Source organism: Polyodon spathula, chromosome 38 (assembly GCF_017654505.1).
Source record: "Polyodon spathula isolate WHYD16114869_AA chromosome 38, ASM1765450v1, whole genome shotgun sequence".
NCBI lineage: Eukaryota > Metazoa > Chordata > Actinopteri > Acipenseriformes > Polyodontidae > Polyodon > Polyodon spathula.
In genome coordinates, this window is record NC_054571.1 from 3,567,102 (window position 1) to 3,639,190 (window position 72,089).

General features: G+C 38.0%; 3 protein-coding genes and 2 long non-coding RNA genes across 7 annotated transcripts; 2 read left to right on the top strand and 3 right to left on the bottom strand.

Annotated features, from left to right (window-relative positions):
* Positions 1-8,209: 8,209 nt before the first annotated feature.
* Positions 8,210-9,076, bottom strand: LOC121304501 (proteinase-activated receptor 3-like). Its single transcript, XM_041235666.1, has one exon. The coding sequence runs from the start codon at positions 9,074-9,076 to the stop codon at positions 8,210-8,212; it is 867 nt and encodes a 288-aa protein (XP_041091600.1).
* A 5,073-nt stretch (positions 9,077-14,149) lies between these two features.
* Positions 14,150-18,892, top strand: LOC121304592 (erythroblast NAD(P)(+)--arginine ADP-ribosyltransferase-like). Of its 2 annotated transcripts, none has more exons than XM_041235805.1 (4): positions 14,150-14,284; positions 15,687-15,782; positions 16,446-17,109; positions 18,119-18,892. In XM_041235805.1, exons 2-4 carry the CDS (start codon positions 15,720-15,722, stop codon positions 18,163-18,165), a joined length of 774 nt encoding a protein of 257 aa, XP_041091739.1. In that variant the 5' UTR covers positions 14,150-14,284; positions 15,687-15,719; the 3' UTR covers positions 18,166-18,892. The 2 variants fall into 2 exon arrangements, with proteins under 2 accessions (XP_041091739.1, XP_041091738.1); XM_041235804.1 differs by having other exon boundaries at positions 14,151-14,284; positions 15,675-15,782.
* Positions 18,893-22,969: 4,077 nt separating this feature from the next.
* On the bottom strand, positions 22,970-26,015 carry LOC121304460. Its single transcript, XR_005947958.1, has 3 exons — positions 25,897-26,015; positions 24,276-24,383; positions 22,970-23,446 (listed from the first exon to the last, which is right to left on the bottom strand). It is a non-coding gene; the product is annotated as an uncharacterized LOC121304460 (long non-coding RNA).
* Positions 26,016-39,002: 12,987 nt separating this feature from the next.
* Positions 39,003-43,384, top strand: LOC121304619. Of its 2 annotated transcripts, XR_005947983.1 has the most exons (4): positions 39,003-39,018; positions 40,976-41,083; positions 41,754-42,417; positions 43,366-43,384. It is a non-coding gene; the product is annotated as an uncharacterized LOC121304619 (long non-coding RNA). The 2 variants fall into 2 exon arrangements; XR_005947982.1 differs by lacking the exon at positions 39,003-39,018 and having other exon boundaries at positions 40,798-41,083.
* Positions 43,385-50,918: 7,534 nt separating this feature from the next.
* On the bottom strand, positions 50,919-55,119 carry LOC121304502 (NAD(P)(+)--arginine ADP-ribosyltransferase 2-like). Its single transcript, XM_041235667.1, has 3 exons — positions 55,029-55,119; positions 51,469-52,135; positions 50,919-50,977 (listed from the first exon to the last, which is right to left on the bottom strand). Exons 1-3 carry the CDS (start codon positions 55,089-55,091, stop codon positions 50,919-50,921), a joined length of 789 nt encoding a protein of 262 aa, XP_041091601.1. The 5' UTR covers positions 55,092-55,119.
* Positions 55,120-72,089: the final 16,970 nt, after the last annotated feature.

A 72,089-nucleotide genomic window follows, 5' to 3' on the forward strand; every position in this document is an offset into this window, starting at 1 on the left:
CCCTATGCTTTACCACGCCTCTCTGTGCTTTACATTGTTTCCCTATGCTTTACTATACATCTCTCTGTTTTACAATGCTTCCGTATGCTTTACCACACCTCTCTGTGCTTTACAATGCTTCCCTATGCTTTACCAGACCTCTCTGTGCTTTACAATGCTTCCCTATGCTTTACCAGACCTCTCTGTGCTTTACAATGCTTCCCTATGCTTTACCAGACCTCTCTGTGCTTTACAATGCTTCCCTATGCTTTACCAGACCTCTCTGTGCTTTACAATGCTTCCCTATGCTTTACCACACCTCTCTGTGCTTTGCAATGCTTGACTATGCTTTACCAGACCACTCTGTGCTTTACAATACTTCCCTATGCTTTACCACACCTCTCTGTGATTTGCAATGCTTCCCTATGCTTTACCATACCTCTCTGTGCTTTACAATGCTCCATTATGCTTTACCAGACCTCTCTGTGCTTTACAATGCTTCCCTATGCTTTACCACACCTCTCTGTTATTACAATGCTTCCCAATGCTTTACCACACCTCTCTGTGCTTTTCAATTCTTACCTATGCTTTACCAGACCTCTCTGTGCTTTACAATGCTTCCCTATGCTTTACCATACCTCTCTGTGCTTTACAATGTTTCCCTATGCTTTACCACGCCTCTCTGTGCTTTACATTGTTTCCTTATGCTTTACTATACATCTCTCTGTTTTACAATGCTTCCCTATGCTTTACCATACCTCTCTGTGATTTGCAATGCCTCCCTGTTTTACCAGACCTCTCTGGGCTTTACAATGCTGCCCTATGCTTTACCACACCTCTCTGTGCTTTACAATGCTTCTCTATGCTTTACCAGACCTCTCTGTGCTTTACAATGCTTCCCTATGCTTTACCACACCTCTCTGTGCTTTACAATGCTTCCCTATGCTTTACCACACCTCTCTGTGCTTTACAATGCTTCCCTATGCTTTACGAGACCTCTCTGTTCTTTACAATGTTTCCCTATGCTTTACCACGCCTCTCTGTGATTTACATTGTTTCCTTATGCTTTCCTATACATCTCTCTATTTTACAATGCTTCCCTATGCTTTACCACACATCTCTGTGCTTTACAATGCTTCCCTCTGCTTTACCATACCTCTCTGTGCTTCACAATGCTTCCCTATGCTTTACCAGACCTCTCTGTGCTTTACAATGCTTCCCTATGCTTTACCAGACCTCTCTGTGCTTTACAATGCTTCCCTATGCTTTACCACACCTCTCTGTGCTTTGCAATGCTTCCCTATGCTTTACCATACCTCTCTGTGCTTTACAATGCTGCCCTCTGCTTTACCATACCTCTCTGTGATTTGCAATGCCTCCCTGTCTTACCAGACCTCTCTGGGCTTTACAATGCTGCCCTATGCTTTACCACACCTCTCTGTGCTTTACAATGCTTCCCAATGCTTTACCACACCTCTCTGTGCTTTACAATGCTTCCCTATGCTTTACCACACCTCTCTGTGCTTTACAATGCTTCCCTATGCTTTACCACACCTCTCTCTGTTTTACAATGCTTCCCTATGCTTTACCACACCTCTCTGTGCTTTACAATGCTTCCCTATGCTTTACCACACCTCTCTGTGCTTTACAATGCTTCCCTATGCTTTACCATACCTCTCTGTGCTTTACAATGCTTCCCTATGCTTTACCACACCTCTCTGTGCTTTACATTTGCTTCCCTTCCTTATGCTTTACTTTACCTCTCTGTGCTTTACAATGCTTCCCTATGCTTTACCATACCTCTCTGTGCTTTACAATACTCACCTATGCTTTCACTTTGCTTTTCACATGCTTTAATATCTGTTGGATTTTGGGTAAGGGACTTTTATTGGGTTAGTTTACCTCTATATATCTTTTAATATGGGTTAGTTTACCATGGTTTGTTTTTTTAATCTGCTTTACCATACCTCGCTGTGCTTTACAAAGCTCACCTATGCTTTCACTGTGCTTTATCACACTGCTAAACTTTAATATCTGTTTTATAAGGGACACTTTGTTATCTCTGTATATATATATAACTTATATATATATATATATATATATATATATATATATATATATATATATATATATATATATATATACAAAGTTGCATTGTACATATTTTTCAAATTACAAAAATACATTGTCGATTTTTCTCAGAAATGCATTGTAGAATTCTTATGTTACAAAAATACATTGTATATTTCTCTGAGAAACAAATTAGCAGAATCAGTCCTGACCAGTACAAGCTGTAAACTTACCGGTATTTTTCACACGTTAACACCAAACCCACGTGGGTGTCTTAACAGGTGTTCTTGTTTGTTTTGCAGCTTTGTATATATGAGGGCATTAGTATAGCCTGTTTTCAAAAGTGGTTTTGATTGAAAGCACTGCTTCATGGAAATGGCATTGATGCATCAGCACTTTGGCAACCCGAAAGGCATCAGGGATCTGTAGTCTCAAAACAACAGTAAAATACAGAACAGAGGCACTAATCTTTTAAAAAGTTTAAAAAGTTTGAGAACCACTGGTTTAGGTGGAAGCTGTTAAAGGCTACCAAAATAAACTAAAGCAAATGAACATGCCTGCATTTCTGATTGGGAAAAAAACTCAAGGGTTTTCTATGTGAGAAGCGTTACGTTATATTAGAGCTAGGCAGTTCATCCCATAGTTAAGGATCCCTACAGCTGATTCCTCTGCCGTGTTTCAGGTGAGTTGTTTCACTCTCGCACAATCCTTATAAAAGCTATTTTGCTTTTCTCTGGTGTCCCAAAACATGTGGTATCCTGCTTGGCTTGTTCAGAATACAGCCGCTAGAATTCTGACTAAAACCAAGGAAAGCGAACATATTACCCTTGTTCTGGCCTCTTTACACTGGCTCCCTGTGCAGTATAGAATGGATTAGCACCTAGTTTTCTGCAGGACTTTCTGACCCTGTGTATGCCGAACCACACTCTGAGATCACAGAATGCAGGGCTGCTGGTAATATATATATCCATGTTGTCTTCAGGCTAACAAGGCACATGGGGTAACTGACAGAGTCTACATTATTTTTCCCCATAACTTTTAAAAAGGTTTTGATTTTATAATGTAGGTAAAGCGTGTCAGTTTAGTCAGGATTCACTGAATCAAAGCACCATGCCCTGGCTAGGGGCTCTTTCTGTATCGACCTTCAGAATTCGAAGCTGCTTACATTGGTTGGGCGCTGGGCCATTTCCGTTGGCCAGACTCTGGGCCGGTTCTGTTGAATCGGTTTGGGGTCATAATACAGTTTGACATTGGGCCGGTTCTGGCAGCCGTCATCGGGCCGGAATCACAGCTGTAATTGGGCAGGTACTGGGACAGCATCAGCATGCCGTCTGGGTCATACTGTGTCAAATCCGGGGTGCCGCTGATTTCTGTACCCCATGGAATTCAGCATCCCCTGTGATTTCACTGCGCAGGCAGGTTTTTTTTTCTTTCTTCCCTGAAAGGCAGCTGAACGGGAACACAAGATCTACATGTGTACGCGCCTCACTCTGTATTCTCCCCCACTGAAACAGAGATGTACTGGCACTTTGTTTTATTTAGACTGAGGCACAAAAGCATCCCAAATTCGTTATTAAATTTGCACTGAATGGAAGTCCCAGACTAAGCAAAAAATTAGCACAAATATTAGGAAGTGTGTGTTTTTTCTTTATTTTAATCTTTTGTTTGGTCTCTGTATAAAGCTCTCAGGAGGTGTCTCTTCCTCCCTCAGTACAGGCTGCACAGACGCTGCTGTTATTTTCATGCTGGTACCTAGTCTATTTATGTTCATTCTATGTAGTATCGTTCTCTGCACACAGTAAACTTTACGGCGTATTCTGTATTTAACTTAGACATTGAAACATGTTTTTCATGTAAACAAATGTCCATTTGACCAATAATTCTACTGCAGCTGTATCTGCTGTTAAAGTATCACTACAATAAATACCCCAAATTACAGTTTTTTTCAGTAACACTTTATTAATAAGGTGCTGCTTACTAATATTGTATAAATATATAATAGATGCTTAATAACTATGTTATAGAGTATTAATAAAGCATTATAACTGGTTTATAACCATGCAATAGCCATATAGTACAATAGGTGGCTAAAAACTGCAGCCTTTATAAAACTAATTATGTTTATGGCTATTACATGGTTATAAACATCTATAATGCCTTATTAACACTCTATAAGCACATTTATTATATATATATTATATATTTATAAAACATTAATTAGCAGCACCTTAATATAAAGTGTTACCGTTTTTTCTTTGGTTGTTAAAATTAAGATAAACAAAAACCCACAAACCGGTTTGTATTACTATACTGTATTATCTCATGTGCTCTTGGGGCCCCCCAATACTCTACATAGGGGGGTACAGAATTCCATAGCTGCTGTGAAGCTATGGAATTGTGTATCCCCTCACATTTTAATTAAAGCACACACATTTCAGGATGGTTTGTGTGCAGTGTTATTGTAATCTGCTCACATATTTTAACAAAACTTTCACTGCAGGGGCCCTCATGTTATTGAATAACACATTTGTATGCCTTATACTTTTGAACCCTTAAGAACTAATAATTTGCACAATTAGATCTTTTTAATTGTTTTCAGCTCCTACATTTGTGTAGGTAACTTGAAATCTCCAAAACCTCTAATCTGATCAAAGCAAAACTTGCCATATTTTAAAGGGTGGTAAAATGAAGTTGCTACAGTAAAAAGCATGGCTGCTGATAGGCCTATCAAATTTCACCATTGCTCTAGTTGCATAAATTGCGCATAAAATGAACACCGTCCAAAACTCTTCACAGAGTAGTGGAGGCCTATGGGAAATAATATATACTCTATTAAAAAATACCTTGATATTTGTGTAAACCTTAACGGGAAATTTAAACTGAGACATCCATTGAACTTTGAAAGATCTCAAACTGGATTTAGACCAAGGATATGACCTTTGACGGTATAAAAATTACACAACGGACAAAACAACCACCCATCACTTTTTACTTCAACGATGTCCATTATTTCGTACCCCGACTACTGTACTCACTTACAGATAGTTTACAAGTGGTTACGAGATCACTGGGTGGTAGCACGTCTAATTTACCGTGTATTTTACTTGTGGCAGGTTACTCTGAGAACACAGAGTAGTGGAGGCCTATGGGAAATAATATATACTCTATTAAAAAATACCTTGATATTGACCTTGACCTTTGACCTCTCCTTAAGGTCAAATGTAAAACTAGCTTATAGCGGCTTAGAGAGTGAAGGTAGGGTCATGGTTACTACGGAACTGTGGCAGGGTGCCCCGCCCCTGTGCTGACTTTGTGTTTTATGTTGTATGTGGTGTGTTATTGTTGGTGTGTATGTATTGGTGTGCAGGGTATAATGTGGGGCTATATAGCACGAGTGAAGCAAAATGTATATTTGTATTTAGACACGAGGATGGCAGAATCACGCCACGTGCAGATTAAAGTTGATATTAGTATGGCAGCACGACGAGTAGAGCTGGTTCACATGCAGCTGTGCCGAGATTCCAGTTCTGTTTATTATTAAACAGTGCTGCAGCACATTCGCCAGTCACTCGCAGTACTGTGTGATCTTCCCGGTCTGACGTCACCGCACCAAAAGAACATAAGAAAGATTACAAACGACAGGAGGTCATTTGGTCCATCTTGCTCGTTTGGTTGTTAGTAGTTTATTGATCCCAGAATCTCATCAAACAGCTTCTTGAAGGATCCCAGGGTGTTAGCTTCAACAACATTACTGGGGAGTTGGTTCCAGACTCCCACAGTTCTCTGTGTAAAAAAGTGCCTCCTATTTTCTGTTCTGAATGCCTCTTTATCTAATCTCCATTTGTAATCCCTGAGCCTTGTTTCTTTTTCAGGTCGAAAAAGTCCCTTGGGTCGGCCAGCTTGCCACAGAAACACAGATAGGAACAAGAATGCCTTGGTAGCCGTCAAGTTGCTTGCAACTTCTAGTTATTATTATTATTATTATTATTATTATTATTATTATTATGACATTTTCACATTGTCTGTGTGTAATGATAATGATTAGAGTAATGAATTAAAACATCTACAGTAATTTGGCATTGCTGCCCTATTATCACCACTCAATAAATTAATTAATTTTCTTTTAATTGTGTGTGATATTTATTTTCACAATAACATTCCTTGGTATGAACACATAAGGCTATTGTAGGATATGTGTTTTGTGAGTACAAGTATAAGTGATAGTATATACATAGCAAATAGTAAAAAATACACTGTGCATTTTTTATGACATACTGCATTTTCAACCTTTATTTATTTATATTCATAGTGATTAGTACTGATTTTTAAGTTAAGTGTGGCATGGAGACGCCATCAGGTTTGCATATCAATGACAGCACATCAATGACAGCTTGTTATTCAAATTCTCAATGGTCATTAACACAGGGAGGAAGCACCTTGTTTTAACTACAGTAAATAAAAACATCCATTAATCAAAGTTTCCAGTAGAGAAAGACAGGGGTCCTATGACATTGTTTAGCACTGTCAAATCCATATCACTTTTAAATACATGCAGTACCTGATATTGTAAGAAAGACTTGTTTTCATGAACTATATAATGGATGTTCTTAAATACACAGTAATTAGAGACACTCAGTGGAAAGTGTCACCACAGTCAGAACATGCAGATATATAACAAGTGAAGGCAAGCACACATTTCAGAGATTTTATTTGCAATTTCAAATGCAGAAGTACATTTATAAATATTGAAGATTCACATTTAAAAAAGAATAACAAAGCAGAACAGCACACCTCAATACACCAAATTATACACTAACATGGGGTGAAGATTTGACTTGTAGTCTAACCCAACCAACAGGACTAAGTGGGTGTATTTACAATAGAGAGGCAAGAGGCTTTTACACAACAAAGTGACTTTAAGAAATCAGCCAATACAGAGCAGCATTAAACAGTTAACAATCCATTACAGAGCAATTAGCTTAACATAACATTTCAAACTTGTCATGATGTTTGTAACCGATTTGAACATGTTTAACAAAAATAAGCAAGAGAAGATGACAGTTCATCTGAGACAGAACAGGTCGTCTTTTTACAGTGACAGCACTGTATCACCCTGCAACACAAACACATTCCAGCAACGAGAAACATGGGTTACAATACAGGCACACTTATTAGAACACCCCATTGCTTCTGTAGTTTAGATGCATCGTGCATATGAAACCAAACCACTGCAACTGAAAATCCGGGAACATTGTAAACATAGGCAAATTAGTGAGAGTCTAATTTAATTGATGTCTTTAATAGACTACGCATGCAAATCATTTGAAATAGTAAAGAGAAAAGCAACACAGAGCTACACATGGTGAAATGCAGGAGACAGTTTTTTAAAGTTGTTTAAGATGCCTATATAAAAGATAAAGTGGTCTAACATTTCCACATGTGAGAGCCTATTGCTTCTATATCTCTGATTACTGTTGAAATGTAAATTCTCACACCCAGAGGTTTTCATGCAGGTTAGTATATTAAAGATATAAGTGAGCAATCATGAGATGTTCTAACACATTTGCACACTTCTGTGTATGTTGCTGCTTTGCAGTTTGTATCTTTAGAAGAACATATTAGAATATTCAGAAATATTCAGAAATACATATTTTGCTCAAATTTACAAAAGACAACATTCAAAGTCTATACTTATAATATCTGATAGCCATCCTACCAGTTAGTGTAAGTCTTAATATACTATACACTAACATGTAGTGAAGCTTTGACTTGTAGTCTAACCCAACTAACAGGATTAAGTGGGTCTATTTACAATAGAGAGGCAAGTGGCTTTTACAAGAAAGATTCCCTGAAGCTGCTTTAAGAAATCAGCCAGTAAAGAATTAAAAATCCCTTATAGACAAATTAACTTAGCATGACATTTAAAACTCATCCGGATGTTTGCAACCACTCTCAGTTGGTCTGAGTGCTGTTTCTTAAAAAATGAGTTTCATTGATATTTTTGTATTGCCTGATTGAGGTGCTTGTAGTTTGAAATTGATAGCACAAATCCAAATTGCTGTCTCTCTAGTCTGCTATTCAAAACATCTTAATAGTTAAAGGACAGGCTCATTTAATTTGAAGCTACTTGCTTGACAATGGAATATGTTTTCTGTTGAGTTCATGGAGTGGGGCTCAGTGCTATACAGCACGCCCCATTGCATGGAAACTGCCCACAAGGCAATGCACCCACATTAGACAGGTAGAGCAAAGGCTGTATGAAGTTCCTGGGGATAAAGAAGCTATAGCATAATGGACTTATATAACATTGAAATATCATAGGATTGAAATATGATTTAAATGGGAAGACAGCTACTACTGGTAAATAGGAAACTAACACAATCATTAAAATGGTAAAAACGATCTGCAAGGCTTTCTTCTTCATGGGATGGATCTCGTCTCTCCCTGGAGAAGACCTCCTCAGGACCCTCAGGATGGAGATGTTACAGAAAACCATGACAATAAACAAGGCAGAGATGAAACCTAAGATTACATATGCAGGGGATACAAAGGCTGTTCTACCTAGATAGATGGAGAAGGGGACAATAATAGCCCATGCCACAGCAGAGCACACCACTCTATAGGTGAGTGACTTGAGCCCCAGGTAGGTGACTGGATGCACCACAGCCATGTAACGCTCCACACAGATACAGCAAAGGAACAGAGGAACCCCTGTCAGATTAAAATTAAGTAAAACAAATATTACTGAGTAAGCAATTGGATTGTTTAGAAAGTAGTAATTATATATTCCAAGGGGCGCATTGAGGCAACACAAAATATCCATGACAGCCAGGTTCAGTATGAACACCTCAGAAGATGAGATGGCAGTTTTTTTCCTCAGTAAAATCCACAGCACTGTCACATTGGCTGGCAATCCCAGGATAACACTTAGAGACTTCAAAGTCGCCCAGAATGCGAACCCAGCTGGATTGTCTCTACATTCCAGGTCAAAGCCGGTACTAAGAGCTGTGGTGTTGTTGGGGACCATGGTAGAGTTTGTGTTGAAAGAATCCATTGTGCATTGAATGTGTCAACAAGGAACTGGGTTTCACTGGCCAAGAGAATCTGGTGAGAGAAGATGAAAGATGAACAGCACCCATACAAGATCTCAGTGCAGTATAACACTGCTGAGCAGGTCGTAGTGACAAGTTCATTACACTGTATTGGGTTTTTCATTGTTTAGATTTGCTATATTGGTGGTTTGTACACGGTTGCTTTTTATAAAGTAAGCCTGTGGTTAGCAGATAGTTTTTCCATGAAGAAATGTCACTCTGATAAGAACAGTTCACTTACAAAGCAACCTTACCTTTGATATCAAACAACACAGCTTTAAAGCATGCATCAGATATACTAGGAGACTTTTTCTGTTCACACTTGATAGTCCTTAAAAATAATTCTGGAAATAGAGATGAAGGCCATCTCATTGTCAAAGCAGTCCTGTCAATGCAGGCAAATCACGACCAACAGCATTCATGTAACAAACATTTAAGATGGATAGCAATTGTGAAGAAATTGCTAAATACTTATCTCTCTACACCTCTTAGATCTCTACACCTCTAGATTTACTTTAAGAGTAGTGCACTAAGCAGTATATATAAGCCACGCATTCTCTCTTACCACAATGTTAGGGTGTTTTCAGCAGGCAGCGGCTCTCTAATATCTCCACAATGATGTATCAACGAGTAAAACCCTCTGTTGGTAATAGAAACAGATAATGATCTCCAGGGACAAGACCGAGACTATCTAGTAGGGAAGCCACGCTCTCATATAGACCAATTTGCTGAGTTTCCACCTACTGAAATGTACTGTTTAAAATATTCCTGTGCTTAGCCACCACTAGGTGTGTGCTGCCCCTTTTCAAAGAGAATGGATCTCAATTTGGCAATGTTCCAATTATAAAACAAGGCCTTTATAACTGAGCTCATGTGGGGGTCCAAACGTCGTTCGGTATCCAGAGTGATTGCCATATTTTTTACAGTATTAGATGGAGTCAAAAGATTCCCATCAAAGGATATTTCAGAAAGAGATGATTTAGCCAAGTTGTGTCTGGAACCCACTATTATTACCTATGTCTTATTGGGATTTATCTTCCAACAATTTAGAGACATCCATGACTGGATTTCACTCAGGCACTGAGACAGCACAGAACTCACCAGCTCCGATTTAGAAGGAAACTAGCAGTATATTTAAGTATCATCTGCATTACAGTGAAATCCAAGGTTGCACTTGTTAATAACTGATCCAAGGAAGAGCATATTGACACTGAAAAGCAAAGGGACAAGTGTTGAGCCTTGTGGAACTCCATAATCCACATCACCTGTCTCAGAAGAGTACTGGCCCAGAGACACAAACTGGCATTGATGCAATGCAGGGGGTTTCATCCTTTTTTTAAACTGTCTGGAGGTTTCAGCTCAATTACCCTGTGACAACCTGGTGAGTGGACAGAGGCCCAGAGACAGACTGCAGTTCAAAAAATATATACTTTTATTATAAATTAACACAAAATAAAAGTTCACAAGGGCAAAATAAAAGATATTTAAACAAATAAAGCAAAACTCACAAAAATAAAGGTTTCCAGGCTGGGTGATGCCTTCACTGGATTCAGAAAAAACCACAAACCACAAACCACAAACCACAAACCACAAACCTCTGCTCCCTCCTCCTAATGGGAAGCAGAGGCCTCCTTTTATGTCAGGTGGCTGGGCGCTGATTGATCGTTAATTAAGCAAATCAACTAATCAATCCAAGCCACCTGAACATAATAAACCCAGGCAGGTAAGGGAATTTAACCCCATCCCTGCCAATTTATAAAGGGCAGAGCTTTGCTCTGCCACATACCCCTTTACAAGTTTTGTTCTACTGAAGGGTGCAACAGTTGCAATAAAATGGAGAATAATCTGATTAACACATTTCTTTTTTTCCCTGTTTATTTAATAAATTGTTCATGTCATAACAGTTTGGGTGACAAACTGCCTGGTTAGGACAGAATAACAAACAGTAGGCTTAATTCTTAAAACTTTTAATTACAAGTATTTGGATGCACAGAATTAAAGAATTTCAGAATCTCTTTGGAAATCATATTTCTTTCTGTTCAGTAAAGTTAGTATAAATAATACAAACTAGTCTGCATGTAAATGTTTATCACGTTTCTGTTTACTTCCCATCTCATTTAAAATGTTTACAATATCAAAAACATTAACCTCAAGATAAAACCATAACTACTAACAATGATAAACGCTTTTATTAAAGCCAACATAAAAATGTTAATAAACCAGTTATAATGCTTTATTAATACTCTATAACATAGTTATTAAGCATCTATTATATATTTATACAATATTAGTAAGCAGCACCTTATTAATAAAGTGTTACTGAAAAAAACTGTAATTTGGGGTATTTATTGTAGTGATACTTTAACAGCAGATACAGCTGCAGTAGAATTATTGGTCAAATGGACATTTGTTTACATGAAAAACATGTCTAAGTTAAATACAGAATACGCCGTAAAGTTTACTGTGTGCAGAGAACGATACTACATAGAATGAACATAAATAGACTAGGTACCAGCATGAAAATAACAGCAGCGTCTGTGCAGCCTGTACTGAGGGAGGAAGAGACACCTCCTGAGAGCTTTACACAGAGGCCAAACAAAAGATTAAAATAAAGAAAAAACACACACTTCCTAATATTTGTGCTAATTTTTTGCTTAGTCTGGGATTTCCATTCAGTGCAAATTTAATAACGAATCAGGGATGCTTTTGTGCCTCAGTCTAAGTAAAACATAGTGCCAGTAGGGGGAGAATACAGAGTACAGAGTGAGGCGCGTACACATGTAGATCTTGTGTTCCCGTTCAGCTGCCTTTCAGGGAAGAAAGAAAAAAAAAACCTGCCTGCGCAGTGAAATCACAGGGGATGCTGAATTCCATGGGGTACAGAAATCAGCGGCACCCCGGATTTGACACAGTATGACCCAGACGGCATGCTGATGCTGGCCCAGTACCTGCCCAATTACAGCTGTGATTCCGGTCCGATGACGGCTGCCAGAACCAGCCCAATGTCAAACTGTATTATGACCCCCAAACCGATTCAACAGAACCGGCCCAGAGTCTGGCCAATGGAAATGGCCCAGCGCCCAACCAATGTAAGCAGCTTCGAATTCTGAAGGTCGATACAGAAAGAGCCCCTAGCCAGGGCATGGTGCTTTGATTCAGTGAATCCTGACTAAACTGACACGCTTTACCTACATTATAAAATCAAAACCTTTTTAAAAGTTATGGGGAAAAATAATGCAGACTCTGTCAGTTACCCCATGTGCCTTGTTAGCCTGAAGACAACATGGATATATATATATTACCAGCAGCCCTGCATTCTGTGATCTCAGGGTGTGGTTTGGCAAACACAGGGTCAGAAAGTCCTGCAGAAAACTAGGTGCTAATCCATTCTATACTGCACAGGGAGCCAGTGTAAAGAGGCCAGAACAAGGGTAATATGTTCGCTTTCCTTGGTTTTAGTCAGAATTCTAGCGGCTGTATTCTGAACAAGCTGCAAGCGGGATACCACACGTTCTGGGACACCAGAGAAAAGCAAAATAGCTTTTATAAGGATTGTGCGAGAGTGAAACAACTCACCTGAAACACGGCAGAGGAATCAGCTGTAGGGAACCTTAACTATGGGATGAACTGCCTAGCTCTAATATAACGTAATGCTTCTCACATAGAAAACCCTTGAGTTTTTTTCCCAATCAGAAATGCAGGCATGTTCATTTGCTTTAGTTTATTTTGGTAGCCGTTAACAGTTTCCACCTAAACCAGTGGTTCTCAAACTTTTTAAACTTTTTAAAAGATTAGTGCCTCTGTTCTGTATTTTACTGTTGTTTTGAGACTACAGATCCCTGATGCCTTTCGGGTTGCCAAAGTGCTGATGCATCAATGCCATTTCCATGAAGCAGTGCTTTCAATCAAAACCACTTTTAAAAACAAGCTATTCTAATGCCCTCATATATACAAAGCTGCAAAACAAACAAGAACACCTGTTAAGACACCCACGTGGGTTTGGTGTTAACGTGTGAAAAATATTGGTAAGTTTACAGCTTGTACTGGTCAGGACTGATTCTGCTAATTTGTTTCTCAGAGAAATATACAATGTATTTTTGTAACATAAGAATTCTACAATGCATTTTTGAGAAAAATCGACAATGCATTTTTGTAATTTGAAAAATATGTACAATGCACCTTTGTTTATATATATATATATATATATATATATATATATATATATATATATATATATATATATATATATATATATATATATATAATTTAAACACAAATTTAAACACAGGGTAGATAAGTTATATATTTATACAGAGATAACAAAGTGTCCCTTATAAAACAGATATTAAAGTTTAGCAGTGTGATAAAGCACAGTGAAAGCATAGGTGAGCTTTGTAAAGCACAGCGAGGTATGGTAAAGCAGATTAAAAAAATAAACCATGGTAAACTAACCCTTATAAAAGATCATAAAATCCAACCTCAGGAACTGCAAAACCCTGAAAAACTGTCAAAATAGGCAAATCATTGACTATCTAATTATATTGATGACTGTACTATGCAATTCATTTCAAACAGGAAGAGAAAAGGAACACAGAGCCACAAATGGGAAAATGCAGGTTAAATTTTTGCAGTTTTTTAATTCAAAGCATCAAGAGGTCTAACATCAAATGACACCAGAGATTTTAAGAAAGTGCACAGACACAATGCCAAAAACATGTCATGCTGTTATTGATGCCAAAGGTGGCCATATGAGCATTAAAGACACTTTCAGACTCAGATGAGTTTGCAAAATTGAATAAATGAATAAATGTTTTTGTATGCAAAGCACAGTAAATGACAAATTTAAACACAGAGTAGACAAGTTATATGTTTTTATTAAGATAGAGAACAAATGTCACTCCCCAAAGCAACACAAGCTAGACCCCTATTCTTTTGAGTCTGTATAAAGAGTATCTTTGCTTCTTTTCTACTGAAGCCTACAGGAAGTCTTTAAACCACCCATAGTTAACCTGTCAAACTGCTAAAGCCTGCGGTAAACACACACCAGCCCCTCTGCTGCTGTGCAGAGCTGGGAGGCTCTATAAAGACAGCCGAATGCCATTCGGTTGGAGTGAAAGACTGGTTGACTGTATTTGAATTTTCAGGTAAGGGCATTTCTAGATCCTTATATAAACTCTGCAGTAATCCCTCTGGTTATACTGCACATCTACCACGGCCTTGTTTTTAAAGTGCATCTGCCCTTATAAAAGTTTGCTGCGGTGCTTTACAATGCTTCCCTATGCTTTAACAGACCTCTCTGTGCTTTGCAATGCTTCTATATGCTTTAAAATACCTCTCTGTGCTTTACAATGCTTCATTATGTTTTACAGTACCTCTCTGTGCTTTACAATGCTTCCCTAGGCTTTACCAGACCTCTCTGTGCTTTACAATGCTCACCTATGCTTTACCAGACCTATCTGTGCTTTACAATGCTTCCCTATGCTTTACCACACCTCTCTGTGCTTTACAATGCTTCCCTATGCTTTACCACACTGCTCTGTGCTTTATTGCATATTTAAAAATTAATTGCAGAATTTTCTCAGACACTAAAATGCAGAATCAGTCCTGACCAGTACAAGCAGGAAGCCTAGCGGCATGTTTCACACATTAACACCAAACCCATGTGGGTGTCTAACGGGTGTTGTTATTTTTTCACAGCTTTGTAAATGTGAGTTCATTAGCTTATCCTGTTTCATAATTGGTTTTGTTTGAAAATAAACAGTATTTACTAAATATATGTTTACAAGCATATTAAAAAACAGGGTAAACTAGCCCCTGTAAAAGTTCCCCTTAGCAAAAGCAAAACAAAGTGTAATAAAGTATAGAATAGCATGATACAGAATAGGGAAGCATTGTGAAGCACAGAGAGGTATGGTAAAGTAGAGGGAAGCATTGTAAAATACAAAGAGGTATGGTAAAGCATAGGGAAGCATTGTAAAGCACAGAGATGTATTGTAAAGCATAGTGAAGCATTGTAAAGCACAGAGAGGTCTGATAAAGCATAGGGAAACATTGTAAAGAACAACGAGGTCTGGTAAAGCATAGGGAAGCATTGTAAAGCACAGAGAGGTGCGGTAAATCATAGGGAAGCATTGTAAAGCACAGAGAGGTCTGGTAAAGCATAGCAAACGCATGGTAAAGCACAGAGAGGTGTGCTAAAGCATAGGGAAGTATTGTAAAGCACACAGAGGTGTGGTAAAGCATAGGGAAGCATTGTAAAGCACAGAGAGGTGTGGTAAAGCATAGGGAAGCATTGTAAAGCACAGAGAGGTCTGGTAAAGCATAGGGAAGCATTGTAAAGAACAGAGAGGTCTGGTAAAGCATAGGGAAGCATTGTAAAGCACAGAGAGGTGTGGAGAGCTGTAGAGAAAGTGAGCTCTAGAATGAGATGAATTACAAACACGACAGAACATGAAAACAAGCAATGGAACAACATGGGAGTAAAATGAACTGTGCCTTGTTTAACCCTTTTATTCTCGTTCTTGATTAAACAAGTTCTGTTGAAAGGATTTGCCCGGTTGGTGAAGGAGGAAGACGGAGATGAAAATCCTGCTGCCCTCGATTCTCATCCTGTCTGCTGTGTTCTTGCTGCAGTTTCCACAGGTTATATTTCTGTGTTCTTTTCTGGATTTCTCTTTTGGTCAAGTTAAAGCAATTCAACAAATGATCTTCGAGGCTATATATATATATATATATATAGTTTATAAAATATTCAAAAAATTATATAGCATAACTAAAATAATGTCTTATAATGGACATGACCCATTTTCAAACTAATATCAACGACATGACAAAAAGTATTGTAACTCACACCAGGCAAATATATTATTATTATTATTATTATTATTATTATTATTATTATTATTATTATATTATTATTATTATTAATAATAATAATAATAATTAATAATAATAATAATAATAATAATAATAATAATATAATAATAATAATAGTTTGAAAATTAGGAAAATTGTGTACCACGAAGATGACTCTTCAAAAGAAGATGAGTCTGCTTCTGCTCCAGCATGACCTGTTCCATTACCTATTAGGCTGTATGTGTTACTAGAAGTTCAGTATACAAATACAATGGGAATTCATATAATAATTCTTATTTAAGAAAATCTATATTTTAATGGCGTTTCGGACTGCACCACTGTGTATCACATTTCTGTAGATTGCAATATGTGTCAGTTGCGCGCTAGTGCGTGTTATTATTAACAAGCGGGGTTTCTTCCACTTATGTCTTATATTATTCTTTTTTTCAGATACAATGTTTTAAGGCTGCGATACCGATGGACCTCGCAGAAAATTCCCTCGATGATCAATATGTCCGTTGCGAAAGCAAAATGTTAAAACTTGTTAAGGAAAAATATCTTCCGTCAGAATTACAAAACACCCCAAATTTTAAAAACGTCTGGGAAACAGCGAAAAAGTCAATGGTGAAAAAAAAGAGGATGCCATTGAATCTGGAACAAGCCACGGCAATCTATGCTTATACTATGGATGTTTACAACACTTTCAATGAAAAAGTTAGAAATGGAGGAAAACATTATAAAGCTTTTCCATTCAAGTCGTTGCATTTTTATTTGACAGACGCCCTGAAAACTCTGAGATCCAAGCAGAGTAAATGTTATGACGTGTTTAGAGGGGTTCAAGACCCCTTTACCGCTAATGAGGGTGCAATTGTACGATTTGGGCAGTTTGCTTCTACCTCTCTAGTCAAAAGGGTAGCAGAAAATTTTGGAAACGGAACATTGTTTGCAATAAAAACCTGCCTCGGCGTGCCAATTGAAGAATACTCAGATAATCAAAGTGAAAAAGAGGTGCTTATTCCACCTTTTGAAAAATTCAAAGTGCTGAAAGTCTATGGAAATCAAATCCACCTGGCACGCATTCCTGACAAGAAGAGCAATTCCAACTGCTTGGGAGGTAAGCAATGGTCAAGCGTGTGATTGCGCGGAAGAGCAGCCCTGCTGTGAATGAACTTTTCTAGTTGAAGCAGTGCCGGGGTTGGCTTTGTTTTAAAGAGATGCCGTCTCTGTCTTCAGTGATATTGCCTCTTGAGTTTCTGTTAAGATCATTGCTGTGTGACACTGTATTTGCATAGAGGATTTCCGTTTGCTTAATCACGGTCAGCCCCATAGCAACGCTGTGATTGAAAACAAACACTGGAGGCATTGATAGGCTTCGGATGCCATGGTAACCACACTCACTTATTTCTATTGAAATCTGTTCATGTGCTTGTGATTCTATTTAACCCTTCAGGCATCATGGTATCTAGTCTATTTATCCATTTCTTTCCCTTTATTCTTCAGTATTGTACATTAGCTCATGTTATGTTTGTTATTTGTAAAGTGCTGAGCTATTGGTTCATTTACTGTTTTATTTCTCATGATTGAGATGTGATTCTGTATTATTTTATATAATGCTGTACCTGTCTCTCCTACATATTTTATTTTATTAAATTTGCTTGCAAAATATACCATAAACAAGGTTGCTAGTTTTGCATGACGGGTTTCTTAAGACTGATTAACCGGATTATTTATTAAGCTGAGTATTTTTGCCCCTGCTTGCGAATTTCACTTTTATCTTATTCAGATATATCTGCATGCTTTACGATACATTGCTCTTACTGATTTTAATGTCCCTTTAAAGTGTCCTGGACCACAATATCAGCTAAATTTGCACCCTCTTCTGAAAACCTTTTGCATCGGCTCTTTAGGAAATGAGGAAATTTTTTTACTGAAATTAATGATTCCAGACATTTTGTTAGGTAATATTTGTAGAAACATGTAATTATTAATGGTACTCTTTTAACTAATTACCAACTCAAGTAACTTTTTGTATACTCAATATGATATAATATATATATATATATATATATATATATATATATATATATATATACTAATTTGTTCTTTTTTTCCTTATATTCCAGTGCCGAAAGAATGCTCCTGTCGTGAAGGATTATGTTGCATTAGTTAACAAGTCTCCCTGAAGGTGCAAAACTCAAGGCTGGGAAAAAGCTGGGTGTCTAATCAATTGTTCTATATTATGTTTAGCACAGGCCAGTGTACCTTCCTTGAGAATGATATTCTCTCACTCACACTGTACATTCATTTAGGGCTGCTTTCATTAGGCATCTTAAACAACCTCTACAAAGTCTCCTGCATTTTCCCATCTGTGGCTCTGTGTTCCTTTTCTCTTCCTATTTGAAACGAATTGCATGTGTGGCTTATTAAAGTCATCAATATAATTAGACAATCAATGACTTGCCTGTTTTGATCATTTCCCAGGGCTTTCAGTTCCAATGGTTTGATTTCATATGCACAACAAATCAAAACTACAGCAGTAACTTGGTTTTCTGGTTAATTTGCACACTGCTGTATAATAACTATAGATTTGAAGCTATTAACACAAGATTAAACTGGCAATGGAAGACTTTACAACCCACGAGCAACAGTATCACTGGCGGACCCTTTAAAGGGTTAAGAGCCAAGGATTTTAAATGTATTCCCTATTATTATCCCCTGTCTTATCTGGTCACTCTCACTCGTGTGAATAAACTAGGCATTGCATGAACATTGGTTAAGTATTCCCTCCTGTGTTAACATGGTAATGTAGAGAGAGGTCAAGACTTATGCACGCCCCTATTACTAAAAAAAACATTGATTTAAATGTGATCCATCTTACTCTCGTCTATCCAAGTGTAATCTGCAGCTTAATAAAGCATTTGCAAACTAATAAAGAATGTGGTTTGTCTTTAATTTTGAAATGCACATGAAAACAAAGATCATGGTTAGGGCTGGGTTTTTTTCATGATAAAAAAGGCTTATTTCACAGCACTTCATATATAACATTTATTAAAGCAAAAGAAAATGTGTTGGCATGTTCACAGTGGATCATTGTCTTTAGTGAAACGAATGTCCCTAGATATTTACATGCTAAAACTGTAGAATATTTCGTTTTTTATGCCCTCCTTTTAAAGACATGCTATTTTTACCTTGAGTGAATTATCAAACAAAATAAAACACATGAACTTGTGTGTAAATAACAGGCATGTGAAATATTCCTGATCTTTGATGCAGCTCGTGTCTTTTTTGTTGAATACATTTTAATGGTGCAGCTCTGTGCAGTGTGTGTTCAGTGTTTCACTGGAAACAAACTAAACCGGGTGCCAGGTTCCTGAATGCAGTCTAACAGGCAGTGCTTCAAACGTTTACTGTATTTATTTTTGAATGACTAAAAATATGGGATACATTTCAAAATCCATTACATTAACTACACTGTAGTTACAATTTTAAATAGATGTAATCACTCCAATATTCTGTAACCAGACCAGTAACTGCATTATGGAATTACTTTATGTTAACAGACCATGTCACCACTTCGTTTGATTTTGAGAGTAGCACAGCACATAGTAATGTGAAGTAATGAGCTTTTATTAATAGTTTCGGTTGGCTTCGCATTACTGTGTGCTGTTTTACTCTCAAAATCCCCACTATATTATTGTTTCCATTTCAAAACCAATTGTGATGGATTCATTCTGGATTTTTGTTCATTCTCGCATTCTCTGAGAAGAATTCTTTCCCTTCAATTTCCACTTTTCATCTCTAAAGCTATTGTTTATCTTTTTGTATACACATTTCAGCTGATCCTGTAGAAAATGGGATCAAATAAAAATGTTCACACACTTTAGAGAACAGGAAGTTTACAGACCTATAAATTTGCCTTTGATCAGCTTAACCAGCACCAAGCCGCTGCTGTAACTCTGAAAAAAAAAGAAATGTCATGAATAGAGTAAACTAAACTGAACTAAAACTTCGATCAGAATGTGGTGCCCTCTAGTGTTTTAATTGGACTATGGCACCCCTTATTGATAAGTAAGAGAACACGGCCTCCCTTGTGTTCAGCATTCCTCATGGTGCTACCCCACAAACAGGATCCTCTCAAATAAATGAAAGATAGTGTTCTCCTATTACAAAGATGCATTACAGGATTTACACCTATTACAAAAATGCACTGCACAATTTTTTCCTACTACAAAAATGCATTGCAGAATTTTCTCAGCCACTAAATAGCAGAATCAGTCCTGACCAGTACAAGCAGGAAGCTTAGCTGTATGTTTCACACATTAACATTTCAAAATTAAAGACAAACCGCATTCTTTATTAGTTTGCAAATGCTTTATTAAGCTGCAGATTACACTCGGATAGACGAGAGTAAGATGGATCACATTTACATCAATGTTTTTTTTAGTAATACACAGGGGCGTGCATAAGTCTTGACCTCTCTCTACATTACCATGTTAACACAGGAGGGAATACTTAACCAATGTTCATGCAATGCCTAGTTTATTCACACGAGTGAGAGTGACCAAATAAGACAGGGGATAATAATAGGGAATACATTTATAAACCTTGGCTCTTAACCCTTTAAAGGGTCTGCCAGTGATACTGTTGCTCGTGGGTTGTAAAGTCTTCCATTGCCAGTTTAATCTTGTGTTAATAGCTTCATTGAGCAATGAAGGTGATGTGCTGGTCCTCTACACCTGATCACATTGAGCAATGAAGGTGATGTGCTGGTCCTCTACACCTGATCACATTGAGCAATGAAGGTGATGTGCTGGTCCTCTACACCTGATCACATTGAGCAATGAAGGTGATGTGCTGGTCCTCTACACCTGATCACATTGAGCAATCAATGTGATGTGCTGGTCCTCTACACCTGATCACATTGAGCAATGAAGGTGATGTGCTGGTCCGCTACACCTGATCACAGGTGATGTGTGCTGGTCCTCTACACCTGATCACATTGAGCAATGAAGGTGATGTGCTGGTCCTCTACACCTGATCACATTGAGCAATGAAGGTGATGTGCTGGTCCTCTACACCTGATCACATTGAGCAATGAAGGTGATGTGCTGGTCCTCTACACCTGATCACATTGAGCAATGGAGGTGATGTCGTGGTCCTCTACACCTTATCACATTGAGCAATCAATGTGATGTGCTGGTCCTCTACACCTGATCACATTGAGCAATGAAGGTGATGTGGTGGTCCTCTACACCTGATCACATTGAGCGATGAAGGTGATGTGCTGGTCCTCTACTCCTGATCACATTGAGCAGGATCCCCGACTCCTGCACTTGTGTTTTTTACACATGATCTGGACAACATCACACTGTAGAGTGGGGCTTTCTAACTTCCCACACCAGGTGCTGAGAATTGCAAACTGGAGAATACATTTTCTTTTTAAAGTGAGGATTGAAGGATCTCGAATGTTTTGATTAGAGAGGCCACCATGATTTGAGGCCAACAAGTTGTTTGATTATACAGGCCAACGTGATTCTGGGTTGGCAGCATTAATGCACAATGTGAGTGTGAGCCTCCCACAACCCTTCCCCCTCCCCCCCCCCTCTCCCCTTCTCTCCCCTCTCTCCCCTCCCCTCTCCCCCCCTCCTCCCCCTTCCTAGACAGACTTTTGTTCTCTCTCTTCTTTCTGTCTTAGGCGAGCTCTATGCCTCTTCTCCCTTCTTTCTAGAGATCAGTATGACAATATGAACGGGTCTCCTCCCCCCCTTCTTCCTCCCCCCTCCCCCCCCTCCCCTGCCCTCTCTCCCTGCCCCCCCGACTTTTTCCTAAGGGCAGTGCTGATAAACTACTTGCGGGTAAAAGAAGTTAATTAAAAGCGTACCATAAAATAATCCATGTTCTAAAATGTATTACCTAACAAATGTCTGGAACATAATCAGAAAAAACAAAAAAAAAAAACACACATTCTAAAGAGCGCTTGTGGTTTTTCAGAAGGGATGCAAATTTAGCTGATATTGTGGTCCAGACACTTTAAAGGACATTAAAATCAGTAAGAGCACATGTAAAGCATGCAGATATATCTGAAAAGATAAAAGTGAAATCGCAAGCAAGGAAAATAAATAATCAGTCTTAAGAAACCCGTCATGCAAAACTAGCAACCTTGTTTATGGTATAGTTTTCAAGCAAAATTATATAAAATAAAATACATTGAAGTGACAGGTACAGCATTATATAAAATAATACAGAATCACATCTCAATCATGAGAAATAAAACAGTAAATGAACCAATAGCTCAGCACTTTACAAATAACAAACATAACATGAGCTAATGTACAATACTGAAGAATAAAGGGAAAGAAATGGATAAATAGACTAGATACCCTGATGCCGAAGGGTGTGTGGTTAAAAAAATCACAATCACATTAATAGATTTAAATAGAAATAAGTGAGTGTAGTATCCATGGCATCAGAAGCCTGTAAGTACCTCCCACTGTTTGTTTTCAAACACATTCCGCAACGATACCCCGCAACGGCCAATAATTGTTTGCCTTTAGGACGATACGGTATGCACAGTGTAGGCGTATAGATTAGTTCTTGAGTTCGACGTTATGTGACTTCTGACTCTTGCGTAGAGCAATTTTTTTTAAACTCAAGAGGCAATATCACTGAAGACAGAGACGGCATCTCTTTAAAACAAAGCCAACTTTGGCACTGCTTCAACTAGAAAAGTTCACTCACAGCAGGGCTGCTCTTCCGCGCAATCACACGCTTGACCATTGCTTACCTCCCAAGCAGTTGGAATTGCTCTTCTTGTCAGGAATGCGTGCCAGGTGGATTTGATTTCCATAGACTTTCAGCACTTTGAATTTTTCAAAAGGTGGAATAAGCACCTCTTTTTCACTTTGATTATCTGAGTATTCTTCAATTGGCACGCCGAGGCAGGTTTTTTTTATTACAAACAATGTTCTGTTTCCAAAATTTTCTGCTACCCTTTTGACTAGAGAGGTAGAAGCAAACTGCCCAAATCGTACAATTGCACCCTCATTAGCGGTAAAGGGGTCTTGAACCCCTCTAAACACGTCATAACATTTACTCTGCTTGGATCTCAGAGTTTTCAGGGCGTCTGTCAAATAAAAATGCAACGACTTGAATGGAAAAGCTTTATAATGTTTTCCTCCATTTCTAACTTTTTCATTGAAAGTGTTGTAAACATCCATAGTATAAGCATAGATTGCCGTGGCTTGTTCCAGATTCAATGGCATCCTCTTTTTTTTCACCATTGACTTTTTCGCTGTTTCCCAGACGTTTTTAAAATTTGGGGTGTTTTGTAATTCTGACGGAAGATATTTTTCCTTAACAAGTTTTAACATTTTGCTTTCGCAACGGACATATTGATCATCGAGGGAATTTTCTGCGAGGTCCATCGGTATCGCAGCCTTAAAACATTGTATCTGAAAAAAAAAAAAAAAAGTATCGACTTTTTTCTTATTCGATATTCTGTATTAACCTTCTTTGGGGCGAACAATTATATTGGTGCGTCTGATCGCGCCGTTGACTGTGTATAAACGTTCTTTAGATGTCACCCACGTCAGGCTTGCAATTACACTAAAAGAACTAGATTCTCCCTTAATACCACAACATAAAACATCCGTCATACTTGGCTGCTCGATTGCGGTAATTTTATATCTAAAAGCAAAATTTCAGGACGAAGCCAGCCACCCATGTGTATTAAAAGTAGGATAACGTATATACTTAAGAGGATTTCCCATTTGTATACTGAACTTCTAGTAACACATACAGCCTAATAGGTAATGGAACAGGTCATTCTGGAGCAGAAGCAGACTCATCTTCTTTTGAAGAGTCATCTTCGTGGTACACAATTTTCCTAATTTTCAAACTTCCTACTGCATATTTATTATTATTATTATTATTATTATTATATTATTATTATTAATAATTATAATAATATATAATAATAATATAATTATTAATATATTACTTATTCTTATTATTATTATAGAGTATTATTATATGTTACTCTTATTATTATGTATTATTATTATTTTTGGACACACACAGACGTCCGTTATGACTAAACAGTACCAGAAACTATAATCAAACTGTTTACCCAACGTAGAGGTAATTTCTGTAATAAAACAAATACGATTTAATATTTTATAACACTATATATATATATATATATATAGCCTCGAAGATCATTTGTTGAATTGCTTTAACTTGACCAAAAGAGAAATCCAGAAAAGAACACAGAAATATAACCTGTGGAAACTGCAGCAAGAACACAGCAGACAGGATGAGAATCGAGGGCAGCAGGATTTTCATCTCCGTCTTCCTCCTTCACCAACCGGGCAAATCCTTTCAACAGAACTTGTTTAATCAAGAACGAGAATAAAAGGGTTAAACAAGGCACAGTTCATTTTACTCCCATGTTGTTCCATTGCTTGTTTTCATGTTCTGTCGTGTTTGTAATTCATCTCATTCTAGAGCTCACTTTCTCTACAGCTCTCCACACCTCTCTGTGCTTTACAATGCTTCCCTATGCTTTACCAGACCTCTCTGTGCTTTACAATGCTTCCCTATGCTTTACCAGACCTCTCTGTGCTTTACAATGCTTCCCTATGCTTTACCACACCTCTCTGTGCTTTACAATGCTTCCCTATGCTTTACCATGAAATGGTGTGACGAGACATTGCTTAACGTATAAAATTTTAATTAACGTCTTAAAAGGAGTATGTGATTTTACGTGTTAGACAGTGGTAACTGCGTCATTGGGAGTCCTCACAGAAGTCCTGACAAAGCGTGTATAATTGTGGTTTGGGTAACACCAACAGATTGCCACATAACAATAAAAAGTATTGTTTTTTTACAGCTTTGTCAAATGCTGATAGTTCATTAGTATTAACCTGGTTCAAACTTTTGTTTTGTCATAAATGATTTATATACAAATTTCGTATAATATATGTTTTGATCGGGGATATTAAAAACGGGTAATCGTAGCCCCTGTAAACGTTCCCCTTAGCCAAATAAGCAAAACAAAGTGTAATTATATAGTAAGCATGATAGTGTCTCTTTCATATCCCTTGTGAAGCACCCAAGTAAAGCACAGGGAAGCATTGTAAAATACAAGAGAGGTATGGTAAAGCATAGGGAAGCATTGTAAAGCACAGAGATGTATTGTAAAGCATAGTGAAGCATTGTAAAGCACAGAGAGGTCTGATAAAGCATAGGGAAACATTGTAAAGAACAGCGAGGTCTGGTAAAGCATAGGGAAGCATTGTAAAGCACAGAGAGGTGCGGTAAATCATAGGGAAGCATTGTAAAGCACAGAGAGGTCTGGTAAAGCATAGCAAACGCATGGTAAAGCACAGAGAGGTGTGCTAAAGCATAGGGAAGTATTGTAAAGCACACAGAGGTGTGGTAAAGCATAGGGAAGCATTGTAAAGCACAGAGAGGTGTGGTAAAGCATAGGGAAGCATTGTAAAGCACAGAGAGGTCTGGTAAAGCATAGGGAAGCATTGTAAAGCACAGAGAGGTCTGGTAAAGCATAGGGAAGCATTGTAAAGCACAGAGAGGTCTGGTAAAGCATAGGGAAGCATTGTAAAGCACAGAGAGGTCTGGTAAAGCATAGGGAAGCATTGTAAAGCACAGAGAGGTCTGGTAAAGCATAGAAAAGCATTGTAAAGCACAGAGAGGTATTTTAAAGCATATAGAAGCATTGCAAAGCACAGAGAGGTCTGTTAAAGCATAGGGAAGCATTGTAAAGCACTGCAGCAAACTTTTATAAGGGCAGATGCACTTTAAAAACAAGGCCGTGGTAGATGTGCAGTATAACCAGAGGGATTACTGCAGAGTTTATATAAGGATCTAGAAATGCCCTTACCTGAAAATTCAAATACAGTCAACCAGTCTTTCACTCCAACCGAATGGCATTCGGCTGTCTTTATAGAGCCTCCCAGCTCTGCACAGCAGCAGAGGGGCTGGTGTGTGTTTACCGCAGGCTTTAGCAGTTTGACAGGTTAACTATGGGTGGTTTAAAGACTTCCTGTAGGCTTCAGTAGAAAAGAAGCAAAGATACTCTTTATACAGACTCAAAAGAATAGGGGTCTAGCTTGTGTTGCTTTGGGGAGTGACATTTGTTCTCTATCTTAATAAAAACATATAACTTGTCTACTCTGTGTTTAAATTTGTCATTTACTGTGCTTTGCATACAAAAACATTTATTCATTTATTCAATTTTGCAAACTCATCTGAGTCTGAAAGTGTCTTTAATGCTCATATGGCCACCTTTGGCATCAATAACAGCATGACATGTTTTTGGCATTGTGTCTGTGCACTTTCTTAAAATCTCTGGTGTCATTTGATGTTAGACCTCTTGATGCTTTGAATTAAAAAACTGCAAAAATTTAACCTGCATTTTCCCATTTGTGGCTCTGTGTTCCTTTTCACTTACTGTCCTGTTTGAAATGAATTGCATAGTACAGTCATCAATATAATTAGATAGTCAATGATTTGCCTATTTTGACAGTTTTTCAGGGTTTTGCAGTTCCTGAGGTTGGATTTTATGATCTTTTATAAGGGTTAGTTTACCATGGTTTATTTTTTTAATCTGCTTTACCATACCTCGCTGTGATTTACAATGCTTACCTACAAAGCTCACTGTGCTTTCACTGTGCTTTATCACACTGCTAAACTTTAATATCTGTTTTATAAGGGACACTTTGTTATCTCTGTATAAATATATAACTTATCCACCCTGTGTTTAAATTAATTATATATATATATATAATATATATATATATATATATATATATAATAATATATATATATATATATATATATATATATATATATATATAAACAAAGGTGCATTGTACATATTTTTCAAATTACAAAAATGCATTGTCGATTTTTCTCAAAAATGCATTGTAGAATTCTTATGTTACAAAAATACATTGTATATTTCTCTGAGAAACAAATTAGCAGAATCAGTCCTGACCAGTACAAGCTGTAAACTTACCAATATTTTTCACACGTTAACACCAAACCCACGTGGGTGTCTTAACAGGTGTTCTTGTTTGTTTTGCAGCTTTGTATATATGAGGGCATTAGAATAGCTTGTTTTTAAAAGTGGTTTTGATTGAAAGCACTGCTTCATGGAAATGGCATTGATGCATCAGCACTTTGGCAACCCGAAAGGCATCAGGGATCTGTAGTCTCAAAACAACAGTAAAATACAGAACAGAGGCACTAATCTTTTAAAAAGTTTAAAAAGTTTGAGAACCACTGGTTTAGGTGGAAACTGTTAACGGCTACCAAAATAAACTAAAGCAAATGAACATGCCTGCATTTCTGATTGGGAAAAAAACTCAAGGGTTTTCTATGTGAGAAGCATTACGTTATATTAGAGCTAGGCAGTTCATCCCATAGTTAAGGTTCCCTACAGCTGATTCCTCTGCCGTGTTTCAGGTGAGTTGTTTCACTCTCGCACAATCCTTATAAAAGCTATTTTGCTTTTCTCTGGTGTCCCAGAACGTGTGGTATCCCGCTTGCAGCTTGTTCAGAATACCAGCCGCTAGAATTCTGACTAAAACCAGGAAAAGTGAACATATTACCCCTGTTTTGGCCTCTTTACACTGGCTCCCTGTGCAGTATAGAATTGGATTAGCACCTAGTTTTCTGCAGGACTTTCTGACCCTGTGTTTGCCAAACCACACCCTGAGATCACAGAATGCAGGGCTGCTGGTAATATATATATATCCATGTTGTCTTCAGGCTAACAAGGCACATGGGGTAACTGACAGAGTCTGCATTATTTTTCCCCATAACTTTTAAAAAGGTTTTGATTTTATAATGTAGGTAAAGCGTGTCAGTTTAGTCAGGATTCACTGAATCAAAGCACCATGCCCTGGCTAGGGGCACTTTCTGTATCGACCTTCAGAATTCGAAGCTGCTTACATTGGTTGGGCGCTGGGCCATTTCCGTTGGCCAGACTCTGGGCCGGTTCTGTTGAATCGGTTTGGGGGTCATAATACAGTTTGACATTGGGCTGGTTCTGGCAGCCGTCATCGGACCGGAATCACAGCTGTAATTGGGCAGGTACTGGGCCAGCATCAGCATGCCGTCTGGGTCATACTGTGTCAAATCCGGGGTGCCGCTGATTTCTGTACCCCATGGAATTCAGCATCCCCTGTGATTTCACTGCGCAGGCAGGTTTTTTTTTTCTTTCTTCCCTGAAAGGCAGCTGAACGGGAACACAAGATCTACATGTGTACGCGCCTCACTCTGTACTCTGTATTCTCCCCCTACTGGCACTATGTTTTACTTAGACTGAGGCACAAAAGCATCCCTGATTCGTTATTAAATTTGCACTGAATGGAAATCCCAGACTAAGCAAAAAATTAGCACAAATATTAGGAAGTGTGTGTTTTTTCTTTATTTTAATCTTTTGTTTGGCCTCTGTGTAAAGCTCTCAGGAGGTGTCTCTTCCTCCCTCAGTACAGGCTGCACAGACGCTGCTGTTATTTTCATGCTGGTACCTAGTCTATTTATGTTCATTCTATGTAGTATCGTTCTCTGCACACAGTAAACTTTACGGCGTATTCTGTATTTAACTTAGACATGTTTTTCATGTAAACAAATGTCCATTTGACCAATAATTCTACTGCAGCTGTATCTGCTGTTAAAGTATCACTACAATAAATACCCCAAATTACAGTTTTTTTCAGTAACACTTTATTAATAAGGTGCTGCTTACTAATATTGTATAAATATATAATAGATGCTTAATAACTATGTTATAGAGTATTAATAAAGCATTATAACTGGTTTATTAACATTTTTATGTTGGCTTTAATAAAAGCGTTTATCATTGTTAGTAGTTATTATGGTTTTATCTTGAGGTTAATGTTTTTGATATTGTAAACATTTTAAATGAGATGGGAAGTAAACAGAAACGTGATAAACATTTACATGCAGACTAGTTTGTATTATTTATACTAACTTTACTGAACAGAAAGAAATATGATTTCCAAAGAGATTCTGAAATTCTTTAATTCTGTGCATCCAAATACTTGTAATTAAAAGTTTTAAGAAGAAAGCCGACTGTTTGTTATTCTGTCCTAACCAGGCAGTTTGTCACCCAAACTGTTATGACATGAACAATTTATTAAATAAACAGGGAAAAAAAGAAATGTGTTAATCAGATTATTCTCCATTTTATTGCAACTGTTGCACCCTTCAGTAGAACAAAACTTGTAAAGGGGTATGTGGCAGAGCAAAGCTCTGCCCTTTATTAAATTGGCAGGGATGGGGTTAAATTCCCTTACCTGCCTGGGTTTATTATGTTCAGGTGGCTTGGATTGATTAGTTGATTTGCTTAATTAACGATCAATCAGCGCCCAGCCACCTGACATAAAAGGAGGCCTCTGCTTCCCATTAGGAGGAGGGAGCAGAGGTTTGTGGTTTGTGGTTTGTGGTTTGTGGTTTGTGGTTTGTGGTTTGTGGTTTTTTCTGAATCCAGTGAAGGCATCACCCAGCCTGGAAACCTTTATTTTTGTGAGTTTTGCTTTATTTGTTTAAATATCTTTTATTTTGCCCTTGTGAACTTTTATTTTTGTGTTAATTTATAATAAAAGTATATATTTTTTGAACTGCAGTCTGTCTCTGGGCCTCTGTCCACTCACCAGGTTGTCACAGGGTAATTGAGCTGAAACCTCCAGACAGTTTAAAAAAAGGATGAAACCCCCTGCATTGCATCAATGCCAGTTTGTGTCTCTGGGCCAGTACTCTTCTGAGACAGGTGATGTGGATTATGGAGTTCCACAAGGCTCAACACTTGTCCCTTTGCTTTTCAGTGTCAATATGCTCTTCCTTGGATCAGTTATTAACAAGTGCAACCTTGGATTTCACTGTAATGCAGATGATACTTAAATATACTGCTAGTTTCCTTCTAAATCGGAGCTGGTGAGTTCTGTGCTGTCTCAGTGCCTGAGTGAAATCCAGTCATGGATGTCTCTAAATTGTTGGAAGATAAATCCCAATAAGACATAGGTAATAATAGTGGGTTCCAGACACAACTTGGCTAAATCATCTCTTTCTGAAATATCCTTTGATGGGAATCTTTTGACTCCATCTAATACTGTAAAAAATATGGCAATCACTCTGGATACCGAACGACGTTTGGACCCCCACATGAGCTCAGTTATAAAGGCCTTGTTTTATAATTGGAACATTGCCAAATTGAGATCCATTCTCTTTGAAAAGGGGCAGCACACACCTAGTGGTGGCTAAGCACAGGAATATTTTAAACAGTACATTTCAGTAGGTGGAAACTCAGCAAATTGGTCTATATGAGAGCGTGGCTTCCCTACTAGATAGTCTCGGTCTTGTCCCTGGAGATCATTATCTGTTTCTATTACCAACAGAGGGTTTTACTCGTTGATACATCATTGTGGAGATATTAGAGAGCCGCTGCCTGCTGAAAACACCCTAACATTGTGGTAAGAGAGAATGCGTGGCTTATATATATACTGCTTAGTGCACTACTCTTAAAATAAATCTAGAGGTGTAGAGATCTAAGAGGTGTAGAGAGATAAGTATTTAGCAATTTCTTCACAATTGCTATCCATCTTAAATGTTTGTTACATGAATGCTGTTGGTTGTGATTTGCCTGCATCGACAGGACTGCTTTGACAATGAGATGGCCTTCATCTCTATTTCCAGAATTATTTTTAAGGACTATCAAGTGTGAACAGAAAAAGTCTCCTAGTATATCTGATGCATGCTTTAAAGCTGTGTTGTTTGATATCAAAGGTAAGGTTGCTTTGTAAGTGAACTGTTCCTATCAGAGTGACATTTCTTCATGGAAAACTATCTGCTAACCACAGGCTTACTTTATAAAAAGCAACCGCGTACAAACCACCAATATAGCAAATCTAAACAATGAAAAACCCAATACAGTGTAATGAACTTGTCACTACGACCTGCTCAGCAGTGTTATACTGCACTGAGATCTTGTATGGGTGCTGTTCATCTTTCATCTTCTCTCACCAGATTCTCTTGGCCAGTGAAACCCAGTTCCTTGTTGACACATTCAATGCACAATGGATTCTTTCAACACAAACTCTACCATGGTCCCCAACAACACCACAGCTCTTAGTTCTAGTTTTGACCTGGAATGTAGAGACAATCCAGCTGGGTTCGCATTCTGGGCGACTTTGAAGTCTCTAAGTGTTATCCTGGGATTGCCAGCCAATGTGACAGTGCTGTGGATTTTACTGAGGAAAAAAACTGCCATCTCATCTTCTGAGGTGTTCATACTGAACCTGGCTGTCATGGATATTTTGTGTTGCCTCAATGCGCCCCTTGGAATATATAATTACTACTTTCTAAACAATCCAATTGCTTACTCAGTAATATTTGTTTTACTTAATTTTAATCTGACAGGGGTTCCTCTGTTCCTTTGCTGTATCTGTGTGGAGCGTTACATGGCTGTGGTGCATCCAGTCACCTACCTGGGGCTCAAGTCACTCACCTATAGAGTGGTGTGCTCTGCTGTGGCATGGGCTATTATTGTCCCCTTCTCCATCTATCTAGGTAGAACAGCCTTTGTATCCCCTGTATATGTAATCTTAGGTTTCATCTCTGCCTTGTTTATTGTCATGGTTTTCTGTAACATCTCCATCCTGAGGGTCCTGAGGAGGTCTTCTCCAGGGAGAGACGAGATCCATCCCATGAAGAAGAAAGCCTTGCAGATCGTTTTTACCATTTTAATGATTGTGTTAGTTTCCTATTTACCAGTAGTAGCTGTCTTCCCATTTAAATCATATTTCAATCCTATGATATTTCAATGTTATATAAGTCCATTATGCTATAACTTCTTTATCCCCAGGAACTTCATACAGCCTTTGCTCTACCTGTCTAATGTGGGTGCATTGCCTTGTGGGCAGTTTCCATGCAATGGGGCGTGCTGTATAGCACTGAGCCCCACTCCATGAACTCAACAGAAAACATATTCCATTGTCAAGCAAGTAGCTTCAAATTAAATGAGCCTGTCCTTTAACTATTAAGATGTTTTGAATAGCAGCCTAGAGAGACGACAATTTCGATTTGTGCTATCAATTTCAAACTACAAGCACCTCAATCAGGCAATACAAAAATATCAATGAAACTCATTTTTTAAGAAACAGCACTCAGACCAACTGAGAGTGGTTGCAAACATCCGGATGAGTTTTAAATGTCATGCTAAGTTAATTTGTCTATAAGGGATTTTTAATTCTTTACTGGCTGATTTCTTAAAGCAGCTTCAGGGAATCTTTCTTGTAAAAGCCACTTGCCTCTCTATTGTAAATAGACCCACTTAATCCTGTTAGTTGGGTTAGACTACAAGTCAAAGCTTCACTACATGTTAGTGTATAGTATATTAAGACTTACACTAACTGGTAGGATGGCTATCAGATATTATAAGTATAGACTTTGAATGTTGTCTTTTGTAAATTTGAGCAAAATATGTATTTCTGAATATTTCTGAATATTCTAATATGTTCTTCTAAAGATACAAACTGCAAAGCAGCAACATACACAGAAGTGTGCAAATGTGTTAGAACATCTCATGATTGCTCACTTATATCTTTAATATACTAACCTGCATGAAAACCTCTGGGTGTGAGAATTTACATTTCAACAGTAATCAGAGATATAGAAGCAATAGGCACTCACATGTGGAAATGTTAGACCACTTTATCTTTTATATAGGCATCTTAAACAACTTTAAAAAACTGTCTCCTGCATTTCACCATGTGTAGCTCTGTGTTGCTTTTCTCTTTACTATTTCAAATGATTAGCATGAGTAGTCTATTAAAGACATCAATTAAATTAGACTCTCACTAATTTGCCTATGTTTACAATTTTCCAAGATTTTCAGTTGCAGTGGTTTGATTTCATATGCACGATGCAAATCTAAACTACAGAAGCAATGGGGTGTTCTAATAAGTGTGCCTGTATTGTAACCCATGTTTCTCGTTGCTGGAATGTGTTTGTGTTGCAGGGTGATACAGTGCTGTCACTGTAAAAAGACGACCTGTTCTGTCTCAGATGAACTGTCATCTTCTCTTGCTTATTTTTGTTAAACATGTTCAAATCGGTTACAAACATCATGACAAGTTTGAAATGTTATGTTAAGCTAATTGCTCTATAATGGATTGTTAACTGTTTAATGCTGCTCTGTATTGGCTGATTTCTTAAAGTCACTTTGTTGTGTAAAAGCCTCTTGCCTCTCTATTGTAAATACACCCACTTAGTCCTGTTGGTTGGGTTAGACTACAAGTCAAATCTTCACCCCATGTTAGTGTATAATTTGGTGTATTGAGGTGTGCTGTTCTGCTTTGTTATTCTTTTTTAAATGTGAATCTTCAAGTGAGCTACAGAAGAGCAATGCTACTGTCCTTGAAGGGGAATCTCATTGGGCTTTGCAAGAATATTTATAAATGTACTTCTGCATTTGAAATTGCAAATAAAATCTCTGAAATGTGTGCTTGCCTTCACTTGTTATATATCTGCATGTTCTGACTGTGGTGACACTTTCCACTGAGTGTCTCTAATTACTGTGTATTTAAGAACATCCATTATATAGTTCATGAAAACAAGTCTTTCTTACAATATCAGGTACTGCATGTATTTAAAAGTGATATGGATTTGACAGTGCTAAACAATGTCATAGGACCCCTGTCTTTCTCTACTGGAAACTTTGATTAATGGATGTTTTTATTTACTGTAGTTAAAACAAGGTGCTTCCTCCCTGTGTTAATGACCATTGAGAATTTGAATAACAAGCTGTCATTGATGTGCTGTCATTGATATGCAAACCTGATGGTGTCTCCATGCCACACTTAACTTAAAAATCAGTACTAATCACTATGAATATAAATAAATAAAGGTTGAAAATGCAGTATGTCATAAAAAATGCACAGTGTATTTTTTACTATTTGCTACGTATATACTATCACTTATACTTGTACTCACAAAACACATATCCTACAATAGCCTTATGTGTTCATACCAAGGAATGTTATTGTGAAAATAAATATCACACACAATTAAAAGAAAATTAATTAATTTATTGAGTGGTGATAATAGGGCAGCAATGCCAAATTACTGTAGATGTTTTAATTCATTACTCTAATCATTATCATTACACACAGACAATGTGAAAATGTCATAATAATAATAATAATAATAATAATAATAATAATAATAATAATAATAATAACTAGAAGTTGCAAGCAACTTGACGGCTACCAAGGCATTCTTGTTCCTATCTGTGTTTCTGTGGCAAGCTGGCCGACCCAAGGGACTTTTTCGACCTGAAAAAGAAACAAGGCTCAGGGATTACAAATGGAGATTAGATAAAGAGGCATTCAGAACAGAAAATAGGAGGCACTTTTTTACACAGAGAATTGTGGGAGTCTGGAACCAACTCCCCAGTAATGTTGTTGAAGCTGACACCCTGGGATCCTTCAAGAAGCTGCTTGATGAGATTCTGGGATCAATAAGCTACTAACAACCAAATGAGCAAGATGGACCAAATGACCTCCTGTCGTTTGTAATCTTTCTTATGTTCTTTTGGTGCGGTGACGTCAGACCGGGAAGATCACACAGTACTGCGAGTGACTGGCGAATGTGCTGCGGCACTGTTTAATAATAAACAGAACTGGAATCTCGGCACAGCTGCATGTGAACCAGCTCTACTCGTCGTGCTGCCATACTAATACCAACTTTAATCTGCACGTGGCGTGATTGTGCCATCCTCGTGTCTAAATACAAATATACATTTTATAACACTTCACTAACCCCCCCCCCCCCCCCACATACACATATACAACATAAAACACAAAGTCATAGCATAGGGGCACATTATACCGTAGTAACCATGACCCTACCAAGCCGCTATAAGCTAGTTTTACATTTGACCTTAAGGAGAGGTCAAAGGTCACAGGCAAGGTCATTTTTGGATAGAGCATATATGGGTTCCTATCTGTGTTCCAAGAATAACACACCATCCACATACAACATAAAACACAAAATATCAAGGACAGGGGCGGGGCACCCTGCCACAGTTCCGTAGTAACCATGACCCTACCTTCACTCTCTAAGCCGCTATAAGCTAGTTTTACATTTGACCTTAAGTTTCATAGGTATCTACAAATGGGTTATAAGTTAGTTTTACATTTGACCTTAAGGAGAGGTCAAAAGATGTACATTAATTCCATTGGCCTACATTAATTCCCATTGGCCAATATCAAGGTCAATATCAAGGTTTTTTTAATAGAGTATACATTATTTCCCATAGGCCTCCACTACTCTGTGAAGAGTTTTGGACGGTGTTCATTTTATGCGCAATTTATGCAACTAGAGCAATGGTGAAATTTGATAGGCCTATCAGCAGCCATGCTTTTTACTATAGCACTTCATTTTACCACCCTTTAAAATATGACAAGTTTTGCTTTGATCAGATTAGAGGTTTTGGAGATTTCAAGTTACCTACACAAATGTAGGAGCTGAAAACAATTAAAAAGATCTAATTGTGCAAATTATTAGTTCTTAAGGGTTCAAAAGTATAAGGCATACAAATGTGTTATTCAATAACATGAGGGCCCCTGCAGTGAAAGTTTTGTTAAAATATGTGAGCAGATTACAATAACACTGCACACAAACCATCCTGAAATGTGTGCGCTTTAATTAAAATGTGAGGGGATACACAATTCCATAGCTTCACAGCAGCTATGGAATTCTGTACCCCCCTATGTAGAGTATTGGGGGGCCCCAAGAGCACATGAGATAATACAGTATAGTAATACAAACCGGTTTGTGGGTTTTTGTTTATCTTAATTTTAACAACCAAAGAAAAAACTGTAACACTTTATATTAAGGTGCTGCTTATTAATGTTTTATAAATGTATTATATTTTATATATATAATATGTGCTTAATAATAGAGTGTTAATAAGGCATTATAGATGGTTTATAACCATGTAATAGCCATAAACATAATTAGTTTTATAAAGGCTGCAGTTTTTAGCCACCTATTGTACTATATGGCTATTGCATGGTTATAAACCAGTTATAATGCTTTATTAATACTCTATAACATAGTTATTAAGCATCTATTATCTATTTATACAATATTAGTAAGCAGCACCTTATTAATAAAGTGTTACTGAAAAAAACTGTAATTTGGGGTATTTATTGTAGTGATACTTTAACAGCAGATACAGCTGCAGTAGAATTATTGGTCAAATGGACATTTGTTTACATGAAAAACATGTTTCAATGTCTAAGTTAAATACAGAATACGCCGTAAAGTTTACTGTGTGCAGAGAACGATACTACATAGAATGAACATAAATAGACTAGGTACCAGCATGAAAATAACAGCAGCGTCTGTGCAGCCTGTACTGAGGGAGGAAGAGACACCTCCTGAGAGCTTTACACAGAGGCCAAACAAAAGATTAAAATAAAGAAAAAACACACACTTCCTAATATTTGTGCTAATTTTTTGCTTAGTCTGGGACTTCCATTCAGTGCAAATTTAATAACGAATCAGGGATGCTTTTGTGCCTCAGTCTAAATAAAACAAAGTGCCAGTACATCTCTGTTTCAGTGGGGGAGAATACAGAGTGAGGCGCGTACACATGTAGATCTTGTGTTCCCGTTCAGCTGCCTTTCAGGGAAGAAAGAAAAAAAAACCTGCCTGCGCAGTGAAATCACAGGGGATGCTGAATTCCATGGGGTACAGAAATCAGCGGCACCCCGGATTTGACACAGTATGACCCAGACGGCATGCTGATGCTGGCCCAGTACCTGCCCAATTACAGCTGTGATTCCGGTCCGATGACGGCTGCCAGAACCGGCCCAATGTCAAACTGTATTATGACCCCCAAACCGATTCAACAGAACCGGCCCAGAGTCTGGCCAACGGAAATGGCCCAGCGCCCAACCAATGTAAGCAGCTTCGAATTCTGAAGGTCGATACAGAAAGAGCCCCTAGCCAGGGCATGGTGCTTTGATTCAGTGAATCCTGACTAAACTGACACGCTTTACCTACATTATAAAATCAAAACCTTTTTAAAAGTTATGGGGAAAAATAATGCAAAAATAATGACTCTGTCAGTTACCCCATGTGCCTTGTTAGCCTGAAGACAACATGGATATATATATTACCAGCAGCCCTGCATTCTGTGATCTCAGAGTGTGGTTTGGCAAACACAGGGTCAGAAAGTCCTGCAGAAAACTAGGTGCTAATCCATTCTATACTGCACAGGGAGCCAGTGTAAAGAGGCCAGAACAAGGGTAATATGTTCGCTTTCCTTGGTTTTAGTCAGAATTCTAGCGGCTGTATTCTGAACAAGCCAAGCAGGATACCACATGTTTTGGGACACCAGAGAAAAGCAAAATAGCTTTTATAAGGATTGTGCGAGAGTGAAACAACTCACCTGAAACACGGCAGAGGAATCAGCTGTAGGGATCCTTAACTATGGGATGAACTGCCTAGCTCTAATATAACGTAACGCTTCTCACATAGAAAACCCTTGAGTTTTTTTCCCAATCAGAAATGCAGGCATGTTCATTTGCTTTAGTTTATTTTGGTAGCCTTTAACAGCTTCCACCTAAACCAGTGGTTCTCAAACTTTTTAAACTTTTTAAAAGATTAGTGCCTCTGTTCTGTATTTTACTGTTGTTTTGAGACTACAGATCCCTGATGCCTTTCGGGTTGCCAAAGTGCTGATGCATCAATGCCATTTCCATGAAGCAGTGCTTTCAATCAAAACCACTTTTGAAAACAAGCTATTCTAATGCCCTCATATATGCAAAGCTGCAAAACAAACAAGAACACCTGTTAAGACACCCACGTGGGTTTGGTGTTAACGTGTGAAAAATACCGGTAAGTTTACAGCTTGTACTGGTCAGGACTGATTCTGCTAATTTGTTTCTCAGAGAAATATACAATGTATTTTTGTAACATAAGAATTCTACAATGCATTTTTGAGAAAAATCGACAATGCATTTTTGTAATTTGAAAAATATGTACAATGCACCTTTGTATATATATATATATATATATATATATATATATATATATATATATAAATACTGTCAAGGTATAATAATCACATATATATAAGTATGTTTCTATAGTTAAACAAAGTGTCCCTTATAAAACATATATTCAAGTTTCGCAGCTGTATTTCGTGTCACTTTCGTATCTGTACTTTTGAAACATTTCGGTCGCTTGTTTCAAGCCAGGCGAAAATTTCGTCGTATACATCATCATTGTACTCCATACCATTTCGTATATTTCCTTCTACCATTCATTTCCTTTGTAGTAATTTTCGTGAACTCGCAAACCTTTCGGCGTCACTGAAAAACTGTCGTAACAAAAATAGGCAATATCATCTCTCATAAAGCTTCCTTCGTGATGACTTACACTATGCAATTCATAAAAACAGAGAGGTATGGTAAAGCATAAGGAAGCAAATGTAAAATGCAGAAATTTTTGCAGTTTTAAAGCATAGGGAAGCATTGTAAAGCACAGAGATTTTAAGAAAGTAGGGACAGCACAATGCCAAAAACAGAGTCATGTATGTTATTGATGCCAAAGGTGGCCATCTGAGCATTAGAGACACTTTCAGAAGCATAGGGAAGCATTGTAAAGCATAGAGAGGTCTGGTAAAGCATAGGGAAGCATTGTAAAGCACAGAGAGGTGTGGTAAAGCATAGGGCAGCATTGTAAAGCAACAAAGCTAGAGGAGCATGGTAAAGCACTTTTCTACTGAAGACAGGAAGTCATTGCAAATCACAGAGAGGTATGGTAAAGCAGCTAAAGCATTGTAAAGCACAGAGAGGTATGGTAAAGCACAGGGAAGCATTGACAAGACAGAGAGGTGTGGTAAAGCATAGGGAAGCATTGTAAAGCACAGAGAGGTCTGGTAAAGTATTTGAATTTTCAGGTAAGCATTGTAAATCACAGAGAGGTCTGGTAAAGCATCTGGAAGCATTGTAAAGCACAGAGAGGTATGGTTAAAGCATAGGGAAGCATTGTAAAGCACAGAGATGTGTGGTAAAGCATAGGGAAGCATTGTAAACCACCCTGATGTATGGTAAAGCATAGGGAAACATTGTAAAGCACAGAGAGGCGTGGTAAAGCATAGGGAAACATTGTAAAGAACAGAGAGGTCTGTTAAAGCATGGGGAAGCATTGTAAAGCACAGAGAGGTGTGGTAAAGCATAGGGAAGCATTGTAAAGCACAGAGAGGTGTGGTAAAGCATAGGGAAGCATTGTAAAGCACAGAGAGGTTTGGTAAAGCATAGGGAAGCATTGTAAAGACCTCTCTGTACTTTAAATGCTTAGGGCAGCATTGTAAAGCCCTCTGAGCTTTACAAAACACAGGGATGCATTGTAAGACCACTGAGAGGTTGGTAAAGCATAGGGAAGCATTGTAAAGCACAGAGAGGTATGCAGTTACCCTCTGCCTGGTAAAGCTTTACAATGCTTCCCTATGCTTGTAAAGCACCTCTCTGTGCTTTAAAATGCTTAGGGAAGCATTGTAAAGCACAGAGAGGTCTGGTAAAGCATAGGGAAGCATTGTAAAGCACAGAGAGGTCTGGTAAAGCATAGGGAAGCATTGTAAAGCACAGAGAGGTGCTAAAGCATAGGGAAGCATTGTAAATGCACAGAGAGGTTTGGTAAAGCATAGGGAAGCATTGTAAAGCACAGAGAGGTCTGGTAAAGCATAATGGAGCATTGTAAAGCACAGAGAGGTATGGTAAAGCATAGGGAAGCATTGCAAATCACAGAGAGGTGTGGTAAAGCATAGGGAAGTATTGTAAAGCACAGAGAGGTCTGGTAAAGCATAGTCAAGCATTGCAAAGCACAGAGAGGTGTGGTAAAGCATAGGGAAGCATTGTGAAGCACAGAGAGGTGTGGTAAAGCACAGGGAAGCATTGTAAAGCACAGAGAGGTCTGGTAAAGCATAGGGCAGCATTGTAAAGCACAGAGAGGTCTGGTAAAGCATAGGGAAGCATTGTAAAGCACAGAGAGGTCTGGTAAAGCATAGGGAAGCATTGTAAAGCACAGAGAGGTACAATAAAGCATAGGGAAGCATTGTAAAGCACAGAGAGGTTTAGTAAAGCATAGGGAAGCATTGTAAAGCACAGAGAGGTCTGGTAAAGCATAGGGAAGCATTGTAAAGCACAGAGAGGTCTGGTAAAGCATAGGGAAGCATTGTAAAGCACAGAGAGGTCTGGTAAAGCATAGGGAAGCATTGTAAAGCACAGAGAGGTGTGGTAAAGCATTGGGAAGCATTGTAAAGCACAGAGAGGTCTGGTAAAGCATAGGGAAGCATTGTAAAGCACAGAGAGGTCTGGTAAAGCATAGGGAAGCATTGTAAAGCACAGAGAGGTCTGGTAAAGCATAGGGAAGCATTGTAAAGCACAGAGAGGTGTGGTAAAGCATAGGGAAGCATTGTAAAGCACAGAGAGGTATGGTAAAGCATAGGGAAGCATTGTAAAGCACAGAGAGGTCTGGTAAAGCATAGGGAAGCATTGTAAAGCACAGAGAGGTGTGGTAAAGCATAGGGAAGCATTGTAAAGCACAGAGAGGTCTGGTAAAGCATAGGGAAAGCATTGTAAAGCACAGAGAGGTCTGGTAAAGCATAGGGAAGCATTGTAAAGCACAGAGAGGTCCGGTAAAGCATGGGAAAGCATTGTAAAGCACAGAGAGGTCTGGTAAAGCATAGGGAAGCATTGTAAAGCACAGAGAGGTGTGGAGAGCTGTAGAGAAAGTGAGCTCTAGAATGAGATGAATTACAAACACGACAGAACATGAAAACAAGCAATGGAACAACATGGGAGTAAAATGAACTGTGCCTTGTTTAACCCTTTTATTCTCGTTCTTGATTAAACAAGTTCTGTTGAAAGGATTTGCCCGGTTGGTGAAGGAGGAAGACGGAGATGAAAATCCTGCTGCCCTCGATTCTCATCCTGTCTGCTGTGTTCTTGCTGCAGTTTCCACAGGTTATATTTCTGTGTTCTTTTCTGGATTTCTCTTTTGGTCAAGTTAAAGCAATTCAACAAATGATCTTCGAGGCTATATATATATATATATATATAGTTTTTAAAATATTCAAAAAATTATATAGCATAACTAAAATAATGTCTTATAATGGACATGACCTATTTTCAAACTAATATCAACGACATGACAAAAAGTATTGTAACTCACACCAGGCAAATATATTATTATTATTATTATTATTATTATTATTATTATTATTATTATTATTAATAATAATATTAATATTATTATTATAATAATATATAATAATAATAATAATAATAATAATAATAATAATAATAAATATACAGTAGGAAGTTTGAAAATTAGGAATATTGTGTACCACGAAGATGACTCTTCAAAAGAAGATGAGTCTGCTTCTGCTCCAGAATGACCTGTTCCATTACCTATTAGGCTGTATGTGTTACTAGAAGTTCAGTATACAAATACAATGGGAATTCATATAATAATTCTTATTTAAGAAAATCTATATTTTAATGGCGTTTCGGACTGCACCACTGTGTATCACATTTCTGTAGATTGCAATATGTGTCAGTTGCGCGCTAGTGCGTGTTATTATTAACAAGCGGGGTTTCTTCCACTTATGTCTTATATTATTCTTTTTTTCAGATACAATGTTTTAAGGCTGCGATACCGATGGACCTCGCAGAAAATTCCCTCGATGATCAATATGTCCGTTGCGAAAGCAAAATGTTAAAACTTGTTAAGGAAAAATATCTTCCGTCAGAATTACAAAACACCCCAAATTTTAAAAACGTCTGGGAAACAGCGAAAAAGTCAATGGTGAAAAAAAAGAGGATGCCATTGAATCTGGAACAAGCCACGGCAATCTATGCTTATACTATGGATGTTTACAACACTTTCAATGAAAAAGTTAGAAATGGAGGAAAACATTATAAAGCTTTTCCATTCAAGTCGTTGCATTTTTATTTGACAGACGCCCTGAAAACTCTGAGATCCAAGCAGAGTAAATGTTATGACGTGTTTAGAGGGGTTCAAGACCCCTTTACCGCTAATGAGGGTGCAATTGTACGATTTGGGCAGTTTGCTTCTACCTCTCTAGTCAAAAGGGTAGCAGAAAATTTTGGAAACGGAACATTGTTTGCAATAAAAACCTGCCTCGGCGTGCCAATTGAAGAATACTCAGATAATCAAAGTGAAAAAGAGGTGCTTATTCCACCTTTTGAAAAATTCAAAGTGCTGAAAGTCTATGGAAATCAAATCCACCTGGCACGCATTCCTGACAAGAAGAGCAATTCCAACTGCTTGGGAGGTAAGCAATGGTCAAGCGTGTGATTGCGCGGAAGAGCAGCCCTGCTGTGAATGAACTTTTCTAGTTGAAGCAGTGCCGGGGTTGGCTTTGTTTTAAAGAGATGCCGTCTCTGTCTTCAGTGATATTGCCTCTTGAGTTTCTGTTAAGATCATTGCTGTGTGACACTGTATTTGCATAGAGGATTTCCGTTTGCTTAATCACGGTCAGCCCCATAGCAACGCTGTGATTGAAAACAAACACTGGAGGCATTGATAGGCTTCGGATGCCATGGTAACCACACTCACTTATTTCTATTTAAATCTATTAATGTGTTTGTGATTCTATTTAAACCTTCAGGCATCATGGTATCTAGTCTATTTATCCATTTCTTTCCCTTTATTCTTCAGTATTGTACATTAGCTCATGTTATGTTTGTTATTTGTAAAGTGCTGAGCTATTGGTTCATTTACTGTTTTATTTCTCATGATTGAGATGTGATTCTGTATTATTTTATATAATGCTGTACCTGTCACTTCAATGTATTTTATTTTATATAATTTTGCTTGAAAACTATACCATAAACAAGGTTGCTAGTTTTGCATGACGGGTTTCTTAAGACTGATTATTTATTTTCCTTGCTTGCGATTTCACTTTTATCTTTTCAGATATATCTGCATGCTTTACATGTGCTCTTACTGATTTTAATGTCCTTTAAAGTGTCTGGACCACAATATCAACTAAATTTGCATCCCTTCTGAAAACCACAAGCGGCTCTTTAGGAAATGTGTTTTTTTCTGAATTATGATTCCAGACATTTTGTTAGGTAATATTTTAGAACATGTAATTATTAATGGTACTCTTTTAACTTCTGTTACACTCAAGTAGTTTTGTGTATATATATATATATATATATATATATATATATATATATATATATACTAATTTGTTCTTTTTTTCCTTATATTCCAGTGCCGAAAGAATGCTCCTGTCATGAAGGATTATGTTGCATTAGTTAACAAGTCTCCTTGAAGATGCAAAACTCAAGGCTGGGAAAAAGCTGGGTGTCTAATCAATTGTTCTATATTATGTTTAGCACAGGCCAGTGTACCTTCCTTGAGAATGATATTCTCTCACTCACACTGTACATTCATTTAGGGCTGCTTTCATTAGGCATCTTAAACAACCTCTACAAAGTCTCCTGCATTTTCCCATCTGTGGCTCTGTGTTCCTTTTCTCTTCCTATTTGAAACGAATTGCATGTGTGGCTTATTAAAGTCATCAATATAATTAGACAATCAATGACTTGCCTGTTTTGACAATTTCCCAGGGCTTTCAGTTCCAATGGTTTGATTTCATATGCACAACAAATCAAAACTACAGCAGTAACGTGGTTTTCTGGTAAATTTGCACACTGCTGTATAATAACTATAGATTTGAAGCTATTAACACAAGATTAAACTGGCAATGGAAGACTTTACAACCCACGAGCAACAGTATCACTGGCGGACCCTTTAAAGGGTTAAGAGCCAAGGATTTTAAATGTATTCCCTATTATTATCCCCTGTCTTATCTGGTCACTCTCACTCGTGTGAATAAACTAGGCATTGCATGAACATTGGTTAAGTATTCCCTCCTGTGTTAACATGGTAATGTAGAGAGAGGTCAAGACTTATGCACGCCCCTGTGTATTACTAAAAAAAACATTGATGTAAATGTGATCCATCTTACTCTCGTCTATCCGAGTGTAATCTGCAGCTTAATAAAGCATTTGCAAACTAATAAAGAATGTGGTTTGTCTTTAATTTTGAAATGCACATGAAAACAAAGATCATGGTTAGGGCTGGGTTTTTTTCATGATAAAAAAGGCTTATTTCACAGCACTTCATATATAACATTTATTAAAGCAAAAGAAAATGTGTTGGCATGTTCACAGTGGATCATTGTCTTTAGTGAAACGAATGTCCCTAGATATTTACATGCTAAAACTGTAGAATATTTCGTTTTTTATGCCCTCCTTTTAAAGACATGCTATTTTTACCTTGAGTGAATTATCAAACAAAATAAAACACATGAACTTGTGTGTAAATAACAGGCATGTGAAATATTCCTGATCTTTGATGCAGCTCGTGTCTTTTTTGTTGAATACATTTTAATGGTGCAGCTCTGTGCAGTGTGTGTTCAGTGTTTAACTGGAAACAAACTAAACCGGGTGCCAGGTTCCTGAATGCAGTCTAACAGGCAGTGCTTCAAACGTTTACTGTATTTATTTTTGAATGACTAAAAATATGGGATACATTTCAAAATCCATTACATTAACTACACTGTAGTTACAATTTTAAATAGATGTAATCACTCCAATATTCTGTAACCAGACCAGTAACTGCATTATGGAATTACTTTATGTTAACAGACCATGTCACCACTTCGCTTGATTTTGAGAGTAGCACAGCACATAGTAATGTGAAGTAATGAGCTTTTATTAATAGTTTCGGTTGGCTTCGCATTACTGTGTGCTGTTTTACTCTCAAAATCCCCACTATATTATTGTTTCCATTTCAAAACCAATTGTGATGGATTCATTCTGGATTTTTGTTCATTCTCGCATTCTCTGAGAAGAATTCTTTCCCTTCAATTTCCACTTTTCATCTCTAAAGCTATTGTTTATCTTTTTGTATACACATTTCAGCTGATCCTGTAGAAAATGGGATCAAATAAAAATGTTCACACACTTTAGAGAACAGGAAGTTTACAGACCTATAAATTTGCCTTTGATCAGCTTAACCAGCACCAAGCCGCTGTTGTAACTCTGAAAAAAAAAGAAATGTCATGAATAAAGTAAACTAAACTGAACTAAAACTTCGATCAGAATGTGGTGCCCTCTAGTGTTTTAATTGGACTATGGCACCCCTTATTGATAAGTAAGAGAACACGGCCTCCCTTGTGTTCAGCATTCCTCATGGTGCTACCCCACAAACAGGATCCTCTCAAATAAATGAAAGATAGTGTTCTCCTATTACAAAGATGCATTACAGGATTTACACCTATTACAAAAATGCACTGCACAATTTTTTCCTACTACAAAAATGCACTGCACAATTTTTTCCTACTACAAAAATGCATTGCAGAATTTTCTCAGCCACTAAATAGCAGAATCAGTCCTGACCAGTACAAGCAGGAAGCTTAGCTGTATGTTTCACACATTAACATTTCAAAATTAAAGACAAACCGCATTCTTTATTAGTTTGCAAATGCTTTATTAAGCTGCAGATTACACTCGGATAGATGAGATTAAGATGGATCACATTTACATCAATGTTTTTTTTAGTAATACACAGGGGCGTGCATAAGTCTTGACCTCTCTCTACATTACCATGTTAACACAGGAGGGAATACTTAACCAATGTTCATGCAATGCCTAGTTTATTCACACGAGTGAGAGTGACCAAATAAGACAAGGGATAATAATAGGGAATACATTTAAAATCCTTGGCTCTTAACCCTTTAAAGGGTCTGCCAGTGATACTGTTGCTCGTGGGTTGTAAAGTCTTCCTTTGCCAGTTTAATCTTGTGTTAATAGCTTCATTGAGCAATGAAGGCGATGTGCTGGTCCTCTACACCTGATCACATTGAGCAATGAAGGTGATGTGCTGATCCTCTACACCTGATCACATTGAGCAATGAAGGTGATGTGCTGGTCCTCTACACCTGATCACATTGAGCAATGAAGGTGATGTGCTGGTCCTCTACACCTGATCACATTGAGCAATGAAGGTGATGTGCTGGTCCTCTACACCTGATCACATTGAGCAATGAAGGTGATGTGCTGGTCCTCTACACCTGATCACATTGAGCAATGAAGGTGATGTGCTGGTCCTCTACACCTGATCACATTGAGCAATGATGAACACCTGATCACATTGAGCAATGAAGGTGATGTGCTGGTCCTCTACACCTGATCACATTGAGCAATGAAGGTGATGTGCTGGTCCTCTACACCTGATCACATTGAGCAATCCTCTACACCTGATCACATTGAGCAATGAGCAATGATCACATTGGTGATGTGCTGGTCCTCTACACCTGATCACATTGAGCAATGAAGGTGATGTGCTGGTCCTCTACACCTGATCTGAAGGTGATGTGCTGGTCCTCTACACCTGATCACATTGAGCAATGAAGGTGATGTGCTGGTCCTCTACACCTGATCACATTGAGCAATGAAGGTGATGATCACATTGCTGGTCCTCTACACCTGATCACATTGAGCAATGAAGGTGATGTGCCCTCTACACCTGATCACATTGAGCAATGAAGGTGATGTGCTGGTCCTCTACACCTGATCACATTGAGCAATGAAGGTGATGTGCTGGTCCTCTACACCTGATCACATTGAGCAATGAAGGTGATGTGCTGGTCCTCTAGGTGACACCTGATCACATTGAGCAATGAAGGTGATGTGCTGGTCCTCTACACCTGATCACATTGAGCAATGAAGGTGATGTGCTGGTCCTCTACACCTGATCACATTGAGCAATGAAGGTGATGTGCTGGTCCTCTACACCTGATCACATTGAGCAATGAATGTGATGTGCTGGTCCTCTACACCTGATCACATTGAGCAATGGTCCTCTACACCTGATGATCACATTGAGCAATGAAGGTGATGTGCACATTGAGCAATGAAGGTGATGTGCTGGTCCTCTACACCTGATCACATTGAGCAATGAAGGTGATGTGCTGGTCCTCTACACCTGATCACATTGAGCAATGAAGGTGATGTGCTGGTCCTCTACACCTGACACATTGAGCCTGATCACATTGAGCAATGAAGGTGATGTGCTGGTCCTCTACACCTGATCACATTGAGCAGGATCCCCGACTCCTGCACTTGTGTTTTTTACACATGATCTGGACACCATCACACTGTAGAGTGGGGCTTTCTAACTTCCCACACCAGGTGCTGAGAATTGCAAACTGGAGAATACATTTTCTTTTTAAAGTGAGGATTGAAGGATCTCGAATGTTTTGATTAGAGAGGCCACCATGATTTGAGGCCAACAAGCTGTTTGATTATACAGGCCAACGTGATTCTGGGTTGGCAGCATTAATGCACAATGTGAGTGGGAGCCTCCCACAGATCCATTGAAGTGAGAATTTAAATTTCCAATCAAAGACTGAACGTAATGACCATATCATTCTCAAGCAAGATACAGTATACTAAAAACAATATAGAAAAATGGATTAGACAGCCAGAATTTTCCCACCATTGTGTTTTGCATCTTCAGGGAGACTTGTTACCAAAGTAACATAACCCTTTATGACAGGAGCATGTTTTTCTTCACTGGAATATAATGAAAAAAAGAACACATTAGTAGCAATATATACTCAATGATCTACTTGAGTATAACACAAAGGAAGAGCCAGTTAAGTATTGTTAATCACTACATATTCTAATTACCCAACAAGGAGTTTGGCAGCATTAATGCATACGTCATAATTCAGAATTTTATTTTTATTTTTTTTAAATCATAAAACACTGATTGAAGGGATGCAAATTTAGCTGCCATTTTGGTCCACAGTAAACATAAACAGATCATAGACACATAAAAGGACATTGAAATCTGTAAGAGCACAAGGAAAGTGTGCAAATATATTTGTAAAGATGAAAGTGAAATCGCAAATAGAAAGAATAAATATTCAGTCTTAAGAAACCCATCATGTTTGCAAAACATGTAATGAAATATATATCAAAGTGACAGGTACAGCATTACATATAAAAATACAGACTCACTCAAACTCTTCCACTCAGTCACACGCTTGATCTTTGCTTACCTCCCAAGCAGTTGAAATTACTCGTCTTGTCAGGAATGTGTTCCAGTTGGATTTGATTTCCTTTGACATTCAACACTTTAAATTTTTCAAAAGGTGGAATAAGCACTTCTTCTTCGTCGGGGTTGTCTGAATATTCTTGAATTAGCACGCCGAGGCAGGTTTTTATTTCAAACACTGTTCTTGTTCCAAACTCTTTTGCTACATTTTTGTCTAGAGAGGTAGAAGCAAAATGCCCAAATCGTACAATTGCACCTACATCAGCGGTAGACTTTTTAGTATCTCCTCTAAAAACTTTATAACATTTAGCCTCCTTGGACCTCAGAGTATTCAGGGCGTCTGTCAGAAGAAAATGCAATGACTTGAATGGGAAAGCTTTGTAATTTGTTCCTCCTTCTCTAACTGCTTTATTGAATGGGTCATGAACAGCATCCATAGTGTAAACATAGATTGCCATGGCTTGTTCCGGTTTCAGTACCTTCTGCTTTTGGTTTTTGTTTTCTTTTTTTGCTATGCTCCAGGCGTTTTTAAAGTCTGGGTTTTTTTTTAATTCTGATGAAAGATATTTTTTATTGACAATTTTTAACATTTCCTTTCTACAACCGACATATTGATCGTCAAGGGAATTTCCTGCGAGGTCCATCGGTATTGAAGCCTTAAAACATTGTATCTGAAAAAAAAAAAGACAAAAATATAAAAACATAAGTAGAAGCAACACAATTTGTTAATAATATGCACTAGCGCGTAATTTACACATATTGTAATCCAAAACAGAAGTGTAGGCCGAAATCTGAAGGTTCCGGAGCGCCACTAAAATATCAGTTTTCTGAATCAAGAATTAATATCCGAATTCACATTTTATTTGTATAATGAACTTAACAAACATAATAGGTACTCGAACAGTTAATTCTGGATCAGAAGCAGATGCATCTTCTTCTGAAGAGTCGTCTCATCGGTTCTCTGTATGCCATTCCGGGAAGAGCTTTGCTTGTGTTTGTGTCCACACAGTCCTACTCGATGCAGTGTTGCTGTCGCCTTTGTCAGCATTTTTAGCCCTCTTAAAAAAAGTAGTTTGTAACAGAAGTTTCTAATGCTCTATTCATTGCATCAAGGGGAATATTGAGTTTCAGGACCATTTCTCATGTTGTTGGTATTAATCTGATCATAAGTAATGTTAATTATATTTAAGGGTTCTGGTTTTCACTTAAATATATATATATTGTTTACTGACGAGTACCTGCCGAATTTAAGATCATGTTACCGGCACAAACTTTGCTTTTGTGACCAGGACAGTGATATTTTGAAATGTACCCATTTTTCAGAACATTCCAGATAGATTCAGTGCTGAGTAAACTTGGAGTAACTTCTAGAACTTTCTAGAACTTTCCAGTAATATAAATAGTAGTATAAATACAGGGGCCTTAAGCCCACCAGTTCAGTTTAGTTCCAGCTGCCTAAGTGGATACATATCTGCATTTTTCTGAGATGGCATCAAGAGGCTGCAATGGTAGCATTCCTGATGGCTCTCCAAGGCGGTTTTACCAAGTTTCCCTGCTGTCTTTGCCTTTGGGACAGCAGGGACACCAAGGCGCACTACCACAAGCGGGACTGGCCACAGCGGACCGAGTTCTCTGTGGGGAGGAACAACGTCAAGTGGGAGCCACTGGTGGACCCCCGGAAGGTGCTGATGCCACCACTGCACATCAAATTGGGCCTTATGAAACAATTTGTCAGAGCTCTAGATAAGGAGTCGGCAGCCTTCAAGTACCTTCAAGATTTCTTCCCTAAGCTGTCTGAGGCAAAGGTCAAAGCCGGTGTCTTCGTCGGACCACAGATAAAGAAGATCCTGGAGTGCAATGAATTCCCCAAGAAGCTCACTAGTAAGGAGAAAGCAGCTTGGAACAGCTTTGTCGCAGTGGTTCGGGGCTTCCTGGGCAATCACAAGGCCGAAAACTATGTGGAGCTGGTTGAGACTCTGGTGAAGAACTACGGCACAATGGGCTGTAGGATGTCCCTCAAAGTCCATATCCTTGATGCTCATCTTGATAAATTCAAGGAGAACATGGGAGCGTACTTGGAGGAGCAAGGCAAGTGCTTCCACCAGGATATACTGGACTTTGAACGTCGCTACCAAGGACAATATAACGAGAACATGATGGGAGACTACATTTGGGGGCTGATTCGTGAAAGTGATTTATAGTATAATCATAAATCCCGAAAAACTACTCACTTCTAAATCTTTTGTAGTCATTTTTGTATTACTTTAGTATAAATACATGTTAATTTGGATTCATATGTTGTTTTTTTTCTGACTATGTGAACAAAAAGACAGTTTTCTCATTGGAAATAGGTAAATTTCAAAATATCACAGTCCTGGTCACAAAAGCAAAGTTTGTGGGGAATAATAGCCATTTTCTATACTTTTGATGCATAAGCAATTAGGAAATAATACTTACTACCCAGGAACAAAAATGGTGTTACTTAGAGAGGTCACCATGATTTGAGGCCAACAAGCTGTTTGATTATACAGGCCAACGTGATTCTGGGTTGGCAGCATTAATGCACAATGTGAGTGGGAGCCTCCCACAGATCCATTGAAGTGAGAATTTAAATTTCCAATCAAAGACTGAACGTAATGACCATATCATTCTCAAGCAAGATACAGTATACTAAAAACAATATAGAAAAATGGATTAGACAGCCAGAATTTTCCCACCATTGTGTTTTGCATCTTCAGGGAGACTTTTCTTCACTGGAATATAATGAAAAAAAGAACACATTAGTAGCAATATATACTCAATGATCTACTTGAGTATAACACAAAGGAAGAGCCAGTTAAGTATTGTTAATCACTACATATTCTAATTACCCAACAAGGAGTTTGGCAGCATTAATGCATACGTCATAATTCAGAATTTTATTTTTATTTTTTTTAAATCATAAAGCACTGATTGAAGGGATGCAAATTTAGCTGCCATTTTGGTCCACAGTAAACATAAACAGATCATAGACACATAAAAGGACATTGAAATCTGTAAGAGCACAAGGAAAGTGTGCAAATATATTTGTAAAGATGAAAGTGAAATCGCAAATAGAAAGAATAAATATTCAGTCTTAAGAAACCCATCATGTTTGCAAAACATGTAATGAAATATATATCAAAGTGACAGGTACAGCATTACATATAAAAATACAGAATCACTCAAACTCTTCCACTCAGTCACACGCTTGATCTTTGCTTACCTCCCAAGCAGTTGAAATTACTCGTCTTGTCAGGAATGTGTTCCAGTTGGATTTGATTTCCTTTGACATTCAACACTTTAAATTTTTCAAAAGGTGGAATAAGCACTTCTTCTTCGTCGGGGTTGTCTGAATATTCTTGAATTAGCACGCCGAGGCAGGTTTTTATTTCAAACACTGTTCTTGTTCCAAACTCTTTTGCTACATTTTTGTCTAGAGAGGTAGAAGCAAAATGCCCAAATCGTACAATTGCACCTACATCAGTGGTAGACTTTTTAGTATCTCCTCTAAAAACATTATAACATTTAGCCTCCTTGGACCTCAGAGTATTCAGGGCGTCTGTCAGAAGAAAATGCAATGACTTGAATGGGAAAGCTTTGTAATTTGTTCCTCCTTCTCTAACTGCTTTATTGAATGGGTCATGAACAGCATCCATAGTGTAAACATAGATTGCCATGGCTTGTTCCGGTTTCAGTACCTTCTGCTTTTGGTTTTTGTTTTCTTTTTTTGCTATGCTCCAGGCGTTTTTAAAGTCTGGGTTTTTTTTTAATTCTGATGAAAGATATTTTTTATTGACAATTTTTAACATTTCATCTCTACAACCGACATATTGATCGTCAAGGGAATTTCCTGCGAGGTCCATCGGAATTGAAGCCTTAAAACATTGTATCTGAAAAAAAAAAAGACAAAAATATAAAAACATAAGTAGAAGCAACACAATTTGTTAATAATATGCACTAGCGCGTAATTTACACATATTGTAATCCAAAACAGAAGTGTAGGCCGAAATCTGAAGGTTCCGGAGCGCCACTAAAATATCAGTTTTCTGAATCAAGAATTAATATCCGAATTCACATTTTATTTGTATAATGAACTTAACAAACATAATAGGTACTCGAACAGTTAATTCTGGATCAGAAGCAGATGCATCTTCTTCTGAAGAGTCGTCTCATCGGTTCTCTGTATGCCATTCCGGGAAGAGCTTTGCTTGTGTTTGTGTCCACACAGTCCTACTCGATGCAGTGTTGCTGTCGCCTTTGTCAGCATTTTTAGCCCTCTTAAAAAAAGTAGTTTGTAACAGAAGTTTCTAATGCTCTATTCATTGCATCAAGGGGAATATTGAGTTTCAGGACCATTTCTCATGTTGTTGGTATTAATCTGATCATAAGTAATGTTAATTATATTTAAGGGTTCTGGTTTTCACTTAAATATATTTTTTTTTTACTGACGAGTACCTGCCGAATTTAAGATCATGTTACCGCATTTTTTTTTTTTTTTTTTTTTTTTCAAATAAAAAGACTTTGTCTTGTTTCTAGAAAATTCACAGAACAAAGATCTTGAGGAAAAGTGTTGTGTGTGCGACAATGCTTTTAAGTAGGGTCTCAGTCACGAAGGATTGCTGCTGTGTTAGACATCCTACCACATCGACGACACAATCTGTCATCATACAAGTACCTGTGTGTGACGCAAGTCAGTGGGAGGTGGAGCCGTCTGTCGTTAAGGTCCTCGAGATCTCCAACGTCGAAATTAAAACCGGCTCTAGAGGTTGGCCCTTAAACCAGCCGTCCACGCGGGCTGTTGTGTGGCAGGTCTAAGCACGGACACTCCGTACGCTAATAGATCTTGGACATGGTAGGGTCACCGAAAATTCCAGGTGATGTGGTATTTCTCTGGGAGGTCTTTCAAAACTACATTAATTTAACCTGCAAAAGACAAAAGACAACATGTTTACCAGTAAAATTTTCCCTTTTACCGTCGTAAAAAAAAGGGGTGCTTTACTACCATTACTAGAGTCACAAGGTAAACGGAATAGAGTGTTTGTTTTATTGATGTCAGTCTGTTCATATTACATTACTATTTCATTTGTTGATGTGTTCCTATCTGTACCTGTCTGGGTTGTGGAACTGGGGGTGGGATTTTTAAAAACAACTTTTACCTGTTTTATGGTTTATAAAATAACTAATAAATAGGACTCAACAGGGTGGGCGGTATTGGAGAATATCGGCCCAGGGGTGTAATGAGCCCCCTTATAGCCCTGAAAGGTCCTGCATAGTCCCATACTCCCCACCCTGGAGGGTCTCATTGCGCTTAGGAAATGGGCAACTGATATGAAGAAAAAGACATAAACAAGTCGTGTGGTTTAAAACTTTTGTTAATTTTTTTTTTAAAGAAAAAGAAAAAGTCCCTTTTTGTGAGACACTGTTGAAAATAAACAAAACGCAGAATCCCTCCCTGTAGCAGTGAGGACCCGTGAGGTGGTGGTTGAAACCGGCGAGCACAGCACAGCCGCTTGCCACGGAGCAGCGCCCCCCCGCGGCTGCTCTGAAATCACTGGTTTTACTCACAGTCTGTTCTGACGCGCAATTGCGAATCGTTCTCCTGTGGAAACGTTCTTCGCACTGTTTTTTCCAGGTTTAGTTTAAAACCTTGTCAAGCTCCGATGGTAATTCCTGATGAGCAGGTGAAAAGGCACGTAAGCTGGTACTTTTTTTTTATTTCCCGGTCGTCTCTTGAAAGTTAATGTACCCCCATTCCAAGGGCACTAGCCAATGATACTGCAGGAAAGAAAAAAGCCAAGAAATACCTGCAGAATTTTATAGAAAATGAATGCAGAAATATACATTATTTTAGATCTACTGCATATTTTTTAAAGATCGTTTTAAACTTCTCTCTATATAATCTTCCAAGATGAATTGTTGGATTGTTTTAATTTATAGTAAAAGATTTAGTTTTGGTTCAGGTATCAGACTTTGACAGGGCAGCAAAAATCGATGCTACACCGGCTGACTGCGCTACTGCTGCGTATTGAAAACAGAACAGGAACAGCATTCCGGCGCCTTCAGGCTTCCACTACACCTCTGTAGATTAACACATAATAACCCAAAATGGCATAATCTGCACAATGCAAAATACAATAAAAATACAAAACTAAATAAAGAAATGCATACCATTCAGAACACAGAAAAGCCGACGACACAACAAACACGGTCTAACGTGTTGCATTCCTGCAAAAAACATTAACTGCAGCTACAAGAATCTATTGAAAAATAACTTTTTTTTTTTTTTTTTTTTAATGTTAACTCTCTTCTCTCTTTAAGAACAAACCAATTTAACTGTTTGTAATATTGACAAATCATTATTATGGTTAGTTAATATACAATTTATTTTAGAAAAACTGTGCGACTCTTTCCGAGATCGGCGTCTAGCTCCGACGACACTGAACGCTGCTACTGAGGGTTGAAGAATTTTACTTCTTTATTTACTTAATGTGTATATATATGTGTGTGTGTGTGTGTGTGTGTGTGTGTGTGTGTGTGTGTGTGTGTCTCTCTCTCTCTCTCTCTCTCTCTCTCTCTCTCTCTCTCTCTCTCTCTCTCTCTCTCTCTCTCTCTATATATATATATATATATATATATATATATATATATATATATATATGACAGTCAGGTGAGGGGTGGCACTCCCCACGTTTCAGTATATAAACTGTATCCGTATGTAAATTATCAGTCATTATGAATTATATATGACAGACCGAGAAATCCAGAAAATAACAGAAATATAACCTGTGCAAACTGCAGCAAGATCACAGCAGACAGGATGAGAATCGAGGGCAGCAGGATTTTCATCTCCGTCTTCTTCCTTCACCAACCGGGCAAATCCTTTCAACACAATTTTTGTTGGAATTAAGCACGATAAAAATAAAAAAAGTTTAAACAAGACACAATTCATTTTACACTCATGTTGCTCCATTGCTTGTTTTCATGTTCTGTCTTGTTTATAATTCATCACATTCTAGATTAGAGCTCACTTTGATTTTGCGAGGGAGGTATGATATATATATATATAATATATATATATATATATATTATATATATATATATATATAATAGATTATATATATTGACTTAACTATTTATAGTATATATACTTAACTATTTATAGATCTGAGGGTGAGCCATGTATTGCTCTTGTATTCCACTCCTTACTTACTAAATATCTTGGTATCCAGGAATAGGTCACCCTCTGTGCAGTAGGGTTAGAACACTATATATATTCATTTGCTGCAGAAGTTATCTATTCATTTCTCCAATCTCATCTTACATGAAACCAAATCAAAACTAAAAACACAGCTCAGCTCTTTAACGCAAATATTTAGTATGACCACTCTTAGAATCAATAATAGCTTGTTCATCTTTCTGGCATTGTATCTATGCACTTTCTCAAAACCTCTGGTGGAATTTGATGTTAGACTACTCTATGATTTAATTAGGCATCTTAAACAACTTCTTAAAAAGGTGAACAGTGGAGGGCAGATGTTTGCTACTCAAGATATAAAATCAGGAACTGAGTGGGGTTTGGGAACTGGACTGGCCTTGGTTGGAACACTGCAGACACACAGAGAAACCAAGCTAAGCTAAACAGGGTTCAGCTTCACACACACACATTTAGGCACATAATATAAGACAGCCATTTGAGAAGCATTCAAGAAGATCCTCCATTAACACATACCAGCGTCGTGTCCGATGCTCTCCCAGAGATCAGAAAACTAATTACTGCTTCCTTTCTGCTAGTAGCTAGTGGCCTCGTTATTGTGTCTAACGATACTGATTAGGCTGTAGAAGTGTGATTTTTTGATTATTGGAATCAATAAATGAATGCATGCTTAATTTGGATTGCTTAGAACCGTTCTCTGGAAAAGAAAGTTGTAGTGGAAAACCCCCCGAACATTTCAGCTTTCAGAAAACCCTGTTGAGTTGGTACTAGGAAGCAAGGCTAGGACATCTAAAGAAAATGAAAATGCCTCAATGAGTAATGAAGAATCGAATGAGTATGGAGCATGGCCATACACTTAACAGACCCCAATTAGCTCTAATGTTCGACTGCCTTACCTAACATTAGCGGTTGGTTTCACAGACCCCCGATTAGGACTAATCATGCAATATTCAGTGGTCATTTAAGTTAATAATCAAATTAATAAGTCCTAATTGAGAATCTGTGAAACCAGCCAAAAAATTGGAAAAAAAAGAACTCTCAGAAAAGTGTGCCTTAAACATTTAAAATGAACAAGTCACAGCATACAATACAAAAGTGTCCCATAGTAAAAGCAAAGCACAGTATAATAAAGCACAGTGAATGCATGGTAAAGCATAGGGAAGCATTGTGAAGCACAGCAAGGTCTGGTAAAGCACAGGGAAGCATTGTAAAGCACAGAGAGGTCTGGTAAAGCATTGGGAAACATTGTAAAGCACAGAGAGGTCTGGTAAAGCATAGGGAAGCATTGTAAAGCACAGAGAGGTCTGGTAAAGCATTGGGAAACATTGTAAAGCACAGAGAGGTCTGGTAAAGCATAGGGAAGCATTGTAAAGCACAGAGAGGAGTGGTAAAGCATAGGGAAGCATTGTAAAGCACAGAGAGGTGTGGTAAAGCATAGGGAAGCATTGTAAAGCACAGAGAGGTCTGGTAAAGCATAGGGAAGCATTGTAAAGCACAGAGAGGTGTGGTAAAGCATAGGGAAGCATTGTAAAGCACAGAGAGGTGTGGTAAAGCATAGGGAAGCATTGTAAAGCACAGAGAGGTGTTGTAAAGCATAGTGAATGCATGGTAAAGCACAGAGAGGTGTGGTAAAGCACAGGGAAGCATTGTGAAGCACAGAGAGGTGTGGTAAAGCATAGGGAAGCATTGTAAAGCACAGAGATGTACTGTAAAACATAATGAAGCATTGTAAAGCACAGAGAGGTGTTTTAAAGCATAGAGAGGCATTGTAAAGCACAGAGAGGTCTGTTAAAGCATAGGGAAGCATTGTAAAGCACTGCAGCAAACTTTTATAAGGGCAGATGCACTTTAAAAACAAGGCTGTGGTAGATGTGCAGTATAACCAGAGGGATTACTGCAGAGTTTATATAAGGATCTAGAAATGCCCTTACCTGAAAATTCAAATACAGTCAACCAGTCTTTCACTCCAACCGAATGACATTCGATGTCTAAAGCACTGCTGTCTTTATAGAGCCTCCCAGCTCTGCACAGCAGCAGAGGGGCTGGTGTGTGTTTACTGCAGGCTTTAGCAGTTTGACAGGTTAACTATGTGTGGTTTAAAGACTTCCTGTAGGCTTCAGTACAAAAGAAGCAAAGATACTCTTTATACAGACTCAAAAGAACAGGGGTCTAGCTTGTGTGGCTTTGGAGAGCGACTTTTGTTATCTCTGTAAATAAAAACATATAACTTGTCTACTCTGTGTTTAAATAAATAATAAGCATGTGCAGTAGTGTGCAAATCTATTAGAACACCTCAAGATTTGTCATTTACGTGCTTTGCATACAAAAACACTTATTCATTTATTCATTTTTGCAAACTCATCTGAGTCTGAAAGTGTCTTTAATGCTCAGATGGCCACCTTTGGCATCAATAACAGCATGACATGTTTTTGGCATTGTGTCTGTGTACTTTCTCAAAATCTCTGGTGTCATTTGATGTTAGACCACTTGATGCTTTGAATTAGGCATATTAAAAAAAAACTTTTAAAATTTCTCCTGCATTTTGCCATTTGCGCTAGGCTAATGTATGCGCCACTCGGAAGCTATGGGGGTTTTTTTATTTATTTATTTTTAAGTATGTTTTACCATACCTTGCTGTGCTTTACAAAGCTATGGTTTGCCATAATATATATATATATATATATATATACACACACACACACACACACACACACACACACACACACACACACCACACACACACATTGCACATTGCATTGTAATATAAAATTATATTATAAAAATACACTGTAGATTTTTCTCACATTACAGAAAGTGTATTGTAGTTTTTTATTATATTTAGGGCATCTGATTTTCGGTTTTAACCGATAAAACATCCCCGATACAAAAAAAAAACAAACAAAAATGAAACCGGTGGATAGTCAATAAACACGGGAAAACTGAGGAAATGGTTAATCAATTCACGCTGACTTTACTCCTTAAAAAATAAAACCTTCTACAAAAAAAATAATAAATTACACACACACACACACACATACACACACACACACACACACACACAGTATATATTAGTTTTAAATATTCACACCCTCTATTTGCAACAATGTAATTTACCATGTATTAAGTTTTATAAATAACGTATCGTATTACACCTCATGTAAGTGTATTGAACACTCATTCATCTTAGCAAATGGTATTTAAAAATCTGGTGAATGAAGTAATTTAAAACACAAGGTACCAATATTTATGACTCAAAATCTATGAAAGTGAATAAATCAGAGAATAACATTGCTTCCAATGAAGGGTGCAAAACAGGAATGAGGTTCCTATTACAGTACACCCTCGCCCTTCATTATAACGAACCATCGGCTATAACGAACCTGGCCCTTGGACCCCAAATAGAAAAATATAAAAAAGATGATATAAACACACACAGTGTGAAGATCGCGGTCTGCACGCACGGGGTGATTCCTCCTCAGTGAAGTCGGCTCTTTTGTTTAATAAAAAGCGTGCGCTGTGTAACTGCGCACATATTGCGAGAAAGATATGTACAACATAGCGAAACGTTGGGCAGCTGCTTCTTTGTAATATATATATATATATATATATATATATATATATATATATATATATATATTGCCTTACAGCCTGGAATTAAAATCGTATATGCATATATTCTATATATATATATATATATATATATATATATATATATATATTATATATATATATATATATATATAATATATATATATATATATATATATATATATATACACACACACACACACACACACACACACACACACACACACACACACACAGCTCTGGAAAAAATTAAGAGACCACTGCAAAATTATCAGTTTCTCTGGTTTTACTATTTATAGGTATGTGTTTGGGTAAAATGAACATTTTTGTTTTATTCTATAAACTACTGACAACATTTCTCCCACATTCCAAATTAAAATATTGTCATTTAGAGCATTTATTTGCAGAAAATGACAACTGGTCAAAATAACAAAAAAGATACAGTGTTGTCAGACCTCGAATAATGCAAAGAAAATAAGTTCAGATTCATTTTTAAACAACACAATACTAATGTTTTAACTTAGGAAGAGTTCAGAAATCAATATTTGGTGGAATAACCCTGATTTTCAAGCACAGCTTTCATGCGTCTTGGCATGCTCTCCACCAGTCTTTCACATTGATATTGGGTGACTTTATGCCACTCCTGGCCCAAAAATTCAAGCAGCTCGGCTTTGTTTGATGGCTTGTGACCATCCATCTTCCTCTTGATCACATTCCAGAGGTATTTAATGGGGTTCAGGTCTGGAGATTGGGCTGGCCATGACAGGATCTTGATCTGGTGGTGGAAAAACCAATCCTCAGAGTTGGGTTACATTGTCAGAGCAGAAGGAAGCAAGTTTTCTTCCAGGACAACCTTGTACTTGGCTTGATTCATGCCAAAGCTGCCCGATTCCAGCCTTGCTGAAGCACCCCCAGATCATCACCAATCCTCCACCACATTTCACAGTGGGTGTGAGACATTGTGGCTTGTAGGCCTCTCCAGGTCTCCGTCTAACCATTAGACGACCAGGTGTTGGGCAAAGCTGAAAATTGGACTCATCTGGGGGTGCTTCAGCAAGGCTGGAATTGGGCAGATTTGTCTTTGTGAAGGGCGCATGAATCAAGCCAAGTACAAGGTTGTCCTGGAAGAAAACTTGCTTCCTTCTGCTCTCACAATATTCCCCAACTCTGAGGATTGGTTTTTCCAGCAGGACAATGCTCCATGCCACACAGCCAGGTCAATCAAGGTGTGGATGGAGGACGACCAGATCAAGACCCTGTCATGGCCAGCCCAATCTCCAGACCTGAACCCCATTGAAAACCTCTGGAATGTGATCAAGAGGAAGATGGATGGTCACAAGCCATCAAACAACCAAGCTGCTTGAATTTTTGGGCCAGGAGTGGCATAAAGTCACCCAACATCAATGTGAAAGACTGGTGGAGAGCATGCCAAGACGCATGAAAGCTGTAATTGAAAATCAGGGTTATTCCACCAAATATTGATTTCTGAACCCTTCCTAAGTTAAAACATTAGTATTGTGTTGTTCAAAAATGAACCTGAACTTATTTTCTTTGCATTTTTTGAGGTCTGACAACACTGCATCTTTTTTGTTATTTTGACCAGTTGTCATTTTCTGCAAATAAATGCTATAAATGACAATATTTTTATTTGGAATTTGGGAAAAATGTTGTCAGTAGTTTATAGAATAAAACAAAAATGTTCATTTTACCCAAACACATACCTATAAACAGTAAAACCAGAGAAACTGATAATTTTTTCCAGAGCTGTACACACACACACACACACACACACACACACACACACACACACAGGGAGACAATAATTCAGTTTCTTGCAAAATAACACATTTGCAAGAAATTAAAAAGTTATTCATAATCCAGAGTGTGTACAAAAAGCTAACAGCACTTACAATGAATGATGGGGTTGCAATCCCACCAGCTTTGATACAGTGTAAATTAAGAAGGGGAAAACTGACAGGATAACCAATTCTTCCCTTGCTAGATAAAATACAAGGAGGTGTGATGAATTGAGACGTTTTTCAGCCTTGGGGTGCATTCAATATAATAAAATAATAACATTGGTTTGGTTTTATTTTCTTATCGAGCTGATGTGTATATACTTAATAACACATGGAAATATCAACAGACGTGCAGCTACAGCTCCTCATTAACACAGAACAAAAATAACTTCATATAAAAACGAGTTCTTGCATGTTTTTTTTTCTTTTTTTTTTAAAGATGTAATTAATGGCTTGATATGCTGGATTAGACTAATAACTAACGTTTTCCTCGAAATGCTATTTGAACATCTGATCTGTTTTGAAACACTACCCGTGAGCACACAAACCAAATCCCCCCTCCCTGTTGCCACAATACAGAAGTGGTTTATTGCTCGGCTAGTTTTACCAGCTAATTCTCACCACAACGTTTTCTGGCATCCTGGTGACATAAGTGTTTATTTGAGGGAGTGAAAACTGACAAAGAGGCAATCCGTCACTATAAATATAAATATATATATATATATATATGTGTGTGTGTGTGTGTGTGTGTGTGTGTGTGTATATATATATATATATATATATATATATATATATAAACTGAGAGGTATGGTAGTTCCTCCTACAAAACTTGTTGGAAACTACTGACTCTCTAAACAGCTCCAACAGTTTTGCTGTTTTCACCGTGTTGCAGCGGCAAAACTAAATCACTTAGAATTACCATCTGTACCCGTACCAAAAGTCTGAAACTTTCTACATCACATGTGGAAAAAAAAGGTAAATACCTCTTATACACAATGAGATAGAAGTCATCAAATTAAGATAAAATTGTTATTCTCCTTCTTCCTCTTCTGTTTCTTACTTTTTAAGTGTGTGTAGCGACTTTTCAAACAGAAAAGTTAAATAACTGGACATCTACCAATCATGTGACTCCACATGTTGGTCAACCTCACAATAAACCAGGGATCGCGAGCAGTTTGATATCCACACCATTTATATTAAACAATGTATTTATGATTTAAAACAGCACATCGCTCACACAAAAAAACCACGAGGTCCTTGAAGAGCACGCAGCCTTAGTCTGCTGTGCCACTGAGCTGTTGTTGAAATGTGTTAATTGTTTAAGCTGAAATCCAAGCCTGACCAGCTTTCACTGAAAACCTGAAGGTTCTGATCAATTCTAGAAATGTTCCATTTCCTGTTTGAAAATATCCAGTTTCCTGTTTGTCTGGAGGATATCATAGAATGGAATTGTACACAAGAGTGGCATGTAGTTTCCTTGTCTGAATCTCTGATCTCTGATAAATTGTAGTTCCTTGTTTTTTTAAAAAATAAAGGAATAATTTATTAGGTAGAAATAAATAAATGATTTAAATAAATGCATATAAGTATACTCAGAAATACATATTTTTAAATAAATACATTTAGAAATGAATACATGTTTACATTACAAATGTATAAATAAATTAATAAATAACAAGCTAGAAAAATATATTATTTGGCTGATGCTTTTATCCAGAGCAACTGATATTTGTACACCTATATAAAAAGTACTAGTGATTTATTATTTAGAGCATCTGTGGAGTAGCGATTAGAGCACTGTGCTCCTGAATGAAGGAGTGGGAGTTCAATCCCAGGTCAGGGATATGCTGCTCCTTTACCTAGATTGGTCCAGTAAGAAACCCAGCTGTATAAATGAGTAATTATATGTAAAAAAATAATGTCAGAATTGTAAATTGGCCTGGATAAGGGTGTCTGCTAAGAAATAAAATCATTATTATATTTCTACCAGGTATTCTAAACTTTTCTTTGAAGTTTTACTTGTTTACAATAACAAATACTAGATTAAACAGCAGAAATGAACTGATTTACTTTTCATTTATTGATGCCAGCAGCTTTGCTTGCCTTAAATAATCCCCACCTCCCTTCACTCATCTTAAAAAAATCCCTGGATGACAGATTCCTAATATTGTGAAGGTGGCTGTTTGGATAGATTAATAAGTAACTTTTAAATATTTAGCCGTGCTGTTTTGAGAATAGGCGTGTACGGTGTATATCTCAGTAGTAATATCTTTCTTTTAATTAGTCATGGCCCCAAAGGAATCAGTATACTCTCACTTGGCTCAGAGAAAAATGTTCCTGACACACCGTGACCTGCAATGCCTGGATTGTTTTGCTGGATTCGCTATGAAAACAAAAATGGTTTCTCGCACTAGGCTATGTTGTGTGAAAGTGTTCATTGAAGCTGGAGACTCTAGGAAGACTTCAGGGATTTTCTGGATTCTACCAATTTTATGTAGAGCAGCAACATACAGTAAATTCAATATTTCTCACTATTTACTGTGTTTGATTTGATTCTGATAATCTTAGGTTATATTGCTGTAAAAAACAACACAATTTTACCAGCAAAGCATTTGCTGATTTTGCATTTATTGCAACTCTGCATTATTGATGTGCCATATATTCATTGTGAATTTGTGATAGTGTAATCTAGCACTGCAGAAGCACAAATATTTGTTGTCGGAAAAATGTACCCATTTCTGTCGTTTTACATGTTTTACTGCAAACGGTGCCAATAAGCACAGCTGGGACATTATCAGGTGTTATGCATTTAAAGTACAATTGCATGCATTATGCAATTTCAAATGCATTTCAATACTTTTCAATAATAATGCTCATAATAAAGTAGAGAGACTTTTCAGTGTTGCTGGTAAAGTTGAAAGAAGCAAACAAAGGACACTTTTGAGAACTTTGTGTTTATTAAACGTAACAATCAAAATAAGTACAAATAATAAACTGTGACATATATAAATATATCATCATTTATGTCAGTGTTTCACAAACCTGGTCCTGGGGACCCACTGTGTCTGCTGTTTGTGTTCCAGTTCTCAAATATTACATTGGCCTCCCAATTGAGCTAACAATTAGTTACTTCATGCAATGTTAGACATAACTTGAAATCTCCAATTCTTTTGGCTGCTTTCACAATCCCTGATCAGCACTAATCTTGCACTAGCTTACCTGAGTTAACATTAGGTAGTCCTGGATTAGTGCTAATTGAGGCCTGTGCAGCCAGCCATTTAACAGCTACAAATAACACCGTGTAACACAATTTTTGTTCCTGGGTAGTAAGTGTTATTTCCTAATTGCTTATGCCTCAAAAGTATAGAAAATGGCTATTATTCCCCACAAACTTTGATGTCTACATATGCCATTTCACAAAAGTGTTACGTAAATGTGGTGGCATTAAACAGTGTTTGACACATTTGCATTTGTATTTAGTTTGGTAGTAAATGTATTGCATTTGCATTGAGCAAATTCATATTTGTATTGTATTGCATTTGCATTTAACTCTAAATGCATATGACCCCATGTATGTTTATATCACATTAAACATTGGCCTGAAACATTGGAATCATCATGCCTTTCACCATGAAACAACAACATAAATACTACATGACAGGATAGGACAGGATAAGAATCAACAAATATGCAGCCCACTCACACTCACAACTTCAATAATACATCAGAAACCAGAGACACAGACACAACCACACTATCAGCGATCTCCACACCAATCACAGCACGTTGAGAGTTACTATCGTGCAACTGTCCACGTAGCATCTCCTGGTCAACCACAGCCCGTTGACGGTTATTATTGTGCAACTGTCAATGTAAAATATTCAGAACGAAATCCACCCCTTGAGAAATACTGTCGTGCAACTGTCTGTAACACAAACCAGCAGAATCAGCATCGCAATAAGCCACAAGCCAGACCCCAACAGCACCAGGAACAACATCACTGGGTCCAACAGCTAAACAAACAAACTCAACATCAGGAAAATTACTTGTCATTTATTCACAACAGACAGAGCTTCAGGACATACTGAGCAAACTGCCCCCCCCCCCAAAAAAAAAAGCCTTGCCAGGTGACTTGGAACTCCACATCCTGGTATGCAGTGCACCAAAAAAGTCCAAAACTGTTTGGGAAGACATTGTGGATGTCAAGAGCAAAATTACTGTGGACAACAGGAATGACCAGTTATCTTCCATTATCACACACCAAGGACAGGGTGCTACTTCAGGACACTGATGCAAATGATGCCCTCATTGAAGTTAAACCATGGCCAACAAATGGAAAGGACATGGATATGGCTTTTTATGAAGAGATCTAATGCTTTAAAAATGGCTTACATTAACACCACTATCAAGGAGAATAAAGTTTTTTTTAGTATTAAAATGTGTTAGTATATGACCCTTTAGCAAAGACATGCATATGTACCTTTTTAACCATTCATAACATAGTTTTGTAGCTACGTAAATATCAATACCTACCAATATATACATATTGTTTTCACCACTGATGGACGTACATTTACAACTAAAAAACTAATATGTTTACACTTTCCACAGTGTTATAAAGTCCCTTATATAATAATCTTTATTTTTATATAGCACCTTTCATAGTGGAGCACCAACACAAAGTGCTTTACAAGATACACAACGAGGGTGTGTGCACTATGCATCATGTGCAGAGTCACTTACAACAACATCTCACCCCAAAGACACAGCACAAGGAGGTTCAGTGACTCGCTCGGGGTCACACACAGTGAGTCAGCTGGGATTTGAACCGGGGACCTGCTGGTTATAAGCATGTTTCTTTAACCATTGGACCACACAGCCTTATACCATTATTTTACTTATTTTCTCATTTCTGTTATATTACTCCTGTAAGTGATATCTATAACAAAAACACTGTCAGTGTAAAAAAACAAGTTTAAAAAAAACAACAGCTGTTTAAAGTGGTGACATCAAAACACAAAAGCCCAAGTTAGGAGAAGCAATTGGGGCAACCTTGACAAGCATCAAGCAAACAGGCACAATTGGAAAGGTGCTGGGGCCCAACATTCATACAATTGTTGCTTCTAATTTGGCTTCTTTTTTTCATCGCTCCACTTTACATTGAAATGCTCTTTGTAGAACTTCAAGGGGATTGTGAGCATTCCCTTATCAGCTCAAAAGTCACACCTGCAACAAAAACATTGACAACGCACAACCAAAAAAAGAAATGCTCCAACACCCAGCCCTGGATCTGCAATGCCTGCCCCATCAACTGTCACTTCCCATACCCTGCATTCTCATTATCCCTTGCACTCGCTGCCATTATTGGTCTTGTCCATCATCTTCATTGTTGGAAATATATTGCTTCATGCTCTCTCAGGTATTCTTGTATGTATGGGCTAAATGTCTGTCCATGTGTGTCCTCATCTACCTGTGCCTTACCTGCATGTTGTCCGTGTGTCTTCCCAAAGCATACTTGCCTGCACCTGTGATGATGCCTCTCCCATTCCCTGTCTGGCTGTCTCTCTGTAGTAGTGCTTGTCAGGATAACCAACAACACTTCAGTCTGGGTTGAGCACTTTCCTTGGCATGTGTGTCTCAGCATCGTTATTCTGGTTACAACCCAGCTGAGAAGGGAATGGTCACAAAACACTTGAAGTTGTACAATGAGCATTTCAATATAAAGTGGAACGATCAAAAAATGAAGCCGAGTCAGAAGCAACAATTGTGTCAATCTTGGGACCCAGCACCTTTCCAATTGAGCCTGTTTGCTTTATGCTTGACAAGGGCTTTTGTGTTTGATATCACCACTTTAAACAGCTGTTGGGTTTCTTAATTGATAGAATAGGTTCTACAAATACTTGAACTAGTGCCTGTAAAGTATGTAAATACATGGACAAAAGTAAAAATAGCAATGCTGTTTATGGACTAGTCTGTGAAAAATGTGATGAAATGAAATATGTTGGCGAGACTGGAACAACTTTATATAAAATAATTCAGAACCACCTTTTATTAATTAGAAATAAAAAATGAATGAACCAATAAAAACAGCACTTCACCCGTCAAGGACATACATAAATGATGCAAAGTTTGTAGTATTAGAACATCTAAAATTAGACAATGCGACATATAGAAGAATAAAAGAAAGTAAATGGATAAATAGACTGAACACGATTATGCCAGCGGGACTCAACAGAAAAGAAATGTTTGTTCCAGGGAGTCTCTAGCCTGTGTGAAACGAGGCTGCACAGTGAAGAGTGAGAGAAGGGGTAATGCAAATGAGGGAATATGGACATTTCAGCATTACAAGAGCCAATCAAATCGCGTGAAAGCACAAAGCAGGCGGAGCTCATTTGCATACAAACTCCAGATTTAGCGGGCCAGTTAAATATTTATATAAATCTTAAATCCTTAACAAGATTTAACATTTAGTAAAATATTTACCTAAATGTTAAATCTTGTAACTAGATTTATAAATTATATCTCAATGTACACATTTAAAAAATATTTTATTTATTTTCACAACATTTATAAATCTGGGGGAAAAATACAAGATTTAAGCTAAATCTGGGAAAAAAAATAAATGCTTTTTTTTTTTTTTTTAACACATGGCATCCCATAGTTCTTACTGATGCATTGTATAGTTTTAACATTACTTCCCTCAATTTAAATTCAACACTTTTCATTATATATCCAAGTATTCTGTTGGCCTTTTTAATAGCTTTCATCACATTGTCTAGAAGAAGATAATATTGTGTCAACAAACTTTTTCATAGGTCCCTGTGACAGAGAAAAAATGAATCTGGTGTCAACAGTCTCCCTCCCGACCTGTGAGGGCACAGTGTAAAGGGAACAGAGTGCCCCGGACTAGATGGTTTGACAGTTCATTCCAGGGGTTAGTTGGAAGTTGGCCATCTAGAAAGGGGGCGGAGCTATGGTACATCAAGTCATCACCCTAGAAGGGAAGCGATGTGGCAACCACAGATTGGAGGAGAAACGGTTGCACTCGCTAACCAAGCGGGGTGTGACTGACGGTACAAAAGGGAACGTGGCTAAGCGTTCTCTTCCTTTGTTATGGTTGCGAGCAAACTAAAAGGAGAACCAATAACGTACCATGAGTGTTTAGTGTTTTGTTTGTTTTGTCATGTCTAATTGTACTTGTTTGTTCTTCTTAGACAGTTAGCATGATCAGGAGCTGTCGCTGAAGGCCAGCACCAAACCTGGACAACACTTCACCACTATGCCAGATTTCAAAGCAAGTGCGGGCAATTTTATTTGGGGCTTTTATGTTTTAAACAAATCACAGGGTTTTTTTTTTTCAAGCCAAAGGAGGCTGAATGACTGAGCAAGCTGCAAAAATGCATTTTGTCACAATAAAATAAATCAAAGTACTATATTAACCCGTGTTTTCCTGGGTGTTTAAATCTGTGTTTCTGCTACAGTCACGAGTTCAAAGTTAAATTTAGCCTTTTTCCTTGTAAACTTGATTGTTTTTCTGAAAGGAGACTCCACCTATAGCTCTCTCATCTTTGTTCCCTGTTATTTTCTTTTGAACTCCTCCTCTCCTGCCTCCACCTTGCCTTATCCAGGGGGAAGGTGGCCCCGTGTGCCAATTTTCTGATGCTGGTTTAGTTATAAATTGTTTTCAAATTTTCCTAGTTCAGCCAGTATAGGGGGGCTATAGCGTTCCAAAGGACAAGGCCATAGGCCAAAGCACTTTATGTTATTGTACGGTCATAAATCTATTGGATCATTTAGTGGATGTCTCCTTTCTGAAATGCGTAGTACCGTTCTAAATCCTTTCAAACTATAACAATGAGCATTGCATTACTGTGCTGTATCCGTGTATTCTCCAGATTGAGGCTGTGAACATTTATTAACCATCAAAAACTCATCTTCAGAGTCACTGACATTTCAGATGTATGAACACCCTCCATTCCCAAGGTGTTCACAACTATGAGGTTCTACTCTATTTGCAGAATTAACTGTTACATTTAGACTTTTGCGGTTCCCAAAATATGAGTTATCATAACGGTACAGTTAGAGAAAATTAAAATGGGTAGATGCCACTTAAAAAAATGCTCCAAAAAATTTACAAAATAGCCTGTCCTCAAGTGAGTTAAACCAGACAGGCATGGCAAACTTTGAAGCCCTGGTTAGTTTTGATTTATGAATATGCAGTTTGATGAGTTCCAAACATGTGATTAGGATATAAAAAGTCGCTGGCTTGACGACCAACAGCCAAAGATCTGCTGTCTGGTAAAATCTACACTGAAAGAACGGTTGAGCGACCCACCATTTCAGGTGTTGAAATTTCAATGGATTTACCTTATTTGGAAGTCTTAATAAAGTCTTGAGATGCTGAACTGAGTATTGAAACATTGGGATATCTCCTATGGTTTTACCGCCAGTGATTAGGATATAAAGAGATTGGTCTTCAAAGGGGAAATCGTAACAAGAACAGCAGATCAATACTGAAAGCACCTTTGACGAACGTCCTGCTCAAATTTCAAATTCTGGATCTTCAAATTTCTTTGTTTACCCAGCTCCCTGGAGATATAGATCTCAAATTTCAAGGGGTTCCTGGCAAGATCCAATAGCAAAAATCAACAGCAAAAGAGACATGGATATTTACAGGATTTGCAACCTTGCTCAGATTTATAATAAATATTTCATTTTAAACTCAGTGTTAGCTCTGAGTTTGGAACTGTTGACAGTTGCCTGGAGTTAACATCATCAGTCAATCAGCGCATGTTTACCAAGCAACCTGTAAGCAGGGTGGAGCTCAAATTTCAAGGTGTTGAAGGCAAGAACTTAAAAGATTTTGTTATAAGCAAAAGAGTCGTTTGATATTGATAGGATTTGCAAGCGTGCTCATGTTTATGATAAATATTCCTTTTGCAATTCATTGTTGATGATTTCAAGTACATATTGTTGACAAATGCATGGAGTATACATCATCAGTCAATCAGCGCATGTTGCATTTACATTTGCAAAGTCTCAGTGCATTTCTATTTAGATGTTCAATGTATTTGTATACATGCATTTGCATTGGTAAGACTTACAGGTATTGGCGCTTGCGTTTAAAGAGCAACTCCACTGTGGTTCCAGTTGCGAAACGATTGCAGTTCCTTTAACATGCCTTCGTAACACATTCATTTTAGTCCATCTGCTTTTCGTTGAGACTGTCAAAAAAAGTTGCATTTGCAATTGCAAAGTGTCAGTGCTTCTTAACCTAGACCCCCATTGTATACATGCATTTGCATGTCCCGGCGTACAGGTATCGACGCTTGTGCAGTACAATGCAGGGTAGACGCCCCTTTGCCCCCTCTTGGAAACGATAAGTTCCTTCAACACGCCTACGTGACCCACAGAAGACTTGGATCAAATCATGGTCTCTGCGTGACCACTCAATTAAAGATTTCGGTAAGCACCTGTTGCCCTTACCCTAGTTAGACCAGAGTCATTTTTTTTAATTGAAAAATCCGTGTGCCCTCTGTGCTCCCCTCCCTTCGCACACGTCCTGTCCGCCTCAGAAAAGGTCCCCATCCAAGGGAGAGTTATAGCAAATATATGGAAGCACAATATCTCACAGTGGAATTCAGATGTTCGCACCAATTCGTTTCAACAAATCTGCAGTAGAGTGCAAATTCATTAGAATTTATTAGAATTATTTAGAAAAAAAAACACAAGAAGTTGACAAAATATTAACTGAAAATTGAACTTCTCTCAACATAACCATAACATTTAGGTTTGCTAAATATGTTCTGGAAGTACTGAAACCAAAAAGTCAAAAAGCTAACCTTGGATTTAATTCCCACTTTTCTCCCCAGTCCTGCGTAGAAGCAAAATGAAGGCGTTTTTTCTTCTTTGTCTGCTTTGCAGTTTGAGACTCATCTTGGCTTTTGGTAAGCAAAGAGTTACCAGACTTTCAGAGTGAAACAAATAGGACATTTATCTGTTATCTATAATTCATTACTGCTGTACCAACTGTGAAGCAGTCTACGACAAAGTTACATTCGTCCTGTATTATCCTATTATCATTAGGATTATTATTATTATTATTATTATTATTATTATTATTATTTTTGTACTACTTCTTGATACCATGTAAAACGCTTTGAGATACTGGCGTGTGGAAGGCACTATATAAACACAATAAAATAAAAACCGAAATGGTTAACCCAAGACCCTACTTCAGATAGAAACAGTAGTACGACAGTTAAAATGAACAAATGGAAAGTATGACTCACTTTTTTAATACAAAGAGTTAAAAATAAGGGTCCGGTAATTTCAGGGTGGTCTCGTCTTTCACCGAACACGTGAATTGCGCCCCAAGTTTCCACTCGGCGTGAAAATAGGACGTGGCACCTCAGCAGAACACGTCTTTTGAATTGATGGCAGCGCAAAGTTAAAACGTTTAGCAAACGTCGAATAAAAGTGAATAATAACTACAGAAAAAGTTCTAAACTGGAAGATTTGACCACATTCAGCCAATGCTATGGATCATGTGTCGTTTTTAAAAGCCATCTACAATATGTTTACTGTCAATTGCTTTTAGATTACGCACCATAAAAGGTCTATAATGTTTTTAAATCTTTTTTTTTTTTTGGGGGAGAGGGGGGGGGGGGGGGGAAAAATGGAGGACGACTTTAAAAACCTCACGAAAGTTTGCATCATGTGCTGGGTGCAGGGGGGGGGGGGGGGCTCATGCAACACCTTGAAGAGACATTAGACAGGATTTCATTTATTTGCATCACGGCAGACAGAACCTGTGGGGCCCGTAGTTGGGGCCGGGGGGCCGGGGGGGGGGAACCCACACCCCCCTTGTGCCCTTCTCTTGGTGTCTCTGCGCGTTATCTGTACTGTTTCTTCCCCCGTTCAAGCGTGTCAGGTTCGTCGCCGTCTCCCACTCTGTCTCGCCCCCTTGCCAATCTTACGGTCTTCTTCGTTACCCTCTTTTGGTTGCCGGGAACTTCCCGCCCCGTCTTATTCCGCCCATACCTTGTGCGCCCACTGGCCCACTTGTACGCCCCGGGCTCGCCCACGCCCCGTCGCAACCCGATCCTTCTATTGGTGTGCCGAGCCCCCCCTCTTCCTCATTGCCTCCCCATCCTTGCGCCTCCTCCTCCCCCGTGCGGGGTCCCCCTTCTGAACGTGTTCTTTTGGGTCTTAGACCTCGTTCTCGCCCGCCCGTCCCTCGGT

Coding starts and splice junctions, on each gene's coding strand:
- LOC121304501 (XM_041235666.1), bottom strand. CDS start 9,076: ATGGTCCCCAACAACACCACAGCTCTTAGTACCGGCTTTGACCTGGAA.
- LOC121304502 (XM_041235667.1), bottom strand. CDS start 55,091: ATGAAAATCCTGCTGCCCTCGATTCTCATCCTGTCTGCTGTGATCTTG. Junction 52,136..55,028: donor TCTTGCTGCAGTTTGCACAG/GTTATATTTCTG, acceptor TTTTTTTTTCAG/ATACAATGTTTTAAGGCTTC. Junction 50,978..51,468: donor TAATTTCAACTGCTTGGGAG/GTAAGCAAAGAT, acceptor ATTATATTCCAG/TGAAGAAAAGTCTCCCTGAA.
- LOC121304592 (XM_041235805.1), top strand. CDS start 15,720: ATGAAAATCCTGCTGCCCTCGATTCTCATCCTGTCTGCTGTGTTCTTG. Junction 15,783..16,445: donor TCTTGCTGCAGTTTCCACAG/GTTATATTTCTG, acceptor TCTTTTTTTCAG/ATACAATGTTTTAAGGCTGC. Junction 17,110..18,118: donor CAATTCCAACTGCTTGGGAG/GTAAGCAATGGT, acceptor CTTATATTCCAG/TGCCGAAAGAATGCTCCTGT.